The sequence below is a fragment of the Urtica dioica genome, chromosome 10 (genome assembly GCF_054948205.1).
Source record: "Urtica dioica subsp. dioica isolate 48M chromosome 10, U.dioica_male_clone48M_v1_H2, whole genome shotgun sequence".
In the NCBI taxonomy this organism is placed as follows: domain Eukaryota; kingdom Viridiplantae; phylum Streptophyta; class Magnoliopsida; order Rosales; family Urticaceae; genus Urtica; species Urtica dioica.
In genome coordinates, this window is record NC_142765.1 from 17727621 (window position 1) to 17798583 (window position 70963).

Sequence of the window (70963 nt, forward strand, 5' to 3'; positions counted from 1 at the left end):
AAATAAGAAGCATATTTACAGTATATTCATTGTAAAAACAAAGCATATTTACAGTATATTCATTGTAAATAAGAAGCTTATTTACAGTATATTTACAGTATATTTGAACTGAAATAAAAATTCTGGAAATATTTTGAGCATGAAAATTCTGGAAAATATGAATATTGAACTGCATCCACTTCTTCAATAATTTCGCCATTTTTGAATATTGAATAATTAAAACATGCCGAAATTTTTTTCAAAATTCAAACAAAAAAACTTCCTAAAAACTTGCCGAAATTTTGAATATTGAATAATTAAACCTTTCTGAAATTAAAACTTGCCATTTTGCACATTCAGTAATTAAAACTTGCCGAATTTTTTTCAAAATTCAAACAAAAAAACTGCCTACAAAAAAAACTTCCAAAATCGGTCAAACAAGGGCAAATAAGTAAAAAAAACCTTATTAAATGAGCTACCACGTCATCATCTAGGCTATTTACGGATTATTAACAAAACGTTGGCCAATTTTAAATTGCTAGACATTGAGTGGCTTACGCAGCCAATTAATTCTAAAACATTTGATGTATCACATTTTGGCGCTCTTGTTAGACTCTTCTGGATCAGAAAAGTGGATCATATCTTACAAATTGAAGACTTTGTTGTCTTTCTAGACTCTTCAAGATCAGGAAGTCTTGCTTCACTCGCTCAGTTGTTCAAACCTGGTAAGGCTTGTTGGCTCGTCAGACCATTCAAGACTGGGACTTTTTGGTTTTGAAATCTAGAATACATTTGTGGCCATAGATTGTATTTGACCCAGATCAAATCTCTCAACTTAATCTCGTTGAGGTTTCATTTTTTTGCTAGTACATCGTTGAGGTTTCTTGACCTTACAACTATGGACAGAGTCTGAAATATAAATTAGGGGAGACTAATATATATATATATAAGCTCAATGAGGCTAATTAATTAAAATTTGAGGATAAAAATTAAAATTATGTAAAAAATTTGCTTGGGGAGGGATTGAAGCCCGTCCAGCCCCAACTAAATATATCCATCCTTGCGAGTTACAACACATCTGATGTTGTCTAATTGACATTTAGTGGTATTAACTACAAGCAAATTATCCTCGAATTGTTGCGGTTTGGTTGACGTATTTTTATAATCTTCTATATGGTAATTTTGTATGGATTATAAAGAATGACATAAATGTAAATTCAAAAGTTATAACAGGTATTTTTGTCATTAAATCGTAGAAAGAATATGTGACGAAAGCTCACATTAATTTATTACAAAATCATTAACCTAAAGACTATTTTGTTTACTAAATTAAGTTTAGAACCAAAGATATCACCCCAAAAATATCCAATTGCTTTTCCGATTATCACAATTTTTAAACAGTTTACTTTTAACACATTTTTTACTTTTAATTAGATTATCATATTAATTTTAAGACTAGTCAGTAAAGCTGGTCATATGGGATCCCGCGGAACTTCATATCTCGTATTATTGGTACCATGTGAGAAATGAGAAAAAAAAAACCATAATATGAAATGTGGTGTTGGGACTTTTGTTCCGGAACCATCCAAGAAATGGGAAGGAACTTGGATCCTCGTTTAGCACCACTTAACGCCATATTTTTAAAGTTGTATTTTTTTAATTGTAAATATGGGAAATTTTTTTATTGCATTCATGATTAAAGTAAAAATAAAAAAATAAATGAGAATTCCAAAACCGCAAAATATAGTACCGAGAATTTTTTATACCGTGAAAAATAGTTCTGAGATTTCCCAATAACGTTTTTGACAGTTTCGAGAGTTCCATTTCCCGCAAAATATGAAACGGGATCAATGAATCTCATTTTTTGGATTCCACATGATCAGCTTTACTTGCCAGGTTTCGTTAATTTTAGAACCAAAGTATCGTCCAAAGATATCCAATATGAGACTATTCTTTTCTCTGAAAATATCCCCCAAAACAGAGGGGTTTATTTTAGAGTAATAATAATTTACTAAAGTGTTTTTTTTTTTTTTTTTTTTTTGCTGCAAATATAATTTATTAAGTTTAGGGTTTAAGTTTTAGGCTTTAGCCAAGGTTTTTTTTAACAAACCATAATTGTAAAAAATAAAATACAATTTCATTTTCTTTATTCTAATAATTATTATTTCTGATGCCATATTCACCGGAAACTCTGCTCCAACTCCTCCAAAGATTCCCCAAAAGCCTAACCGGAGTCCGTCAAATCCACGCGCTGTTCATCACCAACGCTCATTTCCTCTGCAACACAGAATGGAAAAACACGCTCCTCTACAACGCACTCATCGGATCTCACCTGAGCTTGGGTCAACCCCAAAACTCCCTCCTCTTATTCGCCGACATGCTTTCTCGCTCCGTCACGCCGAACAGCCTCACCTTCTCTTCCCTCCTCAAAGCCGTCACGCGTTCAACCTTCTCTCCCGGCGCGTCGCTCCACGCGCAGGCTCTCCGCCGCGGCGTCACAGCCGACCCTTTCGTCGCCACGTCATTCCTCGTCCTCTACTCCAACGCCGGCGATCTCCACCACGCGCGCAAAGTGTTCGACGAAATGCCCCAGAGAGACCTCGTCACTTGCAACGCAATGCTCGTCGCTCTATGCAAAAACGGCGACGCTGACTCGGCGATCTCGGTCTTTGATTCAATTCCGGAGAAGGACGTGGTGACGTGGACGAGCCTCGTCGACGGACTGAGAACTTTGTCCCGATTCTCCGAGGCCGTAAGGGTTTTCGCCGAAATGTTGAGGTCTCCGGTGAAACCGAACGAGGCCACGTACGTGAGCGTGATCGGTTGTTTCGTCGGTCACGGCAGCCTCGGGCTTGGAAAGCGAATCCACGGTTACATTCTCCGGAACGAGTCAACTGGAGTCTCGGTCAACGCTTCGACCGCCCTTATTGATCTCTACGGGAGAAACGGTTTGACCAAAGCCGCGGAGAATGTGTTCGGTCAAACACGGGTCAAGGAGACTTGCGTTTGGAACGCGGCGATCTCGGCGTTCGCATCCAACGGCGAGGAAAGGAAGGCGTTGACTTTATTCGGCGAGATGAGGCGCGGAGGATCGAAGCCCAATGAGGTGACCTTCGTCGCGGTCCTAACGGCCTGCGCTCGGGCGGGACTTGTCGAGTTAGGGTTAGAGATTTTCGGGTCGATGCAGTCGGATTTCGGGGTGGTTCCGGTGATGGAGCACTATGGTTGCATGGTAGGTTTGTTGGGGAGAGCCGGGCTTGTGGCCGAGGCCGAGGAGTTCATTACGAAAATGCCCTTTGAGCCCGACGGCTCTGTGCTCGGGGCTCTTCTCGGGGCCTGCGAGACCCACGGGTTCACCGAGCTCGGACAAAGACTTTTCGATAAACATCGACGACGACGACACTGAGATGGATGACACTTAGAAAAAAAAAAGTAGATTTTTTTTTTTTTACCTTTCCTTCAAAGCGAAGAATATTGAGTAGAGTGCATAAGTAGGGAGGACTATTCTAGTGAACGGGCTAAACGGTATATCAGTTTAACTTAACCAAGAAGAGCCTTGGAAGATCTCTTTAGTTTCAACTGATAATGAACAAAACATAACTTAACATTGATGCTGTGCGGAGCTAGTTTATTTATCACAAAAACAGATGCATACTCGTGGTGTAAAAAAAAAAAAAAAAGGGAGTATTCGATTATTATCATTATTAAAGCAGGCATACGAAATGGGAATCCGATAATTCCTGGCCATCTTCTGGATTTGGCTGTACCAAAAATAAGGCGCTCAAAAATTAAATATATTTTGATTATTTATTTTCTGAATAAGTTTGTTAAATTATTTTGTACGTCTAAATTTGTCGGAAGAATTGTATTAAACGGCATTAATGATCATATCGTGACTGACAGTAATTCTAGTGAGAACCACACGTTAAAACGCTGGATTTAATGACCTAAATGATTTATGAATTGACTTTTATTTAACGAGGACGAAGTGGCTTTATTGGCCTTTGAGAGTTGACAGTTTTGGCCCATCGTTCACTTCACCGTCTACTTCCGGGTCTTTGATTCTAGCAGTGGTTTTACTTCACGAAGCGACTACTTTATTGTTCACCGTTTGACTAATCATCATATTATCATAGCAGACTTGTGATTGTTCATCACAGACCCGGTCCTTTTTGTTTAACGGGCACTCCGTCACTTTTCGAACCGGACAGTTAGAGAATCAAGATAACGAAATTAACGCACAAATTTGAAGATAAAAGTAGCCGAACTAAAGTGAAGAACCCGCTGGTCATGTAGATAAAGATATAAAAATTTGTTTGATCTTTAGAAACAATTATTGGGACAAATAAGAGGATCTTGTATACAACAATTTTGGTAGTCTGTTGGACAAGTAAATAGTTTGATAAGGCTATAGATCGAGGTTAAACAAAAAAAAAATGTGTTGTTAATAAGTGACGAGCTAAAATGAACAAAAAATTGAGTAGATACTTCAATTGCGTTCGAGAAAATAAATTTAAAAAAAAAAAAAAAAAAAAAAAAAAAAAAAAACCACCCAATGTTTCATCTATCCAACCTTGCTTCTGTTCCTCTGCTCATCAGGTGTTAAAAACTTGAACAATTATTGATTTTAATGACTATACATTTCGAATAATGGTATTTTCATAAAAGTGGTTCTCTTGTGCAGGTACGATCTAATAAAATGGTAATTTAATGAAAATGTTTCTCTTGTGCCATTTCCGTCTACGTTTTGTAGTTGATAGCTACTGTTAATCCCACCATAATATCCATGTTCTTCAAAACAGCATCAAAATGGTTTGATAGAAAAGACTGAGAAACCAGAATGTCTGGAGTTTTTTTGGGTAAAATTTTGTAGAAAAATTAGAGTAAACTAAAAAGAATAAACCGAAATAGGGATTTCTATTCTCTAGGATGAAGAGAACCTAATATAAAGAGCAAATAAACTCCTAAACTGATGACTATTATCATTTAAACTAGTCATAAAACAATGAGAATTTTGATTCTGAAATGAGGCCTTGTATCAATACAAACTCAAGAAAAATTCAGGCAACACATCTAAAAAGTGGGGATTTCTATTCTCTAAGATGAAGAGTAACCTAATATTAGGAGCAAATAAACTCCTAAAGTGGAAGCCTATAATCATTTAAACTAGTCATAAAACAACGACAATTTTGATTCTGAAATGAGGCCTTGTATCAATACAAACTCAAACAAAATTCAGGCAACACAACTAAAAATGCAAATCATAATCTCCATTGAACTACAAAAATTAGTCGAGGCCAAAAATAACATCCGAAAACAGAACAATGTATTACACCTGATAAAAAAAAACTGGATATCCGAATACAATATTAAAACTATATAAGAAATGGGAAAATTCTCACTTAAGCTGAAGATGAAGCTCCCTTGGTCCTCGGTGCTGCTTCAGTACCTATACAAACACAAACACAAAAAAAAATTCAATTAAAACCTAACACAATAAAACTAACTCTAAAACATCTATTAAAAAAATACAAAACACAAGTATATACCTTCTCTGAATCCGCTCTTGAATCGGCGAGGCACGTTTCGGAGGTACTTCATCCTTCCGGTTCCGGTGGTTTTCCGGCGAATAGCCTTCTCACTCCAGTTGTCTATCATCATACACAATCAAACCGCAACAAAATTCAACATCGAGCTCTGAAATCGGCAGATCGCGAGGGATCGGAAAATTAAGGTCAATCGAGACTTACACTTCCTGGTGCGAGCGGCGGGGAAAGCGCAGGCGGAGCAACGGCTCTTCTGGAGGTGGAAGCTCCGGCGACCACACCTCACGCAGAGCACGTGGGTCTTGTTTCTCCTCTTACCGAAACTTCCTGTTCCCTTGCCCTGAGATTGAAAAACAAGATACGATATTAATTCATACACCTATTTACTTACAGAATCGCAAATGGAGAGATCGGAAGCCAATCGGCGGCGAAAGAGAGCGTTACCATCTTGAGAAACCCTAGAAGCAGTCGAGCATAGTTGGCTGAAAAGAGCGATTATAAACAAATCTCATTGTTTGTTCGTAAATTCGGGCCTGATACTGGGCCCTGAGAATGGGCTTAATATATTGCAAAACAAACCCATCTTTGCTTAGTTAACATTTTAAACCAAAAATATTACTCGAAATTACGCGTGGTAGTAGATGTTTATAAGTTAGAGAAATTGCCCCATTTACCACCAATTTCATAACATTTTCCCACTTTCCATCAAAAGACTAATTTGTCCCAAAATGCCACCATCTATGTCAACAATGTTGACATCTATTTTTGTCCTTCACTATGAGATGTCAACATTGTTGACATAAATGTCAACAATGTTGACATCTCGGTATAACTTTGGTAAAATTTATAAGAGAAATTGCTCAAACTACCACCATATCAATAATTTTTTCCAAAAATCCACCAAAGTATAACTTTGGCCAAAAATACAAGTTCCTCAAAAGTGAAAAACCAAATATACCCTCAACCTTATTTTTTCTTTCAATTTCACACCAACCTCATTTAATATCATTCCAAAATAAAATTTCTATTTTTTATTCAAAATTATTTATATCTCTCTCTCCCTAACCGTGTAAACCCTTATACCATTTACTCCCTCTCTCTCTCTCTCTCTCTCTCTCTCTCTCTCTCTCTCTCTCTCTCTCTCTCTCTCTATCTCTCTCTCTCAGTCGAACTCACCAGACCTCACCCAAACTCACCCTCAAGATACTCAATTTCTTCTTCCCTGATTCGCGACTCCCTCTCCCTGAATCGTCTCTCTCTCTCTCCCTGATTCGCGACCAGTCTCTCTCTCTCTCTCTCTCTCTCTCTCTCTCTCTCTCTCTCTCTCTCTCTCTCTTATTCAAACTCACCCAAAATCGCGACCGAAACCCTTGCCCGAACTCGACTTCACTCGACCAATCCCTCAAGTCGCCATGTCTGACCCACCCAACCCTATTTTCGAACCCACAACGCGAAAGAGTCCTAGGATGATAGGGCTCAAACAACCGGAGGCGTCCGGAGCGACCACGCCAAACACTTCTCCAGCCCGGAAAAGGAAAACGAGTGCTTCGCCCAAGTTGAACTCGAAGAAGGCTATGAAGAAGCCCCGCCGTGGCCTGAAACCTACCTCTGATACGGACCAGGTAAACCCACCGGTTTAGATTTATTGTTTTTGGGTAGTGAATTAATTCTGTTGTGTAGTGAATGAAATTGTGTTTGAAAATGGTTTTGGGTAGTGAATGAATTCTGGTGTGGTAGTGAATTGATGTGTTACAAAATCTTTGATTATGGTCGGAAATTGTGTTTGAAATTGTGTGAAATTGTGCTCGGAAATTGTGTTTGAAATTGTGTTGAAATTGTGTGAAATTGTGTGAAATTGTGCTCGGTATTCAGGGGTGGAGGAGGTACATTTGTGAATCAAATGTGGTTGATCATAATATCAGTTTTTATGGAACGTTGGAGACGTTCGATAAATCAGCGGCTATGGGTCTAGAAGTGAAGGCTATGTTCAGCAACTCTTGTTTTGGCCAATTTCTGGACGTCCCGAAGGTCACCCGATCCTCTAAGATAATTAACCATTTATTGATGAGGGTCGGTTACTTTATCGGTGAAGAAGATAGGGAAGATACTCTCTTTATTGGGGAGAACCGCGGGCGTTCACAAGAGAGGATTTTTGTTCTATCTTAGGGCTGCGCCATGGGGACGTCCCAGCGTTGGATTATACCGAGCCGGCCGAAGGTGGACTGTTCAGTGAATTGTTCTCCAACGGGACGACCAACAGTCGCGTCGTGCTTACAACAAAATTGGTGGAATCGCAAGGGTGACCGCATGAGAAACGAGTCAAGCTCTTGCTGCTTCATTTTCTCTTCAACGTATTTCTCGGTGCCCCTTTGGGTACGACCATTCGAGATTGGTCGTACGTTAAATTGGTAGAGGACTTGGACCAGTTTAACTCGTACCCGTGGGGCAATGTGGTTTGGAAGTTCTTCGTTGAAAACTGCCGTAAGTACGTGAAGAATGTGGAGAAAAAGGATTCCAAGGCGAAGATAAACCTTCCTTCTTTCATGTACCCACTTCAAATTTGGGCGTACGAAACCATGCCCGTGTTCTCGACACTCTTGTATTGCGAGAGATTGTCTGATACCGATGTACCTCTCATGCGTCGGTGGAAATCAACGACTCATGTCGTTGACAACGCGTTCTCAACCATTTTGTGGCAATCTGAGAACTTTGTGTTCAAGCCAATGGGAGGAGAGCTTGAAGACAATGAAGAAGTCGAGCCAACCGAAGCTGAAACAGAAGGTGATTAATCTTGATTATGTGTTTTTTATGGTTTTAACGTCAACTGTTGACATATGTGATTTATGACATTTCTGTTTGTTGACATCAATGTCAATAGTTGACATCAATGTCAACAATTGACGTCAACTGTTGACATATGTGATTTATGACATTTCTGTTTGTTGACATCAATGTCAATAGTTGACATCAATGTCAACAATTGATGTCAACTGTTGATATCTGTGATTTATGATATTTCTGTTTGTTGACAGTGATGTCTGACGTCAACTGTTGACATCAATGTCAACAATTGATGTCAACTGTTGATATCTGTGATTTATGACATTTCTGTTTGTTGACAGTGACGTCAACAGTTGACGTCAACTGTTGATATCTGTGATTTATGAGAGTTGCCTAACCTTTGTTGATATTAATTTTGACAGACACCGGTGGAATCAAGTGGCGGCACATCCACTCCGTATACAACACATCTGTAAACTCTGAGGTTTGTAAATCTTTCATACATGATTTACTCTTTATTAATAAAAAAACATTGGCTTACGTCTACTTTTAACATAGGCTCGGTTGATGGCCGTTGAAGCCTCTGTCACCCATATAAGGACAGAGTTTGCGGCGTTCAAGACGGAGATGGAACAGAGCTTCAAAGAATTCACTAGATGTGTGAATGAAAAGTTGATGGAGCTGGCCAAGATGATACCGGGAGCTGTCCAAGATGCACAACCTGAAGAGCTACAGGATCCAGAAGATTCGACCTAGAAAGACGAAGACAAAGAAGAGGCTGAAAAGAGAAACGAAGATGAGAAAGATGAGGAAGAGGATGAAAAGATAAAAAAAGATGAAGGAGATGTTGAGCCGGTTGTCAGCATAAGAGATGACATAAGAGATACACAAGAGACTCAAGAAGGTATTATTGGTTGAAGAGTCGAGTTTGGTTTGTGTTTTATCAAAAAAAAATTTGGTTTGTGTTTTATGAAGTTTTTGGTTTGTGTTTGATGAAAAGTTTCTGGTTTTTGTTTTATGAAAAGTTTGTTATTTGTGTTTTTTGAAAAGTTTTTGGTTTGTGGTTTTTGAAAAGTTTTTGGATGTATATCTATGTTCATCAATGTCAACAATTCACTTGAACAGTTGACATCAATGTCAACAGTTGACATTGATGTCAACAGTTGACGTCAATTGTTGACATCAATGTCCACAGTTGACATCAATTGTTGACATTGATGTCAACTGTTCAAGTGAATTGTTGACATTTAATAATACCGTATTTATATGATGAACAAGTTGTCTAATCGCAAATTTTTTCAAAACAGTGGTGATTGTGGCATGTTTGTCGTCAAGGCTATGGAGTTTATGAGTCACGGCATAGATCTACTTGGGGTCAAACAAGAAGATATGAACATGCACCGACAACAGCTCACGATCGACTTATACAGGCATGGGGCAGTGAAGTTGGCGACCCATGTTGGATCGGACATGGAGATATATGAAAATTAGGAAAAAATGTTGTTCACGTAGTACTATTATCTTAATCTTTTGGTAAATTAGGAAGCAATGTTAACAATAGATGATAATTAGGAAACTTCTCAAACTTTTCATTTCTCTTTATTTTATGATATCATGTTTAATGAATATCAACAATATTTCAATTATCAATCTGTATTTGTCTTTTTAATGGTTTTTACGTCAATTGTTGACATTGGTGTCAACAATTTACGTCAACTGTTGACATCTGCGATTTATTACCTTTCTGTTTGTTGACATTGATGTCAACAGTTGACGTCAACTGTTGACATTGATGTCAACAATTGACGTCAACTGCTGACGTCAATGTCAACAACTGACGTCAACAATTGACTTCAATGTCAACAAATGACGTCAACAGTTGACGTCAATGTCAACTAACGTCAACAGTTGACGTCAATGTCAACAACTGACGTCAACAGTTGACGTCAATGTCAACAACTGACGTCAACAGTTGACGTCAATGTCAACAACTGACGTCAACAGTTGACGTCGATGTCAACAACTGACGTCAACAGTTGACGTCGATGTCAACAACTGACGTCAACAGTTGACGTCGATGTCAACAACTGACGTCAACAGTTGACGTCAATGTCAACGATTGATGTCAACAAATAGAGAGATACAAAAGTAGTCTTAACAAAGTATAATTAAACAAAGAGATTCTTAAACAAAGACATTCTCTCTAACAAAAGTAGTCTGAAGAAAGTATAATTAATACAATACATAAAGCTATAACTAATCCGTGGACAATGGAGTAGCACTACTGCATGTTTGACGGTTGTGGCCGAGTACCCCACATCGCGCACACTTGCGCCTCCTAACTTCCTCCCCTTGAGAGGGTATTCTTCTCTTTTTCGGCCTACCGGCGGCACGCGCTGCGTGTTCAGGTGGAAGAACTACGATATTCTCCACCTCGGGGGGATAACCCAACTCGAAATGTCGCCATGAGGATGGTGTACATCTGCGTAGGTTGCCCTCAAATACTCGGTTGAATAGATTTTGGAAATGAAGTTCTCAACCGGAAGATTACGTTCATGACAAGCCGCAATTCCATGTGGACAAATAAATTCATGAGCTTGCCATCGCCGGCATGAGCATGTATGTTCTTCTAAGTTAACGGCATATACAATGCCCTCTCTGTCAACTACCTCAAACTCCTCGACTGAAGATGGCCTCACCTGGCACAAAAAATCATATTTAATTACTGAGAATTCTTACATTCTTGACATTGATGTCAACAATTGACGTCAACTGTTGTCATCAACATCAACAATTGACGTCAATTGTTGACATCAATGTCAACAAACAGAGAGCTCATACATCACAGATGTCAACAGTTGACGTCACACTAGTACAAAAAAGACCTTTGGGTGCGACTTTTTTCGCACCCAAAAGTCAATTTTCGCACCCAAAGATACTTTTAGGTGCGACTTTGGGTGCGACATTTCCGCACCCGAAAGTCCGCACCTAAAAGGCTTGGGTGCGAAAAGTCGCACCCAAAAGTCTTGACTTTCGGGTGCGACATTTAGGTGCGACTTTCCGCACCTAAAGTCGCACCTAAAATGTCACCAAAATCCGTGGAAAAGGCGGGTAAAAGAGCATTGGGTGCGACAAAGTCGCACCCGATACTTTAAAGTCGCACCCGATACTTTCCCGCCATGACAAGAAATAGTACTTTAGACGTCACCTGATTATAAAGTGACTTTAAATCTTTGGAAAAATATAATTATTATCAATGCTTTAGTTGTCACCTGATTTAAAAGTGACTTTGATTCTTAATTTATTTATAAAAATAAAAAGCAATTAAATACATTCATACCACCTCCCGCTGAGCTAGGGTAATATATCATAATTCGATGATCATCCCCTTCACAAAAATTAAAGACAACATTTCAAGTCGAGTGAAAAACAACATTTGCAGATAGAATTAGACATTACGATCATATGACATTGGGAGGAATTCGGAACAGACATGTAGCTGCATCTTTTTTTTTTCTTTTCAAAAAATAAGAACTATGTTGCATTCATTAATATGTCATTGAGCCTGCAGATCCAGTTTCAATAAAAATAAATAAATAAATAATTGTGGAATTTTTGTTTTTGTTTTAGCACATACAGTGGCTTTTGCATTATCCCAGGAGAAGTATGTTGTAAAGAAGCATGGTTCATTTCCTTCAGTAACTTTGTAAAGGGGCACGCTCGGAGACAATCCTTCCAGTGATACAGCTATCTCTTATGTATTTCTGCAGGAAAAAAAAATTCATAACATGGTTCACCCTTAGAAAAGCATCTAAACTCTGAGTGAAATAAACAGCACCTCGCCAAATTCAAAAGCACTTTGTTTTTCTTTAGCATCCACGCATTGACCAACCCATACAAATATTTCCGCATGTGTGTCAAGAATCAAGATATCCTCAGTCAACAGATCATCCTGAGAAAAGTTGTACACTTCCTTCACCTAAAATTAATGTACAAAGTAATTTATAAGTCATCAGTGCAAACGGTTGAATTGAAATCTGATGTTCAAAAAAGTCTCAGAACTCACCTGGAATTTTCCTGAGGAATCCATATGGCAAGACAAACAACAAAAACAAGACCGTCAGAATATGCCAGCAACTTAAATTAAACATCACTTCACGTCATTAGCTTTAGCAGAATACTCAATAAGATTAATCTTTGTTTCAAAATGTTGACTGATTGGTCAGAAATGCTAATGCGACCTTTATTGAAAGAGAATGAGAACAAGTGAGGATGTCTAACAACTTCTGGAGGGGTTAACAAGTGAGGATTTCTAACAAAGTGAGAATCAGTCACCTTTCTACTAGTATAATTTTGTTTCCCTCCAAGAGCAAACCATAAGGATGAGCTTTCAGTTCCTTCTTTAGCATGTTTTAACGAAACTCCTGGCTGAAGAAGTACAAGAACTATCAGATTGATATAATCCATCGCATATCAGGCAACGCCATGTACTTGGTTTTAATTAAGCTTCAAGGTAAAATTAGATTGTAAGGATTATACCTTCAAAAATTCTGCAACTTTCGCAGCCCACTGTTGCTGCTCAAATGTGCATTGGTTTCCATGCCAAGTGAAAACTGAAGAACCAGATTGTAGAAGGAAACACTCAGAAGAGCTCAATGATGTTGCAGCCTATAAAAAAACGGTAAACATGTTATCTGGTGTTTGTACAAGATCAGAAATTGGTCAATGTATACTTCTCAGCAACTACATACAACGCGAACGCGAGCCTCAATAAAGTACGCATCGGTGCCCCTGACTGGCACCGATTACAGCCCTTTTTATTTTTTATTTATCAGAAGAAAAAAAATTTAATAAATATAAAATTTATCAATCTTGATGTAAACTACGATTCAACTCCCAATTTACCATAATTTCAACTTATTTGGTATATTCCCAATTTAAGTTCTAAATGTAGTTCTTGTAAAAATTAAAAAAAAAATATATATCTTAGAAGGCTAAATATGAAAATTATTATTTTAATTAAAACAATTAAAAAAAATAGGAGATAAAAAATTTAAAAACCAGTATTTGAGGCCCTAAAGACCTCTGCCCCTGTGTCTACCCCTGCAATTGAGTTTAAGGTAGCACATACCGCTTCAACTTGAATAGCTTTATTGTTATGTGTAGAAATCCCCGATATTCTGATTAAGGCCACACCATCTACTGCATAAGTTTCATCTGTTTTGTCTGCCACAGATTTTTTGTAACCAGAGCTCAAGCCACCCTGTGACAAAGTAACCATCAATATAACAAAATATTTTTTCAGTTTTTCCTCTCAAGTAAATAATTTAGCACAGTTTAATAAAATTACATAACAAGAAACAAGCCTCTAGAGAGCCGCCTGTGTTGTCGGTCGTTTTCGGAAAACCCGAGACGCCAAGAAGGCACGTCGCTCAAAGGGCCGATGGTCAGGCCGGAGGTCCTGAAGAGCGGCAAATCTTCAAGCCCTCGCCCAAACTCCTGACTCCTCGAGTCGAGCTTCGCTCCTCGAGTCGAGCCTTGAGTCAATCTCCTCGAGTCGAGCCTTTAATTGTCCCTCGAGTCGAGCCTCGAGTCACTTTCGAGTCGAGCCTCGAGTCATCCTCGAGTCACTCCTCGAATCAAGTCGCTAGTCGCTCTCGCCGGGCCGAGCCTTGCCCCTCGGATCGAGTCACTCTCATCAAGTAGAAAGCTTCATATTTCACGTGAGAAGAATGGCATTCGAAGGCCCGCAAGAGCCCGGCAAGACGAGCCGCTCACTGCGCACGCAACGCGCTGCACCGGCCAGCCGGGCAGCAGGCAGCGCGCCGCGCCGGCCAGGCAGCGCGCCGCGCCGGTCAAGGAACCCTGCGCCGCGCGTCCTGCGCCGCGCGTCCCGCGCCGCGCCCGGTGACCCGCGCGCCGCGCCCCCTGCGCCGCGCGCCGCGCGCCGCGCGCCGCCCTTTGTGCGCCGCGCGCGCCGTGCGCCTCCACTTGATGCCACACGCATTCCTAGTCCCACATGGACGAAAAAGGGACCTTCTAAGGCTCCCAAACACCTATAAATACCCTCTCTCATTGAGGGGAAAGCAATCCCAAGATATCCCAAGATATCCAAGAATATCTAATAATTCTCTTCATCTCTTATCGACACGCTCGATTTCTCTGCTTCTCTGGATGCCATATTTGGCCTGAAGCAGGTTCTCTTCTCTCTCCCTCGTTCTCAAAGGTCCCGAAGCACTCACGGGAACTTCCCGGACGTCGCTCCCTTTGACCGAACGTTCTCCGGTGCTCAAGCACGCCCCTAGGGTTCTCAACTAGAGCTACCCTCGCGCGTCTAACACGCTAGACGCGTACGCGATCTCCGAAGTTCTGAGACGCTGCCGAGGACTCCTCGCGCCCCGTTTCCTTCGTCGAGCACGCCTCTCCGCCAAGGCTCCACGCCTCATACTGCGTCACACACGCTTGAACTACGTTCTGACCTGATCCCACGCACGGGTACGTAGGCAGCCGACAACCAAGGCACGGTCACTCATCCTCCTCATCCCCTACCTCTCCCGAGAGGCGGGTTGATCGGAGAAAACCCTAGCTCGAGACCATCGAGTTCACACTCTTGGCCCGGGTGCGATCACTTGGTCCGGCCTTGGATCGAACCGCCCGAGGTTTTAAATAGTTGTTCATTTTCGTGCGACAACATTTTGGCGCTAGAAGGAGGGGACTTCCCGACCTATTCAGCCCGAAATCCCTTCTATTCATCTTCTTCTTTTCTTCTGCGAACTCAACCTTCTCGAACTTGAGAAACGATGAGTAGCCAACCACCCGTACGTTCTGAGGGCGCAAACAACCCCGAAAACGTCGCTAAGACCAAGAAATACTTCTTGCGCTCCCGAGCGCATGGTGACGAAGAGTCGCTCCACGAAGAGAGCTCGACCCGCTCACCATCTCCATATCCTGATAGCAGGGACAACCGCATCACGGAATTGGAGGAGAGTATCCGCCGACTGAAGGCGAGGAACGCAAGGTATCACCGCCAACTGGCTGCGAAGCAACCTATGCGTGACACGACGATCCCCAACGGGGATCCTGAGAACCTCAACGAGGAAAGCCGCGACCCTGATTATGAGGATACTGGTGACTCGGAGGATGTCGAGACTTCTCTCACGAAGGACGGGGGACTCCCCGCCGTGTTTGAAGCCGGTCCATCGAATCCCTTACCCCGAACAGGCGATGCGCCGGTGACTTCTCAAGAGGGGAATTCCCGACGTTCGGCCCTCGACCGACTAGGTCCGAGGGAGAATGTTGCGGAAAGTCAGGGCGCGCGGAGAGCGCACCGCCGCAAGCAGAGCCGGCGCCTCCGTACGGCCAGCCCTGATCTTAGGGACCACCTCACTGCTCAACGCATGGGGCGTGGCAATGATCTGAGAGAGCGACTAAGCTCTAGACCCAACATCCCGCTGGCAGCCCCAACTAACGGGAACCGCCGCGCAGGACAGGGGTCTAACGAGAGGCTGCAGGTGACTCCTCCCGATCAAGGGGTTACTCCAACGACCGGTCTCGATGTGGTCACTATGATCCACAACCTTCGAAATGAGGTACGAGATCTCCGAGAATACGGAATAGGTGGAAGTGCCTACGGAGTCGTTGAGGAGAACTCATCGCCTTTCACTACTCAGATATTGGCTGAGGTTTGTACGGGGAATTTCAAGCTCCCGAACCTCGCTCCCTATGATGGGAAAGCAGATCCTGCTTACCACATCCAGCACTATGAAACCTGGATGACGATGCAGGGTGTTTCTCCTGGTGCCATGTGCCAAGCCTTTAGTTTGACCCTCACCGGACCCGGCTTTGAGTGGTTCAAAAACTTGAGACCAGGAAGCATCCACTCGTTCAAAGACCTGAAGGACATGTTCCTGGCACGGTTCGCTACGTCTATGGTCCAAAAGAAGACCAAGATGTACCTGTGGTCAATCAGGCAAGAGAGTGGCGAGTCTCTTAGACGATACCTCGCCCGATTCACAGAAGAGTCAAACAAGGTCGACCGCTTTGACGACAGTGACGCGATTGCCGCTATCATAGAAGGCTTGCGCACGAGTGACTTCCTCAAGTCTGTCGTCGGCCGTGTCCCTTCCACCATGGCCGAGTTAATGACTCGAGCTAAGACCTTCATGGGAGTCGAAGACTACCTCGACGGCCGCAAGAGCACTAATCAAAGCTCTCGCCGTCGGGAAGAACCTATCCGCGAGCAGAACGAACCTCGTAAGAGGCGAAACAAGGGGAACCAGGTTCCTAACAACCAACCCCCTGTACCTCAGAAACCGCGACTTGCGGAAAACTTCAAAGGGTACTCGTCGTTCACGCCGCTGAACACGGCGCCGGAAAGGATCTTGGCTCTGGCACATGACAAGTTCACGCCCCCGGCTCCAATAAAGAAGGATCCCGCAACTCGCGATCGGTCCAGGTATTGTGAGTTCCATCGGGAATATGGTCATTTGACCTCGGAATGCTACAACCTCAAAAGGCAAATCGAGGCTCTGATCCAACGGGGCGAGCTGAAGGAGTTCGTGTTGCGCATGATTGGCGCTGCGGGCCCCACCGCGAACAGACAGCAGTCTGGTCAAGGAGGAGGAGCAGCCGCCTCTGCCAACCAAACCCCGGCTACTGCCAACGCCAACCCACAACTGCACGTGGTAACCACCATACTGGGAGGTCCACAGGATGGGGATTCGGCCCGTCAACGGAAGAAATTCCTTAGGGCCGTGTCTCAGGAAGACGCTGCTATGCACGTCAACTTCACATATGAAGAACCTCCGTCCGTGCCTCACGAGACGATGTATTTCACCAATGAAGAGGCCAAGCGAGTTGTGCATCCGCACAATGACGCGATCGTGCTCAAAGCCCAAGTGGCCAATAACTTGGTGAAAAGGGTTCTCATTGATAACGGCAGCGCTGCCGACATAATTTTCAAGTCCACCCTAGAGCGCATGAAGCTCGGGGGGCTGCGCCCGACTCCGACCCAAACGCCATTGTTTGGGTTCACTGGGGAAAAGGTTATGACTGAGGGCATCATCGACCTGCCGGTCACCTTTGGAACCCCTGGAGGAATCGAAGCCGTTCACATGGTCCCATTCCTAGTGGTCGATCAAGAGTCGCCCTACAACTTAATCATTGGGCGACCCACGTTGAACCGGCTGAGGGCAATCACTTCCACGTATCACCTACTGGTGAAGTTCCCCACCGAAGGGGGAATTGGCATCATGGCTGGAGACCAATCCCAAGCCAGAATATGCTACGTGCAAGGAGTTGATGGCAAGTCCGCGGGAAAAGCGGTCAACACAATCTTCCAACTGGAAGACGATTACCCATGCAACCTAAGGGATGCAAGGAAGTTCGGAGAACTTGACCCCCGCGATGAAATCGAAAGACTTAAAGTGGAAACCTCCGATGACCTTGTGCCAATCGTCCTGGACGAGTCGAAGCCTGATCAAGTTGTAAAAATCGGCACCCGACTTCCACTCGCCATCAAAACTCAGCTTACCGCCTTCCTTAGGGAGTTCAAGGATGTTTTTGCATGGACTCATGCGGACATGCCCGGAATCGATCCCGAGGTAATAGTGCACCGACTGAACGACGACCCAAAGGTCGCCGAAAAAGTGCAGGCTAGACGAACGTTCAACCCGGAACGATACCTGGCCATAAATGAAGAGGTCGAGAAACTCCTCACCGCAAACTTCATTCGAGAGGCTAAGTACCCCAAGTGGGTCGCCAACGTGGTAATGGTAAAAAAGCCCAACGGGAAGTGGCGAATTTGTATAGATTACAAAGATCTTAACAAAGCCTGCCCTAAGGATTGCTTTCCACTCCCGCGCATCGAACAACTGGTGGACGCCACGGCCGGCCATGAACTCCTAAGCTTCATGGACGCCTATTCAGGCTACAACCAAATTCGAATGCACGAGCCCGATCAAATTAAGACAACCTTTGTCACTGATCGAGGTCTCTACTGTTACAAGGTCATGCCTTTCGGCCTTAAGAACGCGGGAGCAACATACCAACGCTTGGTAAATCGGATCTTCGCCGATCAAATCGGCAAGACAATGGAAGTATACGTGGACGACATGCTCGTTAAAAGCCTGCTGGCAACTAATCACGTACGCGACCTTAGGGAGATGTTCACAATCCTCCGCCGATATAAAATGAAGCTCAACCCCAACAAATGCGTATTCGGGGTTGAATCCGGAAAGTTCCTCGGTTATATCGTCAGCCGACGAGGCATAGAAGCGAACCCGGAAAAAATCAAGGCACTCCTTGAAATGAAGTCGCCAAGGCGAGTCAAAGAAGTGCAAAGCCTGACCGGTCGGATTGCCGCTCTGACACGCTTCGTGTCTAAAGCCACCGACAAGTGTCAACCGTTCTTCAAAGCTCTGAAGAAGACGGACGGCTTTGAGTGGACGAACGAATGCGAAAGTGCCTTCCAAGAAATGAAGGCTTACTTTGGGTCCCCACCATTCCTCTCTAAACCAAAAGAGGGCGAGACGCTGTACGTGTATCTCGCCGTCTCTGAAAGAGCTGTAAGCGCCGTCCTTGTCCGCGAAGAGAACAAGGTCCAATGGCCAATCTACTACGTAAGCAAGGCCTTACTCGACGCGGAAACACGCTATACCGAGATTGAGAAACTTTCTCTGGCTCTCGTAACGGCAGCTAAGAAGCTACGACCGTACTTCCAAGCTCACCCAATCGCGGTGCGAACTGAGCATCCAATCGGTAAAGCTCTTCAAAAGGGAACGTCGACTCGCATGGCGATCTGGTCCCAAGAATTGAGCGAGTACGGGATTGAGTTCCACCCAAGAACGGCTATAAAGGGGCAGGCCTTAGCCGACTTCGTGGCAGAATTCTCCTACGCTCCCGATATGGGAAGAGCGGAAACTGACTTAAACGATAACGAGCTAACTCGGAAAAGGAAGGTAGACCCAACGGGTCCCGTCTGGGAGTTATACGTAGACGGAGCATCTAATGCTCGGGGGGCTGGCGCCGGAATAATCCTAATTAACCCCGATGGGGAAAAGCTGCGATATGCCCTCCACTACGGCTTCCAAGCCTCCAACAATGAAGCTGAATACGAAGCGCTCATTGTAGGGATAGAGCTAGCACAGAAGCTCGGCTCCCATAACCTGCGAATACACTGCGACTCGCAGTTGATCGTAAACCAGGTTAAGGGAGATTACATCGCCAAGGAGCCCAACATGGTCGCATACCTGGCTAAGACGAACTCCAAACTCGAGGCCTTCTCTTGGTTCGAGATTCACCAAATCCCGAGAGAACAAAATTCGGAGGCTGATGCGCTTGCTCGCCTCGGATCTGGCATCGACGAAGACGGATTGGGGACTGTGCCCATTGAATCTCTCCCACGACCATCCGTCTCCCGAGACGAAGTCGGGACCATAGAAGTGGCATCTCAGCCCACTTGGATGGACTCAATTGTCGAGTTTTTGTGAAGAGGGGAACTCCCCGAAGACCGCAAGGAAGCCGATAAATTGAGGGCCTTAGCATCCAAATACACGCTCCGTGAGGGCACGCTCTATAAGCGCGGTTATTCGACACCGCTGCTCCGATGCCTCGATAGCGTTGAGTCGACCAAGGTCCTCCGCGAAATCCATGAGGGCATCTGCGGAAACCACGCCGCTGGAACTTCCCTTGCGCTCAAAGCGCTTAAGCAAGGCTATTTCTGGCCTTCCATGAAGCGAGATGCTTACGAATGGGCAAGGCGTTGCGATAAATGCCAGCGCTTCGCGGAAATTCCGCGACAGCCCCCGACCCCGTTAAGCAGCATCGTTGTCCCACGTCCCTTTGCTAAGTGGGGCGTGGACATCATTGGCAAGCTCCCTAGAGCGCCAAGGCAATACGAGTACGCCATTATCGCCATCGACTACTTCACTAAGTGGGTAGAGGCCGAGCCGCTTGCCAGAATAACTGAAGCAAACACGACGAACTTCATCTGGAAGAACATCATATGCAGGCACGGTATCCCCGCCTCGATTGTGACCGACAACGGGGCACAATTTGACAACGCGCGAGTAAGAGATATCTGCGATCAACTGAAGATCAGCAAGACCTTCTCCTCGCCGCGACATCCTCAGGCCAACGGCCAAGTCGAGGCAGTCAACAAGACTATCAAGAGCAACCTGAAAAAGAAGCTCGAGGACAAGAAAGGCGCCTGGGCCGATGAATTACCATTCGTCCTATGGGCGTATAGGACAACCGCGCGAAACGCCACCGGCGAGACGCCATTCTCCCTTGCATATGGGGTCGAGGCTGTGGTTCCAATTGAAACCGAGATACCCACGTTCCGAGTCGACACGTTCGACGAAGCGGAAAACAACGAGGCCATGCGCCTTGAGTTGGACCTGATCGACGAAAAGAGGGCGGAAGCATTCCGACGCCTCGCCGCACAGAAACGCAAGGTCGAAAGATACTACAACTCCAAAATCAAAAGGTGAACCTTTGCCGTCGGAAGCCTTGTCCTCAGACGAGTGTTCCAAAACACACAAGTCCAAGGCGCCGGCGTCCTAGGCCCAAACTGGGAAGGCCCTTACAGAGTCCGCAAAGTCATTCACGACGGGACATATTACATCGAGCACACGGACGGGACTCCGATTCGCCACCCGTGGAACGCGGAGCACTTGAGGCAGTACTATCAGTAGCTAGCGTCCCCCGCTTTTTTATCGCTTTTATTTCCATTTTCAATAAGGCCTACGAGCCAATGTTTTAAGATTTAAATTTTCTCGCAAGTTTTTTCTCGCAAAAGTAATAAAATTCAAGTTTTCCATTTCAATTTCGTTTTATGCAAGTTTTCTGGTTATCAACATTTAACTCATAACCCAAAAAACTTAGGGGGGCTAGCTATGGTAAGGAAACTCTCAAAAGAACACGCTCCACCAAAAAAATCGTAAGACGCCTACATGGCGCAACCTAAGACGCCTACATGGCGCACGTAAGTCGCGTAAAGGCGCAGCCCGTAAGACGCCTACATGGCGCAACCCAAGACGCCTACATGGCGTACGTAAGTCGCGTAAAGGCGCAACCCGTAAGACGCCTACATGGCGCAACCTAAGACGCCTACATGGCGCACGTAAGTCGCGTAAAGGCGCAGCCCGTAAGACGCCTACATGGCGCAACCCAAGACGCCTACATGGCGCACGTAAGTCGCGTAAAGGCGCAACCCATAAGACGCCTACATGGCGCAACCTAAGACGCCTACATGGCGCACGTAAGTCGCGTAAAGGCGCAGCCCGTAAGACGCCTACATGGCGCAACCTAAGACGCCTACATGGCGCACGTAAGTCGCGTAAAGGCGCAGCCCGTAAGACGCCTACATGGCGCAACCCAAGACGCCTACATGGCGCACGTAAGTCGCGTAAAGGCGCAGCCCGTAAGACGCCTACATGGCGCAACCTAAGACGCCTACATGGCGCACGTAAGTCGCGTAAAGGCGCAGCCCGTAAGACGCCTACATGGCGCAACCTAAGACGCCTACATGGCGCACGTAAGTCGCGTAAAGGCGCAGCCCGTAAGACGCCTACATGGCGCAACCTAAGACGCCTACATGGCGCACGTAAGTCGCGTAAAGGCGCAGCCCGTAAGACGCCTACATGGCGCAACCCAAGACGCCTACATGGCGCACGTAAGTCGCGTAAAGGTGCAGCCCGTAAGACGCCTACATGGCGCAACCCAAGACGCCTACATGGCGCACGTAAGTCGCGTAAAGGCGCAGCCCGTAAGACGCCTACATGGCGCAACCTAAGACGCCTACATGGCGCACGTAAGTCGCGTAAAGGCGCAGCCCGTAAGACGCCTACATGGCGCAACCTAAGACGCCTACATGGCGCACGTAAGTCGCGTAAAGGCGCAGCCCGTAAGACGCCTACATGGCGCAACCCAAGACGCCTACATGGCGCACGTAAGTCGCGTAAAGGCGCAGCCCGTAAGACGCCTACATGGCGCAACCCAAGACGCCTACATGGCGCACGTAAGTCGCGTAAAGGCGCAGCCCGTAAGACGCCTACATGGCGCACGTAAGTCGCGTAAAGGCGCAGCCCGTAAGACGCCTACATGGCGCAACCTAAGACGCCTACATGGCGCACGTAAGTCGCGTAAAGGCGCAGCCCGTAAGACGCCTACATGGCGCAACCTAAGACGCCTACATGGCGCACGTAAGTCGCGTAAAGGCGCAGCCCGTAAGACGCCTACATGGCGCAACCTAAGACGCCTACATGGCGCACGTAAGTCGCGTAAAGGCGCAGCCCGTAAGACGCCTACATGGCGCAACCTAAGACGCCTACATGGCGCACGTAAGTCGCGTAAAGGCGCAGCCCGTACGACGCCTACATGGCGCAACCTAAGACGCCTACATGGCGCACGTAAGTCGCGTAAAGGCGCAGCCCGTAAGACGCCTACATGGCGCAACCTAAGACGCCTACATGGCGCACGTAAGTCGCGTAAAGGCGCAGCCCGTAAGACGCCTACATGGCGCAACCTAAGACGCCTACATGGCGCACGTAAGTCGCTTACATGGCGCAACCCAAGACGCCTACATGGCGCGATTTGAGACGCCCACGTGGCACAATCCGGCGCACGTAACACACCTACGTAACATGGCTGACTCGCAGTTGAAAATACTTAAGAACGCAAACCATCCAAGTGACTGGCGTGTTTGAAAAAGTATCCTGCTGAGATAAAAGGATGGACAAAATCATTGACACAAACAAGTGACCATCCATGCATGCCATAGAAGATAAATGTGCGAAAACATTCATAAAAATAAATGAATAACTCCTCATAAAAGAAAGGGGCAATTGCCTCAAAGTCAAGAAAGCATGCGCTAAGACAAGTGCGCTAAAGGGAAATATCCTAGTAAGCAAGCGCTAAGACAAGTGCGCTGAACGGAAAAACCTAAAAAGCACACGCTAAAACATTTGCGCAGAAAAATAAAGAAAGAAAACGGTCACTCGGCGGGATCGTCGCCCACAGGGTCGGCCCCGTCGAGTGGTGGGAAAAGCGAGTCGAAGAAGTCGAAGGTGACCCCCCGAGAAACATTCTCGGCAGCTGTGGCGTCCCGACACTCCACCGCCGCTGCATGCCTTGCCTCCTCGACTCCGACATCAAAGTCGTCCTGAAGGTCGGACGCAAGCTGCTCCGCCGCGGCTTTCTCCTCGGTGACCCGAACCACCTCCTCCGCCAAGGAATCGCGCTTACGCTCTGCACGAACACGGGCAGCCTCACTCGATGTAAGCTGGCCCTGAAGAATGCCAACTTCTTCTGTGCGCGATTCCAACTGACGTCGAAGGTCCCGCGCTTCGCTCCGGAAGACCTCCGTCGACCGAGTCGCCACTTCAAGGGCTTGACGTTCCGCCGTTAGCTCCTCAGCCATCTTCGCCACCGCCGCCTGAGCGCGGTCGCACTTGCCGCGGGTAACTCCCAGTTCCACGTGAGCCTCCTGAAGCTGCTCGCGGAGACTCGCAAACTCCGCCTTTGAGTGAGAACCTCGCTCGGCGTGAGCCAACTGAGACTTCGCTTGAGCAAGCTCCTCCTGAGCACGACTCATCCGCCTGATGAGGTCGTGAAGGATCTTCTCGCCCCGGGTCGCTCGAGCAAGCACCTGAGAAGGCAAAAAGACAGTTTAGCGAAAGACAGATTCATCGCAAATGAGGCAAGGGAAACTCACTCTCTGTGCATCGGAAACGCCGTGACGAAAGAACTCTACGTCACTGCTGGCCACAATGCTCTTCCACATCTTCGTCGAAGATTGAGCAAGGCCCAGGGAACATTCCCCCCTAACCTCCGCGGCCTCCACGTCGACCATCGAATTCACGCGCTTAGAGTCCGAAGACGTGTCTGGCAAAGCCGAGGAGGAAGGTCGCTTCAGGGAAGCGCGAGGACCGCTCTCCGCCCGATGATCGGTATCGAGTTTCTCCCGACCATCCCGCGCAGCAATCCGACGGCGAACCGCCGCCAACGACTTCGGGTCCCGGGAAGCCTTCGCTAGACGAGCCCGAGCCCTCGCCCTAGCCGAAGAGACTGCAAAAGCGACAAAGTCAAAACCTTGAGCTAAAAACAAAAGCAAAAATACGAAACGTCAACATACCTTGAGGATCGCCGCTCGAGAGAGATGATGCGGCACTTGGGGTACCCCCGGTCCGCTGAGGAAACGGCGGGAACCACCCAGTGGAAGCCATCAGCTCAGGAGAACGAAATCGTTCAACGGCTTTCCGAGCCTCCGACATTCCCCGGATCTCCTTCACAAAGTCGAGATCATCGGCCCCCTCGTTAGCAGGAAACTCGGACAAGGGGCCGAACCGGAGCGGGGCGTCACCAAAAGCCTCCGCCGAGACCCACACCCACGGTCGTCGATTGTACTTCTCTGAATCGATGATCAGCTTAGTATTCCGTCGATCGCGGGCCACAAAGAAGCTGGGTTGCCCGGGCGCAGGGAAGACCGCGATGAGATTGCGAAAATCGCTCACGGTCATCACCCGCCCGGTTTGGCAATGCCACTCCATATGGCACATCGTCACTATGCGGTAGAATGCCGGGCTCATCTGACATGCGTGCACCCCCAGACGGGCGAGAAGCTGCTGAACGATGGGTTGAAACGGCAGCCGCAACCCGCAGTTAAGACTCGCAACTGAAACTGCGGCAAAACCACGACGAGGCCGGAAAGGACGGTCGTCCTTTAAAGGACGGAGAAGCGCCACGGATGACGGAATGGCAAAAGCCTCCCGGAGACCGACGAATGTCCGGTACGTAAGCGTGCTCGAAGCATCGACCCCCGAACAATCGAAGTCCTCGGGAGCGGCAAGGCCCTCCTCGGGATACCACTCCGTCCTAGCAAGCGACCTCGCCGATACCAACGCCTCCGCGTCAGGGGTCTCGGGCTGAGAATCCCCTGGCTCCACGGAAGGGTCCCCGCCCTCCGACACGACCGCGGCAGCTGCCGACGGTACCTCGGGACACTCCGACGCGAGGCCTTCGGCCCCCGGACATGTCTCTGACTCACCTCCGGGATCTTCAGACTCGGGACCAAAGTCGTCCACGCAGTCTATCTCGTCGAGAACCGACTCTAGTGGAGTCACCGCATCCGCGTCCGTAACATCTCCCGGCGCACCTTGAAAGCCCAAGTCGGACTGCGGCGCGTCGAGGCGAACTTTGTCACGGACCCCCCCGCCAACCAAGTTGATCACGAGGCGAGGGGCAGGCTCCCCGGACGCGGGACGATCAAACTCCCCGCCTGTACCGCGCCCAGTTGGCGCACACTCTTCGAGAGGCTGAGCAGCGGGCACGGTCGCACCCAGCTCGCCTTCCTCCAACCACTGCTCTACTCCGCTTGGATTTTCTTCCACGTGCAGAGGAACTTCCCTTAATCCCGCGAAGAGATCATCCTCTGCGTGTTCAGAACCCTGAAACAAGAGAGAGAAATCAATCTCGGGACTCTCAGCTGAGAAAAAGGGAGGGACACCCATAATGCAAACGTAAAAGAAGAAAACAAGCGTAAGAAAAGAGAAAAAATAATGTGAGGAGTAAAGGGAAGGGGGGAGGTCTATTTATAGACTTCTAGGGGGGTAGGAGTCGAAATCCTACTCCCACAAGGAGCAAAATCGGAGTAGAAACTCCAAAAAGTCGGAGTTCTCCCGCGCGAAGCGACCTAGCCCCGCGCGGCCACCCCCTGAAAAAAAAAAAAAAAAAAAAAGAAAGAAAGAAAGAAAAAAGAGAAGAGGGAAAAACTTTCCTCGGGGCCACAAGGCACGGGAAACATTTTCCTCAAACACCCAACTAGAAGAACAAAAAGTTCATCGCTGGGACGCCTCCCGAACGACGAACTTGGGGGGCTAATGTTGTCGGTCGTTTTCGGAAAACCCGAGACGCCAAGAAGGCACGTCGCTCAAAGGGCCGATGGTCAGGCCGGAGGTCCTGAAGAGCGGCAAATCTTCAAGCCCTCGCCCAAACTCCTGACTCCTCGAGTCGAGCTTCGCTCCTCGAGTCGAGCCTTGAGTCAATCCCCTCGAGTCGAGCTTCGCTCCTCGAATCGAGCCTCGAATGGTTCCTCGAGTCGAGCCTTTAATCGTTCCTCGAGTCGAGCCTCGAATCATTTTCGAGTCGAGCTTCGAGTCATCCTCGAGTCAGTCCTCGAATCAAGTCGCTAGTCGCTCTCACCGGGCCGAGCCTTGCTCCTCGAATCGAGTCACTCTCATCGAGTAGAAAACTTCATATTTCACGTGAGAAGAATGGCATTCGAAGGCCCGCAAAAGCCCGGCAAGACGAGCCGCCCACTACACACACAACGCGCTGCGCCGGTCAGCCGGGCAGCAAGCAGCGCGCCGCGCCGGCCAGGCAGCGCGCCGCGCCAGTCAGGGAACCCTGCGCCGCGCGTCCTGCGCCGCGCGTCCCGCGCCGCGCCCGGTGACCCGCGCGCCGCGCCCCCCGTGCCGCGCGCCGCGCGTTGTGCGCCGCTCGTTGTGCGCCGCGCGTGCCGTGCGCCTCCACTTGATGCCACACGCATTCCTAGTCCCACATGGACAAAAAAGGGACCTTCTAAGGCTCCCAAACACCTATAAATACCCTCTCTCATTGAGGGGAAAGCAATCCCAAGATATCCCAAGATATCCAAGAATATCTAATAATTCTCTTCATCTCTTATCGACACGCTCGATTTCTCTGCTTCTCTGGATGCCATATTTGGCCTGAAGCAGGTTCTCTTCTCTCTCCCTCGTTCTCAAAGGTCCCGAAGCACTTACGGGAACTTCCCGGACGTCGCTCCCTTTGACCGAACGTTCTCCGGTGCTCAAGCACGCCCCTAGGGTTCTCAACTAGAGCTACCCTCGCGCGTCTAACACGCTAGACGCGTACGCGATCTCCGAAGTTCTGAGACGCTGCCGAGGACTCCTCGCGCCCCGTTTCCTTCGTCGAGCACGCCTCTCCGCCAAGGCTCCACGCCTCATACTGCGTCACACACGCTTGAACTACGTTCTGACCTGATCCCACGCACGGGTACGTAGGCAGCCGACAACCAAGGCATGGTCACTCATCCTCCTCATCCCCTACCTCTCTCGAGAGGCGGGTTGATCGGAGAAAACCCTAGCTCGAGACCATCGAGTTCACACTCTTGGCCCGGGTGCGATCACTTGGTCCGGCCTTGGATCGAACCGCCCGAGGTTTTAAATAGTTGTTCATTTTCGTGCGACAACATTTTAAAACCTCGGGTTGTCCTATATGGCGCAACCTAAGACGCCTACATGTTGGCGCTATGGCTAAGAAGATCCCGAACCCGGCCTTGGATCGAACCGCCCGAGGTTTTAAATAGTTGTTCAATTTCAAGCTCCCGAACCTCGCTCCCTATGATGGGAAAGCAGATCCTGCTTACCACATCCAGCACTATGAAACCTGGATGACGATGCAGGGTGTTTCTCCTGGTGCCATGTGCCAAGCCTTTAGTTTGACCCTCACCGGACCCGGCTTTGAGTGGTTCAAAAACTTGAGACCAGGAAGCATCCACTCGTTCAAAGACCTGAAGGACATGTTCCTGGCACGGTTCGCTACGTCTATGGTCCAAAAGAAGACCAAGATGTACCTGTGGTCAATCAGGCAAGAGAGTGGCGAGTCTCTTAGACGATACCTCGCCCGATTCACAGAAGAGTCAAACAAGGTCGACCGCTTTGACGACAGTGACGCGATTGCCGCTATCATAGAAGGCTTGCGCACGAGTGACTTCCTCAAGTCTGTCGTCGGCCGTGTCCCTTCCACCATGGCCGAGTTAATGACTCGAGCTAAGACCTTCATGGGAGTCGAAGACTACCTCGACGGCCGCAAGAGCACTAATCAAAGCTCTCGCCGTCGGGAAGAACCTATCCGCGAGCAGAACGAACCTCGTAAGAGGCGAAACAAGGGGAACCAGGTTCCTAACAACCAACCCCCTGTACCTCAGAAACCGCGACTTGCGGAAAACTTCAAAGGGTACTCGTCGTTCACGCCGCTGAACACGGCGCCGGAAAGGATCTTGGCTCTGGCACGTGACAAGTTCACGCCCCCGGCTCCAATAAAGAAGGATCCCGCAACTCGCGATCGGTCCAGGTATTGTGAGTTCCATCGGGAATATGGTCATTTGACCTCGGAATGCTACAACCTCAAAAGGCAAATCGAGGCTCTGATCCAACGGGGCGAGCTGAAGGAGTTCGTGTTGTGCATGATTGGCGCTGCGGGCCCCACCGCGAACAGACAGCAGTCTGGTCAAGGAGGAGGAGCAGCCGCCTCTGCCAACCAAACCCCGGCTACTGCCAACGCCAACCCACAACTGCACGTGGTAACCACCATACTGGGAGGTCCACAGGATGGGGATTCGGCCCGTCAACGGAAGAAATTCCTTAGGGCCGTGTCTCAGGAAGACGCTGCTATGCACGTCAACTTCACATATGAAGAACCTCCGTCCGTGCTTCACGAGACGATGTATTTCACCAATGAAGAGGCCAAGCGAGTTGTGCATCCGCACAATGACGCGATCGTGCTCAAAGCCCAAGTGGCCAATAACTTGGTGAAAAGGGTTCTCATTGATAACGGCAGCGCTGCCGACATAATTTTCAAGTCCACCCTAGAGCGCATGAAGCTCGGGGGGCTGCGCCCGACTCCGACCCAAACGCCATTGTTTGGGTTCACTGGGGAAAAGGTTATGACTGAGGGCATCATCGACCTGCCGGTCACCTTTGGAACCCCTGGAGGAATCGAAGCCGTTCACATGGTCCCATTCCTAGTGGTCGATCAAGAGTTGCCCTACAACTTAATCATTGGGCGACCCACGTTGAACCGGCTGAGGGCAATCACTTCCACGTATCACCTACTGGTGAAGTTCCCCACCGAAGGGGGAATTGGCATCATGGCTGGAGACCAATCCCAAGCCAGAATATGCTACGTGCAAGGAGTTGATGGCAAGTCCGCGGGAAAAGCGGTCAACACAATCTTCCAACTGGAAGACGATTACCCATGCAACCTAAGGGATGCAAGGAAGTTCGGAGAACTTGACCCCCGCGATGAAATCGAAAGACTTAAAGTGGAAACCTCCGATGACCTTGTGCCAATCGTCCTGGACGAGTCGAAGCCTGATCAAGTTGTAAAAATCGGCACCCGACTTCCACTCGCCATCAAAACTCAGCTTACCGCCTTCCTTAGGGAGTTCAAGGATGTTTTTGCATGGACTCATGCGGACATGCCCGGAATCGATCCCGAGGTAATAGTGCACCGACTGAACGACGACCCAAAGGTCGCCGAAAAAGTGCAGGCTAGACGAACGTTCAACCCGGAACGATACCTGGCCATAAATGAAGAGGTCGAGAAACTCCTCACCGCAAACTTCATTCGAGAGGCTAAGTACCCCAAGTGGGTCGCCAACGTGGTAATGGTAAAAAAGCCCAACGGGAAGTGGCGAATTTGTATAGATTACAAAGATCTTAACAAAGCCTGCCCTAAGGATTGCTTTCCACTCCCGCGCATCGAACAACTGGTGGACGCCACGGCCGGCCATGAACTCCTAAGCTTCATGGACGCCTATTCAGGCTACAACCAAATTCGAATGCACGAGCCCGATCAAATTAAGACAACCTTTGTCACTGATCGAGGTCTCTACTGTTACAAGGTCATGCCTTTCGGCCTTAAGAACGCGGGAGCAACATACCAACGCTTGGTAAATCGGATCTTCGCCGATCAAATCGGCAAGACAATGGAAGTATACGTGGACGACATGCTCGTTAAAAGCCTGCTGGCAACTAATCACGTACGCGACCTTAGGGAGATGTTCACAATCCTCCGCCGATATAAAATGAAGCTCAACCCCAACAAATGCGTATTCGGGGTTGAATCCGGAAAGTTCCTCGGTTATATCGTCAGCCGACGAGGCATAGAAGCGAACCCGGAAAAAATCAAGGCACTCCTTGAAATGAAGTCGCCAAGACGAGTCAAAGAAGTGCAAAGCCTGACCGGTCGGATTGCCGCTCTAACACGCTTCGTGTCTAAAGCCACCGACAAGTGTCAACCGTTCTTCAAATCTCTGAAGAAGACGGACGGCTTTGAGTGGACGGACGAATGCGAAAGTGCCTTCCAAGAAATGAAGGCTTACTTTGGGTCCCCACCATTCCTCTCTAAACCGAAAGAGGGCGAGACGCTGTACGTGTATCTCGCCGTCTCTGAAAGAGCTGTAAGCGCCGTCCTTGTCCGCGAAGAGAACAAGGTCCAATGGCCAATCTACTACGTAAGCAAGGCCTTACTCGACGCGGAAACACGCTATACCGAGATTGAGAAACTTTCTCTGGCTCTCGTAATGGCAGCTAAGAAGCTACGACCGTACTTCCAATCTCACCCAATTGCGGTGCGAACTGAGCATCCAATCGGTAAAGCTCTTCAAAAGGGGACGTCGACTCGCATGGCGATCTGGTCCCAAGAATTGAGCGAGTACGGGATTGAGTTCCACCCAAGAACGGCTATAAAGGGGCAGGCCTTAGCCGACTTCGTGGCAGAATTCTCCTACGCTCCCGATATGGGAAGAGCGGAAACTGACTTAAACGATAACGAGCTAACTCGGAAAAGGAAGGTAGACCCAACGGGTCCCGTCTGGGAGTTATACGTAGACGGAGCATCTAATGCTCGGGGGGCTGGCGCCGGAATAATCCTAATTAACCCCGATGGGGAAAAGCTGCGATATGCCCTCCACTACGGCTTCCAAGCCTCCAACAATGAAGCTGAATACGAAGCGCTCATTGTAGGGATAGAGCTAGCACAGAAGCTCGGCTCCCATAACCTGCGAATACACTGCGACTCGCAGTTGATCGTAAACCAGGTTAAGGGAGATTACATCGCCAAGGAGCCCAACATGGTCGCATACCTGGCTAAGACGAACTCCAAACTCGAGGCCTTCTCTTGGTTCGAGATTCACCAAATCCCGAGAGAACAAAATTCGGAGGCTGATGCGCTTGCTCGCCTCGGATCTGGCATCGACGAAGACGGATTGGGGACTGTGCCCATTGAATCTCTCCCACGACCATCCGTCTCCCGAGACGAAGTCGGGACCATAGAAGTGGCATCTCAGCCCACTTGGATGGACTCAATTGTCGAGTTTTTGCGAAGAGGGGAACTCCCCGAAGACCGCAAGGAAGCTGATAAATTGAGGGCCTTAGCATCCAAATACACGCTCCGTGAGGGCACGCTCTATAAGCGCGGTTATTCGACACCGCTGCCCCGATGCCTCGATAGCGTTGAGTCGACCAAGGTCCTCCGCGAAATCCATGAGGGCATCTGCGGAAACCACGCCGCTGGAACTTCCCTTGCGCTCAAAGCGCTTAAGCAAGGCTATTTCTGGCCTTCCATGAAGCGAGATGCTTACGAATGGGCAAGGCGTTGCGATAAATGCCAGCGCTTCGCGGAAATTCCGCGACAGCCCCCGACCCCGTTAAGCAGCATCGTTGTCCCACGTCCCTTTGCTAAGTGGGGCGTTGACATCATTGGCAAGCTCCCTAGAGCGCCAAGGCAATACGAGTACGCCATTATCGCCATCGACTACTTCACTAAGTGGGTAGAGGCCGAGCCGCTTGCCAGAATAACTGAAGCAAACACGACGAACTTCATCTGGAAGAACATCATATGCAGGCACGGTATCCCCGCCTCGATTGTGACCGACAACGGGGCACAATTTGACAACGCGCGAGTAAGAGATATCTGCGATCAATTGAAGATCAGCAAGACCTTCTCCTCGCCGCGACATCCTCAGGCCAACGGCCAAGTCGAGGCAGTCAACAAGACTATCAAGAGCAACCTGAAAAAGAAGCTCGAGGACAAGAAAGGCGCCTGGGCCGATGAATTACCATTCGTCCTATGGGCGTATAGGACAACCGCGCGAAACGCCACCGGCGAGACGCCATTCTCCCTTGCATATGGGGTCGAGGCTGTGGTTCCAATTGAAACCGAGATACCCACGTTCCGAGTCGACACGTTCGACGAAGCGGAAAACAACGAGGCCATGCGCCTTGAGTTGGACCTGATCGACGAAAAGAGGGCGGAAGCATTCCGACGCCTCGCCGCACAGAAACGCAAGGTCGAAAGATACTACAACTCCAAAATCAAAAGGCGAACCTTTGCCGTCGGAAGCCTTGTCCTCAGACGAGTGTTCCAAAACACACAAGTCCAAGGCGCCGGCGTCCTAGGCCCAAACTGGGAAGGCCCTTACAGAGTCCGCAAAGTCATTCACGACGGGACATATTACATCGAGCACACGGACGGGACTCCGATTCGCCACCCGTGGAACGCGGAGCACTTGAGGCAGTACTATCAGTAGCTAGCGTCCCCCGCTTTTTTATCGCTTTTATTTCCATTTTCAATAAGGCCTACGAGCCAATGTTTTAAGATTTAAATTTTCTCGCAAGTTTTTTCTCGCAAAAGTAATAAAATTCAAGTTTTCCATTTCAATTTCGTTTTATGCAAGTTTTCTGGTTATCAACATTTAACTCATAACCCAAAAAACTTAGGGGGGCTAGCTATGGTAAGGAAACTCTCAAAAGAACACGCTCCACCAAAAAAATCGTAAGACGCCTACATGGCGCAACCTAAGACGCCTACATGGCGCACGTAAGTCGCGTAAAGGCGCAACCCGTAAGACGCCTACATGGCGCAACCTAAGACGCCTACATGGCGCACGTAAGTCGCGTAAAGGCGCAGCCCGTAAGACGCCTACATGGCGCAACCCAAGACGCCTACATGGCGCACGTAAGTCGCGTAAAGGCGCAGCCCGTAAGACGCCTACATGGCGCAACCTAAGACGCCTACATGGCGCACGTAAGTCGCGTAAAGGCGCAGCCCGTAAGACGCCTACATGGCGCAACCTAAGACGCCTACATGGCGCACGTAAGTCGCGTAAAGGCGCAGCCCGTAAGACGCCTACATGGCGCAACCTAAGACGCCTACATGGCGCACGTAAGTCGCGTAAAGGCGCAGCCCGTAAGACGCCTACATGGCGCAACCCAAGACGCCTACATGGCGCACGTAAGTCGCGTAAAGGCGCAGCCCGTAAGACGCCTACATGGCGCAACCTAAGACGCCTACATGGCGCACGTAAGTCGCGTAATGGCGCAGCCCGTAAGACGCCTACATGGCGCGACCTAAGACGCCTACATGGCGTACGTAAGTCGCGTAAAGGCGCAGCCCGTAAGACGCCTACATGGCGCAACCCAAGACGCCTACATGGCGCACGTAAGTCGCGTAAAGGCGCAGCCCGTAAGACGCCTACATGGCGCAACCTAAGACGCCTACATGGCGCACGTAAGTCGCGTAAAGGCGCAGCCCGTAAGACGCCTACATGGCGCAACCTAAGACGCCTACATGGCGCACGTAAGTCGCTTACATGGCGCAACCCAAGACGCCTACATGGCGCGATTTGAGACGCCCACGTGGCACAATCCGGCGCACGTAACACACCTACGTAACATGGCTGACTCGCAGTTGAAAATACTTAAGAACGCAAACCATCCAAGTGACTGGCGTGTTTGAAAAAGTATCCTGCTGAGATAAAAGGATGGACAAAATCATTGACACAAACAAGTGACCATCCATGCATGCCATAGAAGATAAATGTGCGAAAACATTCATAAAAATAAATGAATAACTCCTCATAAAAGAAAGGGGCAATTGCCTCAAAGCCAAGAAAGCATGCGCTAAGACAAGTGCGCTAAAGGGAAATATCCTAGTAAGCAAGCGCTAAGACAAGTGCGCTGAACGGAAAAACCTAAAAAGCACACGCTAAAACATTTGCGCAGAAAAATAAAGAAAGAAAACGGTCACTCGGCGGGATCGTCGCCCACAGGGTCGGCCCCGTCGAGTGGTGGGAAAAGCGAGTCGAAGAAGTCGAAGGTGACCCCCCGAGAAACATTCTCGGCAGCTGTGGCGTCCCGACACTCCACCGCCGCTGCATGCCTTGCCTCCTCGACTCCGACATCAAAGTCGTCCTGAAGGTCGGACGCAAGCTGCTCCGCCGCGGCTTTCTCCTCGGTGACCCGAACCACCTCCTCCGCCAAGGAATCGCGCTTACGCTCCGCACGAACACGGGCAGCCTCACTCGATGTAAGCTGGCCCTGAAGAATGCCAACTTCTTCCGTGCGCGATTCCAACTGACGTCGAAGGTCCCGCGCTTCGCTCCGGAAGACCTCCGTCGACCGAGTCGCCACCTCAAGGGCTTGACGTTCCGTCGTTAGCTCCTCAGCCATCTTCGCCACCGCCGCCTGAGCGCGGTCGCACTTGCCGCGGGTAACTCCCAGTTCCACGCGAGCCTCCTGAAGCTGCTCGCGGAGACTCGCAAACTCCGCCTTTGAGTGAGAACCTCGCTCGGCGTGAGCCAACTGAGACTTCGCTTGAGCAAGCTCTTCCTGAGCGCGACTCATCCGCCTGATGAGGTCGGGAAGGATCTTCTCGCCCCGGGTCGCTCGAGCAAGCACCTGAGAAGGCAAAAAGACAGTTTAGCGAAAGACAGATTCATCGCAAATGAGGCAAGGGAAACTCACTCTCTGTGCATCGGAAACGCCGTGACGAAAGAACTCTACGTCACTGCTGGCCACAACGCTCTTCCACATCTTCGTCGAAGATTGAGCAAGGCCCAGGGAACATTCCCCCCTAACCTCCGCGGCCTCCACGTCGACCATCGAATTCACGCGCTTAGAGTCCGAAGACGTGTCTGGCAAAGCCGAGGAGGAAGGTCGCTTCAGGGAAGCGCGAGGACCGCTCTCCGCCCGATGATCGGTATCGAGTTTCTCCCGACCATCCCGCGCAGCAATCCGACGGCGAACCGCCGCCAACGACTTCGGGTCCCGGGAAGCCTTCGCTAGACGAGCCCGAGCCCTCGCCCTAGCCGAAGAGACTGCAAAAGCGACAAAGTCAAAACCTTGAGCTAAAAACAAAAGCAAAAATACGAAACGTCAACATACCTTGAGGATCGCCGCTCGAGAGAGATGATGCGGCACTTGGGGTACCCCCGGTCCGCTGAGGAAACGGCGGGAACCACCCAGTGGAAGCCATCAGCTCAGGAGAACGAAATCGTTCAACGGCTTTCCGAGCCTCCGACATTCCCCGGATCTCCTTCACAAAGTCGAGATCATCGGCCCCCTCGTTAGCAGGAAACTCGGACAAGGGGCCGAACCGGAGCGGGGCGTCACCAAAAGCCTCCGCCGAGACCCACACCCACGGTCGTCGATTGTACTTCTCTGAATCGATGATCAGCTTAGTATTCCGTCGATCGCGGGCCACAAAGAAGCTGGGTTGCCCGGGCGCAGGGAAGACCGCGATGAGATTGCGAAAATCGCTCACGGTCATCACCCGCCCGGTTTGGCAATGCCACTCCATATGGCACATCGCCACTATGCGGTAGAATGCCGGGCTCATCTGACATGCGTGCACCCCCAGACGGGCGAGAAGCTGCTGAACGATGGGTTGAAACGGCAGCCGCAACCCGCAGTTAAGACTCGCAACTGAAACTGCGGCAAAACCACGACGAGGCCGGAAAGGACGGTCGTCCTTTAAAGGACGGAGAAGCGCCACGGATGACGGAATGGCAAAAGCCTCCCGGAGACCGACGAATGTCCGGTACGTAAGCGTGCTCGAAGCATCGACCCCCGAACAATCGAAGTCCTCGGGAGCGGCAAGGACCTCCTCGGGATACCACTCCGTCCTAGCAAGCGACCTCGCCGATACCAACGCCTCCGCGTCAGGGGTCTCGGGCTGAGAATCCCCTGGCTCCACGGAAGGGTCCCCGCCCTCCGACACGACCGCGGCAGCTGCCGACGGTACCTCGGGACACTCCGATGCGAGGCCTTCGGCCCCCGGACATGTCTCTGACTCACCTCCGGGATCTTCAGACTCGGGACCAAAGTCGTCCACGCAGTCTATCTCGTCGAGAACCGACTCTAGCGGAGTCACCGCATCCGCGTCCGTAACATCTCCCGGCGCGCCTTGAAAGCCCAAGTCGGACTGCGGCACGTCGAGGCGAACTTTGTCACGGACCCCCCCGCCAACTAAGTTGATCACAAGGCGAGGGGCAGGCTCCCCGGACGCGGGACGATCAAACTCCCCGCCTGTACCGCGCCCAGTTGGCGCGCACCCTTCGAGAGGCTGAGCAGCGGGCACGGTCGCGCCCAGCTCGCCTTCCTCCAACCACTGCTCTACTCCGCTTGGATTTTCTTCCACGTGCAGAGGGACTTCCCTTAATCCCGCGAAGAGATCATCCTCTGCGTGTTCAGAACCCTGAAACAAGAGAGAGAAATCAATCTCGGGACTCTCAGCTGAGAAAAGGGGAGGGACACCCATAATGCAAGCGTAAAAAGAAGGAAACAAGCGTAAGAAAAGAGAAAAAATAATGTGAGGAGTAAAGGGAAGGGGGGAGGTCTATTTATAGACTTCTAGGGGGGTAGGAGTCGAAATCCTACTCCCACAAGGAGCAAAATCGGAGTAGAAACTCCAAAAAGTCGGAGTTCTCCCGCGCGAAGCGACCCAGCCCCGCGCACGGGGCGCGCCGCGCGCCAAGCCCGCGCGCCGCGCGGGTCGTGCAGCACAGACCGCGCGCCGCGCGGCCACCCCCTAAAAAAAAAAAAAAAAAAAAAAAAAAGAAAGAAAAAAGAGAAGAGGAAAAAACTTTCCTCGGGGCCACAAGGTACGGGAAACATTTTCCTCAAACACCCAACTAGAAGAACAAAAAGTTCATCGCTGGGACGCCTCCCGAACGACGAACTTGGGGGGCTAATGTTGTCGGTCGTTTTCGGAAAACCCGAGACGCCAAGAAGGCACGTCGCTCAAAGGGCCGATGGTCAGGCCGGAGGTCCTGAAGAGCGGCAAATCTTCAAGCCCTCGCCCAAACTCCTGACTCCTCGAGTCGAGCTTCGCTCCTCGAGTCGAGCCTTGAGTCAATCTCCTCGAGTCGAGCCTTTAATTGTCCCTCGAGTCGAGCCTCGAGTCACTTTCGAGTCGAGCCTCGAGTCATCCTCGAGTCACTCCTCGAATCAAGTCGCTCTCGCCGGGCCGAGCCTTGCCCCTCGGATCGAGTCACTCTCATCAAGTAGAAAGCTTCATATTTCACGTGAGAAGAATGGCATTCGAAGGCCCGCAAGAGCCCGGCAAGACGAGCCGCTCACTGCGCATGCAACGCGCTGCACCGGCCAGCCGGGCAGCAGGCAGCGCGCCGCGCCGGTCAAGGAACCCTGCGCCGCGCGTCCTGCGCCGCGCGTCCCGCGCCGCGCCCGGTGACCCGCGCGCCGCGCCCCCTGCGCCGCGCGCCGCGCGCCGCGCGCCGCCCTTTGTGCGCCGCGCGCGCCGTGCGCCTCCACTTGATGCCACACGCATTCCTAGTCCCACATGGACGAAAAAGGGACCTTCTAAGGCTCCCAAACACCTATAAATACCCTCTCTCATTGAGGGGAAAGCAATCCCAAGATATCCCAAGATATCCAAGAATATCTAATAATTCTCTTCATCTCTTATCGACACGCTCGATTTCTCTGCTTCTCTGGATGCCATATTTGGCCTGAAGCAGGTTCTCTTCTCTCTCCCTCGTTCTCAAAGGTCCCGAAGCACTCACGGGAACTTCCCGGACGTCGCTCCCTTTGACCGAACGTTCTCCGGTGCTCAAGCACGCCCCTAGGGTTCTCAACTAGAGCTACCCTCGCGCGTCTAACACGCTAGACGCGTACGCGATCTCCGAAGTTCTGAGACGCTGCCGAGGACTCCTCGCGCCCCGTTTCCTTCGTCGAGCACGCCTCTCCGCCAAGGCTCCACGCCTCATACTGCGTCACACACGCTTGAACTACGTTCTGACCTGATCCCACGCACGGGTACGTAGGCAGCCGACAACCAAGGCACGGTCACTCATCCTCCTCATCCCCTACCTCTCCCGAGAGGCGGGTTGATCGGAGAAAACCCTAGCTCGAGACCATCGAGTTCACACTCTTGGCCCGGGTGCGATCACTTGGTCCGGCCTTGGATCGAACCGCCCGAGGTTTTAAATAGTTGTTCATTTTCGTGCGACAACATTTTGGCGCTAGAAGGAGGGGAAAATGTTGTCGCACGAAAATGAACAACTATTTAAAACCTCGGGCGGTTCGATCCAAGGCCGGACCAAGTGATCGCACCCGGGCCAAGAGTGTGAACTCGATAGTCTCGAGCTAGGGTTTTCTCCGATCAACCCGCCTCTCGGGAGAGGTAGGGGGTGAGGAGGATGAGTGACCGTGCCTTGGTTGTCGGCTGCCTACGTACCCGTGCGTGGGATCAGGTCAGAACGTAGTTCAAGCGTGTGTGACGCAGTATGAGGCGTGGAGCCTTGGCGGAGAGGCGTGCTCGACGAAGGAAACGGGGCGCGAGGAGTCCTCGGCAGCGTCTCAGAACTTCGGAGATCGCGTACGCGTCTAGCGTGTTAGACGCGCGAGGGTAGCTCTAGTTGAGAACCCTAGGGGCGTGCTTGAGCACCGGAGAACGTTCGGTCAAAGGGAGCGACGTCCGGGAAGTTCCCGTGAGTGCTTCGGGACCTTTGAGAACGAGGGAGAGAGAAGAGAACCTGCTTCAGGCCAAATATGGCATCCAGAGAAGCAGAGAAATCGAGCGTGTCGATAAGAGATGAAGAGAATTATTAGATATTCTTGGATATCTTGGGATATCTTGGGATTGCTTTCCCCTCAATGAGAGAGGGTATTTATAGGTGTTTGGGAGCCTTAGAAGGTCCCTTTTTCGTCCATGTGGGACTAGGAATGCGTGTGGCATCAAGTGGAGGCGCACGGCGCGCGCGGCGCACAAAGGGCGGCGCACAACGCGCGGCGCGCGGCGCGCGGCGCAGGGGGCGCGGCGCGCGGGTCACCGGGCGCGGCGCGGGACGCGCGGCGCAGGACGCGCGGCGCAGGGTTCCTTGACCGGCGCGGCGCGCTGCCTGCTGCCCGGCTGGCCGGTGCAGCGCGTTGCGTGCGCAGTGAGCGGCTCGTCTTGCCGGGCTCTTGCGGGCCTTCGAATGCCATTCTTCTCACGTGAAATATGAAGCTTTCTACTTGATGAGAGTGACTCGATCCGAGGGGCAAGGCTCGGCCCGGCGAGAGCGACTAGCGACTTGATTCGAGGAGTGACTCGAGGATGACTCGAGGCTCGACTCGAAAGTGACTCGAGGCTCGACTCGAGGGACAATTAAAGGCTCGACTCGAGGAGATTGACTCAAGGCTCGACTCGAGGAGTCAGGAGTTTGGGCGAGGGCTTGAAGATTTGCCGCTCTTCAGGACCTCCGGCCTGACCATCGGCCCTTTGAGCGACGTGCCTTCTTGGCGTCTCGGGTTTTCCGAAAACGACCGACAACATTAGCCCCCCAAGTTCGTCGTTCGGGAGGCGTCCCAGCGATGAACTTTTTGTTCTTCTAAGACGCCTACATGTCCCCCCAAATAGTTGTAGGCACGTCCAGCCCGTAAGACGCCTACATGGCGCAACCTAAGACGCCTACATGGCGCACGTAAGTCGCGTAAAGGCGCAGCCCGTAAGACGCCTACATGGCGCAACCCAAGACGCCTACATGGCGCACGTAAGTCGCGTAAAGGCGTAGCCCGTAAGACGCCTACATGGCGCAACCTAAGACGCCTACATGGCGCACGTAAGTCGCGTAAAGGCGCAGCCCGTAAGACGCCTACATGGCGCAACCTAAGACGCCTACATGGCGCACGTAAGTCGCTTACATGGCGCAACCCAAGACGCCTACATGGCGCGATTTGAGACGCCCACGTGGCACAATCCGGCGCACGTAACACACCTACGTAACATGGCTGACTCGCAGTTGAAAATACTTAAGAATGCAAACCATCCAAGTGACTGGCGTGTTTGAAAAAGTATCCTGCTGAGATAAAAGGATGGACAAAATCATTGACACAAACAAGTGACCATCCATGCATGCCATAGAAGATAAATGTGCGAAAACATTCATAAAAATAAATGAATAACTCCTCATAAAAGAAAGGGGCAATTGCCTCAAAGCCAAGAAAGCATGCGCTAAGACAAGTGCGCTAAAGGGAAATATCCTAGTAAGCAAGCGCTAAGACAAGTGCGCTGAACGGAAAAACCTAAAAAGCACACGCTAAAACATTTGCGCAGAAAAATAAAGAAAGAAAACGGTCACTCGGCGGGATCGTCGCCCACAGGGTCGGCCCCGTCGAGTGGTGGGAAAAGCGAGTCGAAGAAGTCGAAGGTGACCCCCCGAGAAACATTCTCGGCAGCTGTGGCGTCCCGACACTCCACCGCCGCTGCATGCCTTGCCTCCTCGACTCCGACATCAAAGTCGTCCTGAAGGTCGGACGCAAGCTGCTCCGCCGTGGCTTTCTCCTCGGTGACCCGAACCACCTCCTCCGCCAAGGAATCGCGCTTACGCTCTGCACGAACACGGGCAGCCTCACTCGATGTAAGCTGGCCCTGAAGAATGCCAACTTCTTCTGTGCGCGATTCCAACTGACGTCGAAGGTCCCGCGCTTCGCTCCGGAAGACCTCCGTCGACCGAGTCGCCACTTCAAGGGCTTGACGTTCCGTCGTTAGCTCCTCAGCCATCTTCGCCACCGCCGCCTGAGCGCGGTCGCACTTGCCGCGGGTAACTCCCAGTTCCACGCGAGCCTCCTGAAGCTGCTCGCGGAGACTCGCAAACTCCGCCTTTGAGTGAGAACCTCGCTCGGCGTGAGCCAACTGAGACTTCGCTTGAGCAAGCTCCTCCTGAGCACGACTCATCCGCCTGATGAGGTCGTGAAGGATCTTCTCGCCCCGGGTCGCTCGAGCAAGCACCTGAGAAGGCAAAAAGACAGTTTAGCGAAAGACAGATTCATCGCAAATGAGGCAAGGGAAACTCACTCTCTGTGCATCGGAAACGCCGTGACGAAAGAACTCTACGTCACTGCTGGCCACAACGCTCTTCCACATCTTCGTTGAAGATTGAGCAAGGCCCAGGGAACATTCCCCCCTAACCTCCGCGGCCTCCACGTCGACCATCGAATTCACGCGCTTAGAGTCCGAAGACGTGTCTGGCAAAGCCGAGGAGGAAGGTCGCTTCAGGGAAGCGCGAGGACCGCTCTCCGCCCGATGATCGGTATCGAGTTTCTCCCGACCATCCCGCGCAGCAATCCGACGGCGAACCGCCGCCAACGACTTCGGGTCCCGGGAAGCCTTCGCTAGACGAGCCCGAGCCCTCGCCCTAGCCGAAGAGACTGCAAAAGCGACAAAGTCAAAACCTTGAGCTAAAAACAAAAGCAAAAATACGAAACGTCAACATACCTTGAGGATCGCCGCTCGAGAGAGATGATGCGACACTTGGGGTACCCCCGGTCCGCTGAGGAAACGGCGGGAACCACCCAGTGGAAGCCATCAGCTCAGGAGAACGAAATCGTTCAACGGCTTTCCGAGCCTCCGACATTCCCCGGATCTCCTTCACAAAGTCGAGATCATCGGCCCCCTCGTTAGCAGGAAACTCGGACAAGGGGCCGAACCGGAGCGGGGCGTCACCAAAAGCCTCCGCTGAGACCCACACCCACGGTCGTCGATTGTACTTCTCTGAATCGATGATCAGCTTAGTATTCCGTCGATCGCGGGCCACAAAGAAGCTGGGTTGCCCGGGCGCAGGGAAGACCGCGATGAGATTGCGAAAATCGCTCACGGTCATCACCCGCCCGGTTTGGCAATGCCACTCCATATGGCACATCGCCACTATGCGGTAGAATGCCGGGCTCATCTGACATGCGTGCACCCCCAGACGGGCGAGAAGCTGCTGAACGATGGGTTGAAATGGCAGCCGCAACCCGCAGTTAAGACTCGCAACTGAAACTGCGGCAAAACCACGACGAGGCCGGAAAGGACGGTCGTCCTTTAAAGGACGGAGAAGCGCCACGGATGACGGAATGGCAAAAGCCTCCCGGAGACCGACGAATGTCCGGTACGTAAGCGTGCTCGAAGCATCGACCCCCGAACAATCGAAGTCCTCGGGAGCGGCAAGGACCTCCTCGGGATACCACTCCGTCCTAGCAAGCGACCTCGCCGATACCAACGCCTCCGCGTCAGGGGTCTCGGGCTGAGAATCCCCTGGCTCCACGGAAGGGTCCCCGCCCTCCGACACGACCGCGGCAGCTGCCGACGGTACCTCGGGACACTCCGATGCGAGGCCTTCGGCCCCCGGACATGTCTCTGACTCACCTCCGGGATCTTCAGACTCGGGACCAAAGTCGTCCACGCAGTCTATCTCGTCGAGAACCGACTCTAGCGGAGTCACCGCATCCGCGTCCGTAACATCTCCCGGCGCGCCTTGAAAGCCCAAGTCGGACTGCGGCACGTCGAGGCGAACTTTGTCACGGACCCCCCCGCCAACTAAGTTGATCACAAGGCGAGGGGCAGGCTCCCCGGACGCGGGACGATCAAACTCCCCGCCTGTACCGCGCCCAGTTGGCGCGCACCCTTCGAGAGGCTGAGCAGCGGGCACGGTCGCGCCCAGCTCGCCTTCCTCCAACCACTGCTCTACTCCGCTTGGATTTTCTTCCACGTGCAGAGGGACTTCCCTTAATCCCGCGAAGAGATCATCCTCTGCGTGTTCAGAACCCTGAAACAAGAGAGAGAAATCAATCTCGGGACTCTCAGCTGAGAAAAGGGGAGGGACACCCATAATGCAAGCGTAAAAAGAAGGAAACAAGCGTAAGAAAAGAGAAAAAATAATGTGAGGAGTAAAGGGAAGGGGGGAGGTCTATTTATAGACTTCTAGGGGGGTAGGAGTCGAAATCCTACTCCCACAAGGAGCAAAATCGGAGTAGAAACTCCAAAAAGTCGGAGTTCTCCCGCGCGAAGCGACCCAGCCCCGCGCACGGGGCGCGCCGCGCGCCAAGCCCGCGCGCCGCGCGGGTCGTGCAGCACAGACCGCGCGCCGCGCGGCCACCCCCTAAAAAAAAAAAAAAAAAAAAAAAAAAAAAAGAAAGAAAAAAGAGAAGAGGAAAAAACTTTCCTCGGGGCCACAAGGTACGGGAAACATTTTCCTCAAACACCCAACTAGAAGAACAAAAAGTTCATCGCTGGGACGCCTCCCGAACGACGAACTTGGGGGGCTAATGTTGTCGGTCGTTTTCGGAAAACCCGAGACGCCAAGAAGGCACGTCGCTCAAAGGGCCGATGGTCAGGCCGGAGGTCCTGAAGAGCGGCAAATCTTCAAGCCCTCGCCCAAACTCCTGACTCCTCGAGTCGAGCTTCGCTCCTCGAGTCGAGCCTTGAGTCAATCTCCTCGAGCCGAGCCTTTAATTGTCCCTCGAGTCGAGCCTCGAGTCACTTTCGAGTCGAGCCTCGAGTCATCCTCGAGTCACTCCTCGAATCAAGTCGCTCTCGCCGGGCCGAGCCTTGCCCCTCGGATCGAGTCACTCTCATCAAGTAGAAAGCTTCATATTTCACGTGAGAAGAATGGCATTCGAAGGCCCGCAAGAGCCCGGCAAGACGAGCCGCTCACTGCGCACGCAACGCGCTGCACCGGCCAGCCGGGCAGCAGGCAGCGCGCCGCGCCGGTCAAGGAACCCTGCGCCGCGCGTCCTGCGCCGCGCGTCCCGCGCCGCGCCCGGTGACCCGCGCGCCGCGCCCCCTGCGCCGCGCGCCGCGCGCCGCGCGTTGTGCGCCGCCCTTTGTGCGCCGCGCGCGCCGTGCGCCTCCACTTGATGCCACACGCATTCCTAGTCCCACATGGACGAAAAAGGGACCTTCTAAGGCTCCCAAACACCTATAAATACCCTCTCTCATTGAGGGGAAAGCAATCCCAAGATATCCCAAGATATCCAAGAATATCTAATAATTCTCTTCATCTCTTATCGACACGCTCGATTTCTCTGCTTCTCTGGATGCCATATTTGGCCTGAAGCAGGTTCTCTTCTCTCTCCCTCGTTCTCAAAGGTCCCGAAGCACTCACGGGAACTTCCCGGACGTCGCTCCCTTTGACCGAACGTTCTCCGGTGCTCAAGCACGCCCCTAGGGTTCTCAACTAGAGCTACCCTCGCGCGTCTAACACGCTAGACGCGTACGCGATCTCCGAAGTTCTGAGACGCTGCCGAGGACTCCTCGCGCCCCGTTTCCTTCGTCGAGCACGCCTCTCCGCCAAGGCTCCACGCCTCATACTGCGTCACACACGCTTGAACTACGTTCTGACCTGATCCCACGCACGGGTACGTAGGCAGCCGACAACCAAGGCACGGTCACTCATCCTCCTCATCCCCTACCTCTCCCGAGAGGCGGGTTGATCGGAGAAAACCCTAGCTCGAGACCATCGAGTTCACACTCTTGGCCCGGGTGCGATCACTTGGTCCGGCCTTGGATCGAACCGCCCGAGGTTTTAAATAGTTGTTCATTTTCGTGCGACAACAGCCTGAACCATCATACCTTTAGAACAACCATAGGTTGAAAAAGAGCGATAAACTGAGACGACTCTTTATCTTGAAATATGCGACCCTGCAAAGAGATATGTTAGATTGCCGGTCTTTGATTCACATTCCACAACTATACCACAAAGCATAATATACCTGTACTGGTCTCCCCTTCAATGAGTTGGACATGGTGTTGGCCAAACGAGAAGCCATTTTTTGGTCATCCTGCATGTGGGTAAGGATAAATATAAATATTATTTCTCAGCTGCAGATGCTTGAAAGATAATGTTTTTTTCCTTCCAAACAATCATCAGAAACAAACATATCATTACTATGAAATTTAGCAATCAAATATATAGACAGATGAACCACCAAAAAAAAAAAACCTCCAAATTCCTAAAACGAACCCTAGAATCCGAATTAAGAAGTGGGGAAGAAGATTTTCTTTACCTTGCTTCCCGAAATCCAGTCTCCTCGCCGTCGTCTCCCTCTTTTCCCGGCGTCCTCGGCGTGCTCGCGGCGGCGCTCACTCCTTCTCGGCCGCGCGCGCGAGGTGATGCTCGGTCTCGGTGGCTGCTGTCGGCCGCGCGTCCTCTCCCTCGGTCGCTCTCCTTCTCAGTCTCGCTCTCTCGCTCCCCCTCAATCTCTCTTTCTCTCTCTCGGCCGCTCAGCCCCCTCCTTCTTCTTTTCTTTTCTCTTCTTCTTTTCTTTTCTCTTCTTCTCTTTCCTTTCCCTTCTTCTTCTAATCGCATAGAATTTGGCAAAAGAGGCAACGAAATTTTAGAAGTGAAATAAGAGGGAACAAAATCCCGCTAAATTTTTAGACCAAATATTTTGGACTTTTGGGTGCGACTTTGTCGCACCCAAAGGTATGATGTTGGACTTTTGGGTGCGACAAAGTCGCACCCAAAGGTATGATGAGCTTTTGGGTGCGACTTTTCGCACCCAAATTTAAAAAAAATCAGCGAAATTTTTTGGTTTCTTCAGTGACATTTGGGTGGGAAAAATCGCACCCGAAATTAATTTTTGGTGCGACTTTTAGGTGCGAAAAGTCGCACCCAAAAGTCATCCGCACCGAATAACTGTATTTGTAGTAGTGTCAACTGTTGACATCAGTGTCAACAATTGACGTCAACTGTTGACATCAATGTCAACAGTTGACGTCAATTGTTGACATCAATGTCAACAAACAGAGAGCTCATAAATCACAGATGTCAACAGTTGACGTCAACTGTTGACATCAACGTCAACAATTGACGTCAACTGTTGACGTGAATGTCAACAATTGACGTCAACTGTTGACATCAATGTCAACAATTTACGTCAATTGCTGACATCTTTAGTTAATTCTCATTTAAATAAAAACTTACCAACATTCGAACAACATATGAAGTGTATTTTTCTGCTCTGGCTTGGTATTCTTTTGTCAAAATGGTTTGTGTATTTGCCGCAGCTTCCTGACGCTCATAAAACCATCTCATACTTCCCTCTCTCAGCCAATCCATCAATTTTGAAACTGGAAATTGTCTCACCTTTACATTTAATGCATTTAATGACTCCGCATTGTTGTTCGTCATGATACCATACCTCTTTGCCCTGAACATACACATTGCCCATCTTTGGTACCCGACATCATTGGCTAAGTAGCAACGTATTTCAGGATTTTCAGCGTCTAACATGACCATAAAACTTTCAAATTCCCGCTGAGTGTATGCTTTTGCGGCACCGTAAAATTTCCACTTCACCTCCTTCGTGATCCCCTTGAAAGTAGTCTTCAAATTACCGTGTAGATGGAACATGCAAAAACCATGATCACAATTTGGAAATACCGTCTTGAGGCCATTGATTATACCAGCATGTCTATCGGATACAAATACTTGTTGCTCCCGTTCCCCAATTGCGTCCTTTAATTTTTCAAAGAAGTAAATCCAAGCCTCGTTAGATTCTGAAGGACCAAGACTGTAGGCTAGTGGAAAAATCTGCTTGTTTCCGTCCATCCCACATGCCGTATATAACGTCCCTTTGTAATAATTCTTCAAATGCGTACCATCGACAATAATAATAGGCCTTACGTACTTCCACCCCGTTCTCCATGGCCCGAGTGACATGAAAAAACTTACAAATACACCGCCATCACCAGTGACAAGGTCAAAAAAAGAACCCGGATTCTTAGTCTCGATCATGTACCCTAGCTTAGGCAAGAACTTGTACGAGTCTTTCGAATTGCCGTAGAGGGACTTTAGAGCCTCTTCTCTGGACCGTCAAGCCTTTTTGTAAGACATAGACACTCCGTAATCCATTTGCATGTAATTCCTTATCTCTTTTGGTTTGCTCATTCCAATGGTTGGATCAATACACTTATGCTTAACCATCTCTCCTATTAACGAAGCTGTTGCTTGAGGGTGACGTCCTTGCCTTAAGTTTAGGGGACAAGCGTGCTCATTGTCAAATCTAAAATATGAAAATTACACAATTAGTTTCAAAACCCAAATGTCAACTGTTGATTTTAGAGTTATCACCTGTTGACATTAATTGTTGACATCAATTATTGACGTCAATTGTTGACGTCTGTGAGATATTCGCTCTCAGTCAAAAGAAGAAAAATAATTCACCGACGTCAACAATTGATGTCAACAGTTGACGTCAATTGTTGACATCTATGACTTATTTGCCTTCTGTTGACTGAGAGGAAATATCTCACAGATGTCAACAATTGACGTCAACAATTGATGTCAACAGTTGATAACTCTAATTCAAATTCATAATTCAACAAAGAGTTTACCTTCTAATTTGAAATATGGGTGTGTTTTCCTTTCTCACAGCTCGAACAGCCCATTTACAATGCTCTCCCGGACAAACAACGTGCAAGGTGTTTTTGTCCGAGCTCTTTGTCATATACGAGAAGTTGTTGCTTATGGTGAACAACATCAAGTGTTTCTTTAAAGTCTTTTTATTCGAGTAAAATGCATAACGCTCAATAAATACAGGGGATCACCATCCAAAATAAAGGTGTCCTCTCTCGTAGTAGACGAACTTGGCACACTATGTGGAGGGGACGGTGGATGACTTGTTCTTCGCGGTGGAGGAGAGGAGTTTTGTGGTGGAGGGGGGGAGTTTCGTCGTGGTGGAGACATAGAGTTTCGTGGTGGTTGAGGAGGGGAGTTTCGTCGTGGTGGAGACATAGAGTTTGGTGGTGGTTGAGGAGGGGAGTTTCGTCGTGGTGGAGACATAGAGTTTCGTGGTGGTTGAGGATGGGAGTTTCGTCGTGGTGGAGGAGGAGTTGGGTTTCGTGGTGGGAAGCCTCGTCGTTGTTGTTGTGTCTCATTGTCTGACAACCTAATGTCATCCAATCCTAATGTAGAACGAATTGCCGATTCATGAGTTGGGACCGAATCACACCCCTCCTCGGGTATTGATGGCATAAGGGGATATCCGTCACAACCACTATCACGGCTGTTGCGAGTGGATCCAACTCTTGGAGAATCGAGCCCCGATGGTTTTTCTTTTATTTCCAATATCAATTTTAATTTCTCCGTGTCTTCTTCCCTCCTTCTTCTCAAGTATAAATAACATTTCAGTGTGTCGTCGTTGGTTATCTCAACAGGTATCATTGCACCAGCCATCGCATATGAAACGCCAATTGTATGGGTAGATGGTGATTTGCGCAAATACGCGTAAATTATTTGCATCAAACTAGCGAAGCTCACTTCATACGGCACCATAATTCCGAAAGATCATTTCTCATGATACTAGGAATGGCAACGGGTACGGGTTTTAGCGGGTACACCATTACCATACCCGTACTCGCCAAATAAAATACCCGTTAGCCCGTACCCGTTAACCCGTCTATTTAAACGGGGCGGGTAACGGGTATACCCGCCGGGTGACGGGTGCCAAAAGTATGAACCCGTTAACCCGCTTTTTTTTAATAAAAAAATTGACTCATACACAGGTTCTATAAAAAAAAATAAAAAAAAAAAAAAGAACACAAGCTTGTACGTAGTCACTAGTACACAGGTTCTAAAAAAAAAAAGCATTCCACAAGGTCTAAAAAGAACACAAACATGCTACCAAGTGGTAGTATCCAGTAGCCACACACACACGTTAACCCTTAACATATTAAGAACAACAAGTTAGGGGTGAAATCGGTTCGGTTTGGTTCGGTTTTGGACCAATTTGAAAACCGAAACCGAATTTTCGGTTTTGAAAATTTTGGACCAATGACCGAACCGAATTGGTCAAAAACCGAAAATCGGTTAACCGAAAATTCGGTTAACCGGTTTTGTAAAACCGATAACCGATTTTATAACCGTTTTAAAACTGGTTAACCAGTTTCGAAACCGGTTAACCGAAAAAATCGGTTAACCGATTTCAAAACTGGTTAACCAGTTTTAAAGATGTTATAATTATCCAAATCGGTTATCCGGTTCAAATCGGTTAACCGATTAAAATCGGTTATCCGGTTTAAAACTGGTTATCCGGTTTCAAAACTGGATAAAAAAAAATCGGTTAAATAACCGATAACCGAATTTTTGGATTTTCAAAACCGATAACCGAACCGATTCTTAAATTCGGTTTCGGTTAACCGAACCGAATTTTCGGTTTGATGACGTGGCACCGAATTTCGGTTCCGAATCGGTTCGGTTATCGGTTTAACCAATTTTCGGTCAATTTTTGTACACCCCTACAACAAGTTGTTGTAGTTACAATAAAATAACATTTCCTTCATGATTTAATAATTTAGTTTGAGGGCTTCTCCATGACGTTTGATGAAGACATTTCCTATACAAAAGAACATTTTTTTTCTTAAGTCCAAAAACACAGTAGCTGAAATTACAAGTATTAAAAAAAGTACCTCTTGGTCACTAGTATCACCATCGTCCCAATAGTACATATAGACGTCATCGGAAGACTTCTTATCTACAAAAAAAAAAAAAAGATAACAAAGACAATGAGTACAAAAATAATTTACTTTGAAATTAAATTGTAAACACAATAATATTACCTTGATTGTCACTCAACAACCAATTTTGAGCACACATCAATGCTTCTAAGGTTGATGGCAAAAGTCTACTACGGTGTGGATTTACAACTCTTCCACTTGTTGAGAAAGCGGATTCGGAAGCAACGGTGGACATAGGAATAGCAAATATATCCCAAGCTACTTGAGATAGTATCGGAAACTTCACTCCATAAGCTTTCCACCAACTCAACACATTGAAGTTTTCTTTCATAGGCATGAGAGATTCTTCCAAATAAAAATCCAAATCACTCTTGACATTCTCAACAACATCTTCACTTTGTAAAAAAGTTTCAAACCTCGTCTTTTTTTATTGGGGGACAAGTAGAACGACCATCATCCATCAAACAACCCTTTTCGGAGTTTTCGCTCTCTTTATTCTTTGTCTTCAATTCATATTCAGCCACTAATGATCTTAACATGACCAAGACCTTTTCAGTTTCCATGCCACAACGTTCCTTTCCGTATATCAATGGAAAATAACATTTAAACGACTTCATCTTGTACTTGGGATCTAAGACTGCCGCTATACACAATATTCCTTGGATATCATCCCAATATTTGTCATATTTTTGAATCATGGATTCTGACATTTCCTCTATTTCTGGTATTTCAGATTTTTTCCAATCAAGAAGAGACAATTTAATTTCAGCCATCTCTATAAAAAAAAGGTTAGCAGTAGGATATAATGCCTATTCTGGTTGCTGGCCGTCCATAGATCAGATGTGATTGCGATTTTCCCCTTAGTTTTCTCCAATAAGCTCATCATTTTGCTCTTTTGCAGCTTGTAAATCTTTAGAATGTCTTTCTTGACCGTATTCCTTGCCATCATCTTAAATAATGGTTGAAGTCCAGTGCAAAACTTTCTAAATCCAACATGTTCAACAATTGAGAGCGGATACTCATGCATGATGATCATATTTGCGAGATCATTTCGTGAAACGTCCGGGTCGAAAGCATGTAGAGCAATTTTGGATTTTCCATCTGATGTCTTTGCTGGGTTCAATGCCATTTGAGATATTGTTGATGTAGTCCGACGTGTACATATTTTCCAATGATTTTTCAAATGAGTCGTCCCATCCTTTGATGACCCGTTAAGTTTTTTTTTTTTGCAATATATGCAAATTACCTTGAATACATCATCAATATTGACTATCTCAAAATGCTTCCATACAAGAGATGTCAATGCTCGGGTCGTTGCTGGCTTATTTGCAGTCTGAGTTGATACCTCTACGGGGCTCGGGCTGGATTGAGCATTCGAATCAAGCGATATAGCAATATTTGCTGGAGTTGATGGATTTTCTTCCGGAGTCGACGAAACCCCTCCTTCATCTATGACAAATCACCACAAAGAATATAATTGTTTTACACTATAGACTGTAAAAAAAATTCCAAAAGTCTAAAATTGTTTCTATAAAATTACGAACAATAAAATTTACACTACATACTACAAAAAAAAGTCACTACAGACTTCAAGAAAATTCTATAAGTCCACAAAAAAAATACTACAGACTTTAATAAAAACATTGCTACTTATTCAATACAATACAAGTGACATGAAATACAACTTTTTTATTTTTTTTATTAAAGACATGAAATATAACTTATGTTGTCAGTGGTGCCCACAAGAAGAGTTGTAGTCTTTATTTTGTACATTTGATGTAATAAAGTCTCATGAAGACTCTTGCTTGTAATTGCCTATTCATTAATAAAGTTGAAACGTTCATTCATTCTTTCTTTGTTTGAAGCTTTATGATAAAACCTTAGTCTTTTAGTCCATAAACAAACTTAACAACTTACGAAGAGACAAATGTAGATTTGCATGAACAAACTCCTCGTAGTTTGCTTAAAACGATATATTCACAATCTTAGGGTCAAAGGACTATTGACCTCAGTATGATTGTTAGAAGAATCTATGATGTCTAGTTATGAGGCATTGAGAGTTTGGGACTCTATAATTCTTCTAGGTATCTTCCGAAGGTACTGAATTGACCAGTGCACTTCTAGAGACAATATAAGAACAAACCATTTAACCTCTTGTGTCTCGAAGTCACTATGTATGAATTGCATCATGCTTACCTTAATCCTGAAATGAGACATGCCATTTCACACCTTAGTATTCTCATTTGAGAAAGTCAAAGTTCGGACTCACTATGTGATTCCGAACAAGGCCTATTGGTGAAGTACTAAGTTGTGAGTATGTCATGAGTAACTTTGTGAAGTTCTCATAAATATGGAATTCATGTATAAGATTGCTGAAATGCAATGTATGTCACCTCATGCTTTGTTCCTTGGAGTGTGAATAAATGAACTGGCCAGTGTCCAAATTGAGTCCTGACTCTTTTGGATGAAACGATGTGACTTGTTAGCTCCTCGTCAATACATTGTTTCTAACTTATTCACAAGCGACAAAGGAGTTGAGGAAATAACAGCTAGAAGGGTAAAATGGTAATTTAGTAAATCCCGACTAGCTGATGACATTCATGAAGGGTAAACATAGATAATATTCAGTGGATCCGCTCATCATAATTAGGTTGAATTCTTGAGTAGAAAACAAATTCATTTGAACCGAGAGATTTTCAGTGTCAGCTCTTTAGTGGAGTCAGTTGGCATTAAGCTAAACTTGGAAAAGGTTTGTGAACTTTTGAGTCCAAGTGTTTAGCTCAAGCTTTGTTCATTTTGCTCCATGAGGTCACTGTCACGAATCACATCGATAGGAATAGTTAAATTGGAAGCTAAGTCAAAACAAGAACGAAAATAGTCAAAAGGGTATTTTTGTCTTTTGAGACATATGATGAAATGAATGTCAATAAATTTTTTGACAAGTTCATTTGATGACTTAATGTCACTCGGCCATAACTTGATTATTGGGCCTTGTGAATTAATTTCATTTCATAAGAATTTTATTGAAAATTCTTAATGGGCTAATTTGATCAATTGTTGACGCTAATGTCAACAATTTACGTCAACAGTTGACGTCAGCTGTTGACATCTAATGTCAACAACTGATGAACTTCGATGACATTACTATCAGCGAAGTTCATGAGTTGTTGACATCAGATGTCAACAGTTGCGTCAACAACTCATGAACTTCGCCTAAAAACAAGAGAAAAAAATAAAAATTGCCCAGAAAAATTGCCCAGAACAAAAAGAGTCTTTTTTTTTTCAATCTCAAACATACCCAGAATAAACATACCCAAAAACCAAAGAAAAGTTTGATAAAACAAAAAACAAAACAAAACTAACCTTGAGTCCGGATTTATGAGCTTTAGTCGTGCTTCCTTGAGCGTGTCGAAGGGTGAGCTCAAAGTTGAATGAGAGAGAGAGAGATAGAGAGAGAGAGAGAGAGTGAGACTGGTCGTGAAGGATTCGGGTTCGGGGTGGGTCTCGGTCGCGATTGAGGGAAGAAGAAAGAGAGTATCTTGAGGGTGAGTTTGGGTGAGGTCTGGTGAGTTCGACTGAGAGAGAGAGAGAGAGAGAGAGAGAGAGAGAGAGAGAGAGAGAGAGTAAATGGTATAAGGGTTTACACGGTTAGAGAGAGAGAGCGAGATATAAATAATTTTGAATAAAAAATAGAAATTTTATTTTGGAATGATATTAAATGAGGTTGGTGTGAAATTGAAAGAAAAAATAAGGTTGATGGTATATTTGGTTTTTCACTTTTGAGGAACTTGTATTTTTGGCCAAAGTTATACTTTGGTGGATTTTTGGAAAAAATTATTGATATGGTGGTAGTTTGAGCAATTTCTCTTATAAATTTTACCATTACTTTATCATTTTGTATATCTATTATTATTGTTGTTCATTTTTTTATGGGCGGGCTAGGTATCTAGCCCAAATAGCCCCCTATTTTAAAATTATAGTCCAACTAAACATATTTAGGAAAGTAGCCAATTTGTTATAATAACATTCCAATATTCCAATAATACCCTTAAGAGTTGTTATTATTAACTGTCAGAGTAAATAATATTAACGGTAACAAGAAAAATAGTAAATCTTATTAACTAGTAATAAGAGCAACAATAAATCTTATTAACTTTAATCTCCGCCGTCTTTGGCGCCGGAATTCGAGTTTTCATCAAAGTTTTAAACGGTGAAATCTCAACCCTACCTTCAAACGGTCGGATCTGTGCAGCCGCAGGACTCGCTGATGTTCGAGATCGTTTCAGGAGGAGGATCGTCACGGTTAATCGAATTAGCTTTCACAGTAAATATAAACTTGTGACCTTCGAATGGCCGGATCGGCGCAATCGCGAGACTCACCGATGTTCAAAATCGTTTTCGAAAGAAGTTCGTCACAGTTAATCAGATTAACTCTGACAGACAGTTAATCCGATTAACTGTAATAGTTAATCTGATTAACTGTCGAACGAAAAACCCTAGAATCTGAAATCGAACATGAGTTCGACACGTGTGTCGGCCCTACCTCCGCCGCCTTCGAGTTCGACACGCGATTTAACTCCGAATTCGGCAATCCGAGCGACAACCACATTGGAATCAACCTTGGAACCACCGGTAAGGAGAACCGGTGCAAGCTTCTCCAGAAGGGACACGAGGCGGTGGCGATCGAGTACGGAGCTCCTTCTTCAGCGCCAGCGATGGCGAGTCTCCGGCGAAGATCCAGTGGATCACAGAGGAAGATTGTGGTGTGGTGTTTGAGTGTGGATGTGGTGTTTAGGTGTAGTGCTTGGGTGTTGGGTGTTTGGTGTGAGAGAGAAGGGTATTTTTGAGATTTTAATCAATGTTGGCTATCTTTTAAAATAAATTGATAGTTTGACTACTATTTTAATCTCATCTCTTAATAGAGGCTAGATACTAATAAATCTATTGATACATGTATAGTGAAAACTATATAATTGTATACTGAAAACTTAATGGGTATTTTTGTCCTAATTATTTACTTAATTTTTTTAATATGTTTTGATATTACAATTATTTTATAAAAGAATCCCGAAAAACCATTAGCTAGTTCCGTAATTCTCTCAAAATATTATATCTATTTTCAAGAGAAAACCATTGAACATTGTGTATTTTAAATTATTTTAAAAAATATTTTGATATTATAATTTTATTAATAAAATCATAAACACTAAATAAAGTTAAAAAATATCCAAATTTAATTTTTTTTAATAAACATTAAAATAGAAAAAATTAATTACAACTTAACAAAAACTATTTTCAAGATAAAAATATAAACATAATACTTTCAAAATTAGTTAAATAAAATCATCACACGCAATTTGAACGCATATTTTCGTATTATAGAATAAATTTATTAAAATAAAAGATAAAAATCATGACGCCAATTATTTAGCTTCTATTTCCGAAGGCCGAATGAATATCACATATGATCAGTAGGTCACTCAAATGTCACTAAGGGAAAACTTGGCTTTCACGATTAAGTTTAAACGACAGTTGTGTTCTATCGTGAAATCCATTGTCGTGGTAAGTTTTCACAATGGAAATAAGACTTGTTCAAACTTTTTCCAACGACAATTTTGGTCCGTCGTGGTATGCTAAAATTGGGAAGGTATTTCAACGTTATAACTTGTACCTATGACTTTCCACGACGGTCTTTCCTATCGTGGAAACTCACCTAACAACACTCTTTCCACGACGGAAGACCAAACTGTCGTGGAAAGTTGAAAAACACACTATTTTCATGATGGACATAATGTCCGTCGTGAATACGCAACGACGGGACTTTACACGATGGTTTTTGAAAACCGATGTGGAAAGTCCGTCGTGTAAGCGGATAATTGTAGTAATGGCTAGTCCTCTACCACCGGGTCGGGAGTTTATTCAGAATAATGTCATTTGACGAGTTAGAAGTCCAAGACATATTTGGGATATCGTGTCTATTTTATATAAGTATGCACTTTTATACGGGAGTCAAGTTGTGCATGTCCGATTATTGGCCCTATAAACTCGAGTCTTCTCGCGTCTAAAGCTCTATGTTTTTTCAAGTGTAAACGTCGAAGAAAGATGAGAAATACACTTCGTACGGCGGTTTTTTTCAACCTTAATATTTTATTCGACTTCTTCTTCTTGCTCTCATGTATTTTTTTTCTCTCCGTCTCCTTTTACACGGTCTTATTATCTTCTTCTTGTGAGAATCTAGAGGACAAGACTGAAAAAATTAACATTTTAAAAACTGCTTCCTAACAGTAACAGTAGATTGCACGCTTTTTATATGCAGCACATGGTTTAGAAGATATACATGCAGCTCAAACTTAATTATTAACAAATTTACCAAATTCAATATTTACCAATAAATTAGTCAAATTCAGCAACTATATTAATATAACATATAATATTAAAATAAAATAAAAATAAAACACCCGTATGATATCTAGATATATTTTTGAAATATGTCTATTTTTCAAAATCAATTTATTACGGTATGAGACTATATTAGTATATCCTAAGATCAATAAACATGAAAATTCGTCATCATACACGTAAGCACACATGTCACTATATATATATATACACGTAATGTCAGGCTTTTTGAGGAGTTTGTTAATTGTCAGGCAAAATAAAAGAAAGAATTAAGAAATTTTGAAAAGAATATGAATTTTTTTTGGCGTATGTAATTTTATTTTATTTTGGCAATTACGTATAATGAAAAGAAAAGACCTATTTTTTTCATCTTTAGGAATTATGTCTTTCTCATTTACGCGCTTCGGAGTTAGGAGCGATAAGTAAGAAAGTAAAGTAAACGTGCAAAATTGACTTTTGACTTTTTCGAGTTTTTTTTAGGGTTCTATACTTCTATAAAATGACAGAAAAGGAAATAAAAAAGGGGGGACGAATCAGTATATTTCAGTTGATAGAGATTTCTTAATAAAATAAAATGAACTTCCCTTTTCTACGTGTAATTACGTGTCTTCGAAAGTGCCAGATGTGTACTGTATCTATTTGTTTTGCGTTATAATCAACTATCGATGGCCAAATGAGCTTATTATAAGAGATAGCAAACTACACTTTCTCTTTGGTTAACAGATACAAAATGGCACTTTCTCTTTTAAAGGCACGTTTTAAAAGTAATAAATGAAATAATTATGATTAATTGCTATCCAAATAGACAAAATGAAGTATTATACGCAGTGACGGAGCCAGAAAAGTCCATCAGGGGGGGCTAATTTGAAAAAAAAAATTCAGGGGGGGCTTAATTGTAAAAAATTTATAAAAATTGGGTTAAAAGTATAAATTTTCAAGGGAAAAAATGTAATTCTTTTTTAAAATAGGCAAAAAGTGCAAAAAAAAAATTTTGAAGGGGGGCTTAAGCCCCCCTCTGGGCCTTAGCTCCGTCACTGATTATACGTACCTTATTATTTATCGTTGAATAAAATTTGACGTACTACATGGAACTAACTAGCTATATACTAGTGGTACCGTTCAAAAGAAAGTAGCTATATACTATATTTCTATAGTGAAAAAGTATGTGACTAGGCTTAGGATTATAAATGTTGAAAAACTTTTTAAAGAGGATATATATGAAAAAATATATATAATTTTGAGCTAAAATTAAAATATTGTCTGCAAAATTTATAATTCTAAAAAGTTCATGGAGAGGGCATTTGCTCTTGGATTTAAACATGGGCGTTTGCCTGAAAGTGGAATTTCACTTCAACCGAATAAAAATTCCTGCCCTTAATGAACTGGAATCCTACAGTTTAAATAGCGTTCAGTTTAATTCTGCCATTTTTCACGTAAAATAAAATTGAAACCTAAAATATAATTAAAATCTGAAATAAATATAAACGACTATTGATGTAAAAAAAAAATTACTGAAATAGTGTAAAAATTCTTTGTTTCTTGAACATTTCTGAAACATAATTTCGATACCATAGATAATACTAAAATGGGATAAAATTCAAGTTTATAATGTTCCCGATGCTCAAATTTACAACCTTATTTGGCCCCCTTACTATATGTGTGTATATATATATATATATATATATATATATGGCCCCCTTACTATATGTGTGTATATATATACATATACATAATATGGCCCCCTACACTTGTATATATATATATACATATATATACACATACAATCCTATGTATGGTGTGAACACCTACACTTAGATATATAATATTTAGAAAGCGAGTAGACATATGTTTTGAACTTTGGATCATAGCGAGTGGACATAAATTTCGATAGCGAGTGGACATACTAAACCAAGATTCTCATTAGGCTAAGAACTAGTAATAAGTTTACATGCATGACAACCTATACATCAAATTGAATAATATCATATTTTAGTGTATCAAGTCCTGTAGTCTTCGAGATACGCTTGTGATCTCAACTCCAACTCTAGAAAGCTTCACCTACAAAAAAAAAAAAAAAAAAAAAAAAAATCAATAAATATTTCCATTATATATATATATATATATATATATATAGAGAGAGAGAAATTGTCTCATTTACCACAAATTTCATAACATTTTCTCACTTTCCACCAAAACATTAATTTTTTCCAAAATGCCACTTGACATCTATTTTTTCCATTCACTATGAGATGTCAACAATGTTGACATATCGGTGTCATTTTGAGACAAATTAGTGTTTTTGTGGAAAGTGAGAAAATGTTATGAAATTGGTGGTAAATAGGTCAATTTCTCTTATATATATATATATATATATATATATATATATATATATATATATATATATTAAATTCACCTGAGCATGAAGAATGTGAAAAACTTTGTCTCCGACGGTGTAAAAATTAGCGGTAACAACATCGGCTCCTTCTTGCTCAAGAGCACATATGACTTGATGCAACGTGAAGTTCCTTCTCAAACCACTTATCAAAATTACTTCTATGCCACTCTCCAATTCCTTCAACTCCAACACCGGCAATCTCATCTTCCCTGACTCATCGGAGACGTCGTTGTTGGTGCTATTTTTAATTAACTCGTTATTAGTATTCGATGCTCGTTCCTTTCTCCTCTCCAACTTCTCTATTCGTGCCCTCAGCTTAGGAATGTAAGCCTCGGCGAGATCAAGCTGGTCTTGCTGTGTTAGACTTTCCTAACATTAATATACAAAAATTTCACATATATGATGCATATAAAAATTTGTTTTTAAACGTGAAAATTTTTCCGTGTACATTTCACGTCGATTTTTGAGCGATGTGAATCTCTCTCCGTGTACTAATGAGACCGACCTTGCATGTACGTACGTTGTACATTTTACTTGAGTAAATATATATACACTGATATCTTTTATCTTATATATATATAATATAGTACCTTAGGGTAGTGGTTAAGATGGTGTTGAGGAATGAGCGAAGCGAGCTTGAAGCAAAGGCCTTTCATTTGAACTCTTCTGTTTCTCTCTACAGTCTTTCTATCAAGCTGAGTCATGTTACTCTTATCAACGATCTTCATTACCATTCTATATCTATCTCAGATTTTATAAAAACTATTCCCACCCTTTCTAGCCACGTAAATAAATACTATGTGGAGAGCGAAATAGAGAGAGTATCGAAGAAAGAGAAGAAGTAATATATTAGAGTCTTTCAAACCAGGTGGTATATATATAGGGTGAGGTGAGATGAGATGTTTTGGGAATATTCTTAATAAGGAACAAAACGATATGAACTCATCAACAGAAGCGAGTAAGAGAAACATCTCACGAAGCACCCTTTCTATCTCAAACGTCGAAGCCAGTTTTTAGTGTTTGGCTGTTATCTGAAGGAAACGAAACATCAATTTCAAGTTGTGCTAACTGTATAATTTTGTACGATTGGTATGACGTGGACCCACCCAGATGGCCACACCGACCACTTTTGATATATATATATATATATATATATATATATATATATATATATATATAGGCAATAAGAATGTTTGGATTAAGTTGCAATATGAAAAATTTGATAATTAAGTCAATAAGAGGATGGTTTTCCCTGGTGTCCTAAAAAAGTCAATGATAAGAGGATGGTTTTTCTACAAGATTGAAATGTGAAGATGATTGTCCAAAGTTTTATTTTACGGGAACATGGATTACTTGATGATGGTAATGCTGACAACAGTTTTATTAAACTTAAAAAATAAAACAATTTGAAAGTATCGCTCCGCAAAATATTGGGACGTTCGCTGATGCCAAAATAAAGGTCTGTTTTTCATCGACTTTTTTTTTCAATTTTTTAACCATTAGATTTTATAAGTATTTTCTTTAGAGGCAAATTATACATATTTAATCAGCTGGCAGCTGCATCAAATTATTAATTGTTTTTGGGTGTCTTTTTTTTAATGCCATTACATTTTTGTGGGGTCAAATGACGTACAAGAATATGTATAATGAATGTCATAAATGACCATGATATTAGTAGTTGTACGTGTGTGAAGCGGGTGACCACATGAACATCACATGACACGACACTTTTATTTTTGACTCTTCCAGATTTTTTTTTAATGATTCGTCTAAATTTTAAATATAAATATAGATAATTACATCTCATCCGCGCTTAATTTCACCGACCATTAAGATGTATGTCACATCTGTGTTTTGGTTGGAAAAACATTTGTTCCAAAAATCCAAGCAAGAACCGCTGTATTTTGGGAAAGATTCAATAAGCCCCTGTTTGGTTAACTTTTCTATTTTTGTTTTCTGTTTTCTGATTCTAAATTCTAGAAAACAGTTTTAGAAAAACTGTTTGGTTATAAATTCATAAAACAGATTTAGAATCATGTTTCTGTTTTCTTTGAAATTTGTTTAGAAAACAGAAAACAATGAAAAGTTGTTTTCTGTTTTATCTCTATACAATTGAATGGAAAACATAACCAAACAACATTTAAAATATTCTGAAACGTAATTCTAAATCTGTTTTTAAATTTAAAAATTAGAATCAGAAAACAGAATTTAAAAACAGAAAACGAGTTTAGAAAACTTAACCAAACGGCCCCTAAATCTTTAGGAGAGTACTGAGCAAAAGATTCTCAACACATTAATGGAACACTACGAAAGAACATTTTGAGCTGAGATTGTGATCGCAGAGATATCTGGTCGTTCACTCGTTTGTTAGTTAGTACTTAGTATACACATTGCTAAAATTGAGTAACTGATAAACATGTTCTACGCAGGCGCGTGAAGAATTATAAGAACTGAAAATGAGATTTTCACACATTCTGAATTGAACCTATTTGGTAATGAATGAGTGTGCACTCGATCTGAATACTCTAATAATCAAAGGGAAATTGCCTTAAATAGGAGTAAAAAAAAAAGGTTTTTACTTTTTTGGACTTTTTTTCAAAAAGGTCAAAAATAGGACTTGGGAATTAATTTGGATTTATGTAATTATCCTTTTACCCCCGTGAACATTAAAATTTAAATAAGAAAACGCAAGCCAATTCTCACTTACCCACGTCACCTTCCTCTTCTTCATTGACCGAGATAGTGTAACCAGAAGAGAGATAGAGAGAGAGAGAGAGAGAGAGAGAGAGAGTGAGAGCGACCGAGCGAAAAAAAAAACCGTCCAACTTCCCTTAACCAACACTCCTAAAACCGTCTCGATTCCATTCTTCGCCCAAGAAATGAAGCCGAAGAATAGTTCGCCGAGCAAACGCCCCCCAAAATTTCCAAAACATAACCCTAAAAAGATGAGTCTTCCTCAATCGTCGGCTGAAACTCCACCTCCTGTGACCCATGCATCCCGCGTCGGAGTCCGCGCGTGGCTTTTGCCCCGGAGCCACCAACGGAGAACTCCCCGGCGAAGAAATGGAAGAAGGTTCTTGCGCCGCCGAAGAAGAAGAGGAAGGTGGTTGTTGAGTCGCCTTCAAATGCTGACTCCTCTGTCCCTTCTACATCTGAGAGACCTCACAAGGTGAGATTTTTTTTACTTGCAATTTGTGATTTCGGTTTTTTGGTTTCTTAATTTTTATTTCGTGACAAAAATGAAAACTTTTGGGTTTGCATGTTAATTTTGTGTTGATGAAACTGTTAGTTTGATGTTATTAGGGATTCTGTGTGGATTTTGTGTTGATTCTGTGTGGATTTTGTGTTGATTCATGGTTTGCATGTTTATTGTGTGTTTGAACTTTGATTTTGTGTTGATTCATGGTTTGCATGTTTATTGTCTCCTGTTAGTTTGACAAAAGTGTTCATTTTTTATGTTATTGGGGATTCTGTGTGTATTTTGTAATAAAATTAGATTTTTCTAGGCTTGCTCATATTAGATGTAGGTTCTGTGAATTGTTTTGTGTCAAACATTTCTGGGTATCGTGATAATTGTGTCATGAAATTTATGGGTTTCGTGACAATTGTGTCACGAAATTCCAGGGTTTTGTGACACCTATGTCACGAAATTATTGATACAGTCAAGTCAAGTCACGATACCCATGAAGTTCGTAACAAATGTGTCATGAAATTTCTGGGTTTCGTGACAATTGTGTCACGACATTTCAGGGTTTTGTGACACCTATGTCACGAAATTATTGATAGTTATAAAGTGACAGTCAAGTCAAGTCACGATAACCATGAAGTTCGTGACAATTGTGTCACGAAACCACGAAGTTTCGTGACATAAATGTCACCAAATTCATGGGTTTCGTGACTGTGTTATCACGAAACTGAGTGTATATATTTTGTTTAATGTTCTAACTTTTATATTTTCTAATTTCTAGGGTTTCATACGCAAGATAAAAGAAGAGGACATAGAAGAAGGGTATTCATTCAACTTCCATGGAAACTTGGACGCGTTCAAGAGGGAGACGGGCATGACCTCGAACCAAAAAGAGCTATTCAAGAAAACGTGTTTTGGGCAGTTCCTGGACATGCTCTGTATCACAAAATCATCACAAATAATCAGTCACTTAGTGTTGAGATCGGGATTTAATGACGGGGCTTGTCCATCAGACGAATCTCTGGTCATGGAGATTGGTGGGAAACCCCGGGAGTTCACCAAAGAGCACTTTTCTTTGATCACATGATTAAGATTCAGCGACGACTACGCAGAGCAGCCACGATACGCCAACGTGGTTGAGGGAGGCCTATACCAAGACACCTTCTGCAATGGTGCGCTTGGCCGAAAAAGGGCCAACATTGCTGCAGTCCTTGAGACCAGCAAGAAGTGGTAAGATGAGATGAGAGTGAGCCTACTTCTCCTCCACTTTCTTTACAACGTACTCCTGGCGGCCGAGAAGACCGTCAACCTCCCATACGATAGCTACATAAAAATGGTGGACGACCCGGTGGTTTTCAACAACTACCCATGGGGAAACGTCACGTGGGACTTCTTTCTAGATTCTGTCAAGGGCTTTGTGAGCAAGGCCAAGACCATCAAGGATGGCAAGAACCCAAAACTCTACTTATCGGGTTTTGTGCTCCCACTCCAAATTTGGAGCTACGAGTGTATACCACGATTCGTGGCCCTGGACTTTGCCACGATACTGGATGCCCATGCAAGGCCGTTGATGAGGCGTTGGGCTACTAAATCAGGGAAGGTCTTGGAGTCTCAACTCCAAAAAATTCAATTTCAAGAGGTATGGATTGATAAGAACATGCACATTTAACTAACTTCTATTTTTTTATTATTCACATTAATCTGTTTTCCAGATTGAATTCAAGCCGATTGGTGGTGAAATCGAGTCAGCGATGACTGCTGTGAGCCCCTCTGAGAAGAAAGGGAAGAAGAAAAAAGTGTATGGATGCCCCACATCAGAAACCGAGGTAATGTTGTCGTGACATTTAACTCACGAAATAAAATAGATTCGTGACAGTAAAGTCACGAAATCAAGTATATTCGTGAGACTAATGTCACGAAATCAAGTATAGTCGTGACATGAAAGTCAGGAATTCAAGTATTTGATTTCGTGACTTTCATCTCACGAATATACTTGATTTCGTGACATTAATCTCACGAACATACTTGATTTCGTGACATCAATGTCACGAAAATATTTGATTTCGTGACTTTATTCTCACGAACATACTTGATTTCGTGACATCAATGTCACAAAAATATTTGATTTCGTGACTTTATTCTCACGAATATACTTGATTTCGTGACATTGATGTCACGAAAATACTTGATTTCGTGACTTTACTGTGACGAAAAAACTTTAATTTGTGAATCTATTCTCACTAATACAAAACTATTTGTGTACATCGTAAATTCGCTTATCTGCCTTGGAAAATGATCTGAAAGATTTCAGATTTGAGTTTGTGAAGTGGAAGAAACAGTTGTCCACGGAAATGCGTGCCATTTCGGCAACCTTGAAAGAGGTTGTGGACAAGCAAGAAGTAAAAGTCTCTCAGGAAGATGATTTTGTCAACCTCCAAAAATATGAAAAGGAGGTGAATGAGGTAGAGAATATGAACGAAGAAGAAGAGCCCGAGAACAATGGGACAGATGTTCCCATGAAGGACGGCGATGTTGAAGAGCAACAAGGAAAAGAAGAAGAAGAAAGAGAGAACAAGGAAGATGATAAGGACAAGCAAGATTTGAACAACGACGAAGAAACCGAGAAAAATGTTGAACATCAACCATCTGATGGAGGCAACTGCAAAGAAGATGATCTTCAGAAGAAAAAAGATGATGGTGAAGACGACGAAGACGGTGGGAGAGGTCCTGAAGATGAAGGGCCAAAAGAAGTAGACGGGAACCAGACGCAAGCTGATGGCGGCGAGGACCAGACCCGAGCCGAAGAGACCCAGGAGTCTAAAACGCCTATGCCACGTCCAGAGGCGGCTGATGAGGTCTGTTCCTTGTTGTTGAAGATTTCTGGAAAGCTCATAATGATTTCATCATCAGATGAAAAACCTACTCGCCATAGGAGGGCGCCAGCGGTCTTCACACCGACACCCGCGCCGGCTGTGTTTACGAGGTTCACACGACCACTTCGGCCACCGTCAGTCTATCCATTCTCCTATCCTAAAGACGAGATTTCTGAGGGAGATATTGCAGCAATGGCTAAATGGATTAAAGTTGGTCTTAAATAGAATCACAAAAATGCGTAAATATCTTTCTCCTTCTTACATATATTGTTTGGTAATTTTAAATAAAAATAAGATCTAATACTTGTGATTTTTCAGCAGTCCGAAGTACAAGTCACCAGAAGAAGATTTATCTCCCTCGTTCCATTTTACGGTGGTTGAGATTACATCGAAGACTTGGTTTTACTCTTTGTGGACCCCGGTTGAGTGGCTTACGGGAGAGGTACGTCCAACCAAGTAGGTTTTTTAGAGCCAAGGATGACAAACACCACTGCACTTCGGATTGTTTTTTGTTTGTGTGAATGTAAATAGATAAAACCATGGTTTTTCTAGATTTGTTGTGACGTGTTTTTTATTTGGTTTTTTGAACTTCATGTATTAAATTCTATATGCCGTGACAATGAATTTCTGAACCTGGATTCCTGAATGAATTCACTTGGATTTCGCTTGTTATTCTACATACTCAATAGTCAACTGCATTTATTTGTTTGTTGTTAATATTTACTACGTGACAACATTGTCACCAGAAACTGTGTTGTTGTCACCACATGAAGATAAGAATCTGGTGACAATATTATCACGAAGTGAACACTTATATGTCACTGATTTCTGTGAATTTTTTTTTATTTTGCAGCATATGGACGTCATTTTCTACTACTTGAGAAAGAAGGGGAAGTATGGAAATGTCCGAAAGCCGTTTTCGACAACCAACTCGTACTTTCTACCAATGCTCACCCGATGCCATGATGCTTGGTCCAAAGCGAAGAACAAGGACGTGTTTGATTGGACGGACCATTTAGTTGTGCTTGACTACATAACTACCGAAAAAAAAGGTTTTGCAAACACTCCATGGGCAGATGTTAACACTATCTACGTCCATGTCCATGTGCCGGACCACTGGCTCCTTGTCGTAATTTCCCTAAGCCGTAGAGCGCTAACAATATACGACTCTATGGACTCGAAGTATGCACACAATGTTCGTGATAGCATACGGATGATGGCAGATTTTATCCCCATTGTGTTGGGCGTCGTCAGTCTGGCAGATGGCAACTCGGAGCCATTTAAAATAGTAATAGCGCCTATGCCACAACAATCCAATGGGTAAGATCTCTTCTCATAATTGTTTATCATGTTCTATTTTGATGTATATTTAATACTAGTAAGCAACCATGAACAGGGGAGACTGTGGCATGTTTTGCGTAAAGGTCGCCGAATTTATGATCCACGGGATTCCGGTCAGTAGTTTGCATCAAGACAATATTTCCATGTACAGAAAGAAGATGGCAACCGAGTTGTACAAGCACGGGGCATTAAAGATCGCAAACAATGTTGAGTCAGACGAAGAGAATTGAAAGTAGGAGAAGTGATTAGTGATCCAAATCTTATAAATAGGGTGAAGTGTATTCTTTTGGAATGTCTTTGTGATGGCGGTGTGACTCTTAATTCTCCTTTGTAGAATTTGTGTGACAAGGTCGTCACGAAGACATGGTCTATGTTTTATACGTACGTATAGGAGCCAGTAAATTATTAAATATGTAACTCTATACTCTTTTGGATGTGATTATATGAAATACAATTCATATGATTTCATAACAACGCCAAATAGATTCTTGATGTCACTTAATTTGTACGCATCTCGTGACATTACTGTCACGAAAAATGGGGACTTCGTGACGTTCCTGTCACGAAAAATGGGGATTTCGTGACGTTCATGTCACGAACAATGAGTATAACGAGTCTAACCTGAATTCCAGCTTTTAATTGTATAAATTTAAATTTAGTGCTCCACCTATCACGACTCTCCCGATAGACTAGACGATTGCTATGTGGCTTCCTCTAGGTAACGGGTTCGAAGGTCGTATTGTACTCAAGTTAAACAACTACAAAATAATAAAATGAGGTATTGTAAAATACCTCTTTTTTAATTTTTATATTTAACATTCGTACCTGTCACGAAATATTGGGATTTCGTGACTTTCCTGTCACGAAACAAAACTCTTCAAGTCACGAAACAGTACTATGTCGTGACTACTATGTCACGATATTCCGGGATTTCGCGACTCATATGTCACAAAAAATGAAGATTTCGTGACATTCATGTCACGAAAAATGAGGATTTCGTGACGCTCCTGTAACGAAAAATGAGAATTTTCGTGACGTTCATGTCACGAAATATGGGGACTTCGTGACGTTTCTGTCACGAAAAATGGGGACTTTGTGACGTTTCTGTCACGAAAAATGGGGACATCGTGACGTTTCTGTCACGAAAAATGGGGATTTCGTAACGTTCCGGTCACGAAAAATGGGGATTTCGTGACGTTCCTGTCACGAAACATGGGGACTTAGTGACGTTCCTGTCACGAAACATGGGGACTCCGTGACGTTTTCGTGACATACCAGTCACGAAATTGTTTCCTTTGATGGAATTTAATGAGAAATCTCTTCTTCTTTTCATTAAATCCGTCGTAGGGGATCAATGGTTGTTATGCAAATTAAAATGATAAAATTTGAAAAATAAATGGACAGTCGTTCTACTTACCTAGAATATCAAGAAAATATGAGAAGGATAAATGGTAAGTGAGTTCTACTTACCTAGAACATCTTGACGAACTAATGTGTTTTGTATCGTGAAGTGTTGTTGATATACATTCATTTGTCCCATTTCATTTCATCATCTCAAATGGACAAAATTTAAAATACGCTAAACATATGAACATATGTGAATGAGGTTGAACGTCATGTCGTTTTCAACTCTAATTTCTCCTTAGTGTTGGAAATTTTTGTATTGTGAAGCATTGGTAGTCCTCCCAAAACAACTCATTTAAGAGTCTAGAAGGAAATTTATGAGGACCAAACGAGATCAAATGAGAGAAATAGATCATGAGTTCGGTTAATTGGTACGCATCTCATGACGTTCCTGTCACGAAAAATGGGGACTTCGTGACGTTTCTGTCACAAAAAATGGGGATTTCGTGACGTTCATATCACGAAAAATGGGGATTTCGTGACGTTCCTGTCACGAAACATGGGGACTTCGTAACGTTCCTATCACGAAAAAGAAGTCTTCAAATCACGAAACAGTACGTTTTCGTGACATACCAGTCACGAAATTGTTCCCTTTGATGGATTTTAATGAGAAATCTCTTCTTCTTTTCATTAAATCCGTCGTAGGCGATCAATGGTTGTCATGCAAATTAAAATGATAAAATTTGAAAAATAAATGGACAGCCGTTCTACTTACCTAGAATATCAAGAAAATATGAGAAGGATAAAATGGTAAGTGAGTTCTACTTACCGAGAACATCTTGACGAACTAATGTGTTTTGTATCGTGAAGCGTTGTTGACATACATTCATTTGTCCCATTTCATTTCATCATCTCAAAGGGACAGAATTTAAAGTACTCTAAACATATGAACATAGGTGAATGAGGTTGAACGTCATGTCGTCCGACATGTCGTTTTCAACTCTAATTTCTCTTTAGTGTTGGAAATTTTTGTATCGTGAAGCGTTGGCAGTCCTCCCAAAACAACTCATTTAAGAGTCTAGAAGGAAATTTATGAGGAGCAAACGAGATTAAATGAGCGAAATATATCATGAGTTCGGTTAATTGGTACGCATCTCGTGACGTTCCTGTCACGAAAAATGGGGACTTCGTGACGTTCCTGTCACGAAAAATGGGGACTTCGTGACGTTCCTGTCACGAACAATTGGGACTTCGTGACGTTCCTGCCACGAAAAATGGGGATTTCGTGACGTTCCTGTCACGAAAAATGGGGATTTCGTGATGTTCCTGTAACGAAAAAGAAGTCTTCAAGTCACGAAACGGTACGTTTTCGTGACATACCAGTTACGAAATTGTTCCCTTTGATGGAATTTAATGAGAAATCTCTTCTTTTATTCATTAAATCTGTCGTAGAGGATCAATGGTTGTTATGCAAATTAAAATGATAAAATTTGAAAGATAAATGGACAGCCGTTCTACTTACCTAGAATATCAAGAAAATATGAGAAGGATAAATGGTAAGTGAGTTCTACTTACCTAGAACATCTTGACGAACTAATGTGTTTTGTATCGTGAAGTGTTGTTGACATACATTCATTTGTCCCATTTCATTTCATCATCTCAAAGGGACAGAATTTAAAGTACTCCATATGAATATAGGTGAATGAGGTTGAACGTCATGTCGTCCGACATGTGCTTTTCAACTCTAATATCTCCTTAGTATTGGAAATTTTTGTATCGTGAAGCGTTGGTAGTCCTGCCAAAACAACTCATTTAAGAGTCTAGAAGGAAATTTATGAGGACAAAACGAGATCAAATGAGCGAAATAGATCATGAGTTCGGTTCATTGGTACGCATCTCGTGACGTTCCTGTCACGAAAAATGGGGACTTCGTGACGTTTCTGTCACGAAAAATGTGGACTTCGTGACGATTCCGTCACGAAAACGTTTCCGTCACGAAAAATGGGGAGTTCGTGACGTTCCTATCACGAAAAATGGGGATTTCGTGACGTTCTTGTCACGTAAAAGAAGTTTTCAAGTAAAAAAACGGTACGTTTTCGTGACATTCCAGTCACGAAATTGTTCCCTTTGATGGAATTTAATGAGAAATCTCTTCTTTTATTCATTAAATCTGTCGTAGAGGATCAATGGTTGTTATGCAAATTAAAATGATAAAATTTGAAAGATAAATGGACAGCCGTTCTACTTACCTAGAATATCAAGAAAATATGAGAAGGATAAATGGTAAGTGAGTTCTACTTACCTAGAACATCTTGACGAACTAATGTGTTTTGTATCGTGAAGTGTTGTTGACATACATTCATTTGTCCCATTTCATTTCATCATCTCAAAGGGACAGAATTTAAAGTACTCCATATGAACATAGGTGAATGAGGTTGAACGTCATGTCGTCCGACATGTGCTTTTCAACTCTAATATCTCCTTAGTATTGGAAATTTTTGTATCGTGAAGCGTTGGTAGTCCTGCCAAAACAACTCATTTAAGAGTCTAGAAGGAAATTTATGAGGACAAAACGAGATCAAATGAGCGAAATAGATCATGAGTTCGGTTCATTGGTACGCATCTCGTGACGTTCCTGTCACGAAAAATGGGGACTTCGTGACGTTTCTGTCACGAAAAATGTGGACTTCGTGACGATTCCGTCACGAAAACGTTTCCGTCACGAAAAATGGGGAGTTCGTGACGTTCCTATCACGAAAAATGGGGATTTCGTGACGTTCTTGTCACGTAAAAGAAGTTTTCAAGTAAAAAAACGGTACGTTTTCGTGACATTCCAGTCACGAAATTGTTCCATTTGATGGAATTTAATGAGAAATCTCTTCTTCTTTTCATTAAATCTGTCATAGGGGATCAATGGTTGTTATGCAAATTAAAACGATAAAATTTGAAAAATAAATGGACAGCCGTTCTACTTACCTAGAATATCAAGAAAATATGAGAAGGATAAATGGTAAGTGAGTTCTACTTACCTAGAACATCTTGACGAACTAATGTGTTTTGTATCGTGAAGTGTTGTTGACATACATTCATTTTTCCCATTTCATTTCATCATCTCAAAGGGACAAAATTTAAAGTACTCTAAACATATGAACATAGGTGAATGAGGTTGAACGTCATGTCGTCCGACATGTGGTTTTCAACTCTAATTTCTCCTTAGTGTTGGAAATTTTTGTATCGTGAAGCGTTGGTAGTCCTCCCAAAACAACTCCTTTAAGAGTCTAGAAGGAAATTTATGAGGACCAAACGAGATCAAATGAGCGAAATAGATCATGAGTTCAGTTAATTGGTACGCATCTCGTGACGTTCCTGTCACGAAAAATGGGGACTTCGTGACGTTCCTGTCACGAAAAATGGGGACTTCGTGACGTTTCCGTCACGAAAACGTTTCCGTCACGAAAACGTTTCTGTCACGAAAAATGGAGAGTTCGTGACGTTCCTGTCACGAAAAATGGGGATTTCGTGACGTTCCTGTCACGAAAAAGAAGTCTTCAAGTCACGAAATGGTACGTTTTCGTGACATTCCAGTCACGAAATTGTTCCCTTTGATGGAAATTAATGAGAAATCTCTTCTTCTTTTCATTAAATCCGTCGTAGGGGATCAATGGTTATTATGCAAATTAAAATGATAAAATTTGAAAAATAAATGGACAGCCGTTCTACTTACCTAGAATATCAAGAAAATATGAGAAGGATAAATGGTAAGTGAGTTCTACTTACCTAGAACATCTTG

At 45.6% G+C, this 70963-nt stretch overlaps 5 protein-coding genes across 6 annotated transcripts; 1 reads left to right on the forward strand and 4 right to left on the reverse strand.

Moving 5' to 3' along the window:
* Positions 1-2027: 2027 nt before the first annotated feature.
* Positions 2028-3574, forward strand: LOC149383648 (Tetratricopeptide repeat (TPR)-like superfamily protein). Its single transcript, XM_089629422.1, has one exon. The coding sequence runs from the start codon at positions 2150-2152 to the stop codon at positions 3383-3385; it is 1236 nt and encodes a 411-aa protein (XP_089485548.1). The 5' UTR covers positions 2028-2149; the 3' UTR covers positions 3386-3574.
* Positions 3575-5228: 1654 nt separating this feature from the next.
* Positions 5229-6057, reverse strand: LOC149383649 (large ribosomal subunit protein eL37x-like). The gene is made up of 4 exons (XM_089629453.1): positions 5970-6057; positions 5730-5865; positions 5529-5630; positions 5229-5428 (listed from the first exon to the last, which is right to left on the reverse strand). The coding sequence occupies exons 1-4, from the start codon at positions 5970-5972 to the stop codon at positions 5382-5384; spliced, it is 288 nt and encodes a 95-aa protein (XP_089485579.1). The 5' UTR covers positions 5973-6057; the 3' UTR covers positions 5229-5381.
* A 5944-nt stretch (positions 6058-12001) lies between these two features.
* On the reverse strand, positions 12002-44957 carry LOC149383650 (villin-2-like). The gene is made up of 8 exons (XM_089627865.1): positions 44888-44957; positions 44748-44816; positions 13438-13569; positions 12846-12974; positions 12548-12734; positions 12373-12383; positions 12199-12285; positions 12002-12070 (listed from the first exon to the last, which is right to left on the reverse strand). The coding sequence occupies exons 1-8, from the start codon at positions 44942-44944 to the stop codon at positions 12002-12004; spliced, it is 741 nt and encodes a 246-aa protein (XP_089483991.1). The 5' UTR covers positions 44945-44957.
* Positions 44958-44985: 28 nt separating this feature from the next.
* On the reverse strand, positions 44986-48453 carry LOC149383651 (uncharacterized). The gene is made up of 4 exons (XM_089627866.1): positions 48103-48453; positions 47514-47677; positions 46102-46984; positions 44986-45027 (listed from the first exon to the last, which is right to left on the reverse strand). The coding sequence occupies exons 1-4, from the start codon at positions 48451-48453 to the stop codon at positions 44986-44988; spliced, it is 1440 nt and encodes a 479-aa protein (XP_089483992.1).
* A 9327-nt stretch (positions 48454-57780) lies between these two features.
* On the reverse strand, positions 57781-59252 carry LOC149383652 (transcription factor bHLH162-like). 2 transcript variants are annotated; one of them, XM_089629360.1, is made up of 3 exons: positions 59019-59252; positions 58447-58782; positions 57781-58091 (listed from the first exon to the last, which is right to left on the reverse strand). In XM_089629360.1, the coding sequence occupies exons 1-3, from the start codon at positions 59160-59162 to the stop codon at positions 58023-58025; spliced, it is 549 nt and encodes a 182-aa protein (XP_089485486.1). In that variant the 5' UTR covers positions 59163-59252; the 3' UTR covers positions 57781-58022. The 2 variants fall into 2 exon arrangements, with proteins under 2 accessions (XP_089485486.1, XP_089485485.1); XM_089629359.1 differs by having other exon boundaries at positions 58447-58797.
* Between the last annotated feature and the right edge of the window lie 11711 nt (positions 59253-70963).

Bases quoted from the DNA above. Each gene is read 5' to 3' on its own strand.
- LOC149383648 (XM_089629422.1), top strand. From the start codon at position 2,150: ATGCCATATTCACCGGAAACTCTGCTCCAACTCCTCCAAAGATTCCCC.
- LOC149383649 (XM_089629453.1), bottom strand. The intron at 5,631-5,729 runs GTAAGTCTCGAT...GTATGATGATAG, and splicing joins CGCCGCTCGCACCAGGAAGT to ACAACTGGAGTGAGAAGGCT. The intron at 5,429-5,528 runs GTATATACTTGT...GTGTTTGTATAG, and splicing joins CAAGAGCGGATTCAGAGAAG to GTACTGAAGCAGCACCGAGG.
- LOC149383650 (XM_089627865.1), bottom strand. From the start codon at position 44,944: ATGGCTTCTCGTTTGGCCAACACCATGTCCAACTCATTGAAGGGGAGA. The intron at 44,817-44,887 runs GTATATTATGCT...ATCTCTTTGCAG, and splicing joins TGAAGGGGAGACCAGTACAG to GGTCGCATATTTCAAGATAA. The intron at 12,735-12,845 runs GTATAATCCTTA...GTACTTCTTCAG, and splicing joins AAGTTGCAGAATTTTTGAAG to CCAGGAGTTTCGTTAAAACA.
- LOC149383651 (XM_089627866.1), bottom strand. From the start codon at position 48,453: ATGGTGCCGTATGAAGTGAGCTTCGCTAGTTTGATGCAAATAATTTAC. The intron at 47,678-48,102 runs GCAATTCGTTCT...TCGAATAAAAAG, and splicing joins CGGTCCCAACTCATGAATCG to ACTTTAAAGAAACACTTGAT. The intron at 46,985-47,513 runs GTAAACTCTTTG...TTGACGGTCCAG, and splicing joins CCCATATTTCAAATTAGAAG to AGAAGAGGCTCTAAAGTCCC.
- LOC149383652 (XM_089629359.1), bottom strand. From the start codon at position 59,162: ATGGTAATGAAGATCGTTGATAAGAGTAACATGACTCAGCTTGATAGA. The intron at 58,798-59,018 runs GTACTATATTAT...TATTAATGTTAG, and splicing joins ATCTTAACCACTACCCTAAG to GAAAGTCTAACACAGCAAGA. The intron at 58,092-58,446 runs GTGAATTTAATA...TTTTTTTTGTAG, and splicing joins TTCACATTCTTCATGCTCAG to GTGAAGCTTTCTAGAGTTGG.